This window comes from Sparus aurata, chromosome 17 (assembly GCF_900880675.1).
Source record: "Sparus aurata chromosome 17, fSpaAur1.1, whole genome shotgun sequence".
NCBI classification, from domain to species: domain Eukaryota; kingdom Metazoa; phylum Chordata; class Actinopteri; order Spariformes; family Sparidae; genus Sparus; species Sparus aurata.
Window position 1 is genome coordinate 29296496 of NC_044203.1, and position 59913 is coordinate 29356408.

A 59913-nucleotide genomic window follows, 5' to 3' on the forward strand; every position below is an offset into this window, starting at 1 on the left:
ACTGTGTTCAGACATGTAAGCAGATACCAGCAGTGACCAGGTGGTGGAGTCGTGGCTTCATGGTACAAAGACTGAAACAACTCAGACTGACACACAGAAAGTTTCCCTAAATCTTTGTTAGACGATTCTTTGTCCTCTTTTTTTTTCTTAATTCTGTTTTCACAATTCACAGATACGTTTTGAATTTTTTGTTCAATAATTTATACACTTATTACTTTATCAAGAAAAATATATATACATATTTTCTAAACATCCATCCATTTTCGTCCGCTTATCCGGGGCCGGGTCACGGGGGCAGCTGCCTGAGCAGGGACACCCAGACTTCCCTCTCCCCGGACACTTCCTCCAGCTCTTCCGGGGAGGATCACAAGGCGTTCCCAGGCCAGCTGCATGACATAGTCACACCAGCGTGTCCTGGGTCTTCCTCGGGGTCTCCTCCCGGCGGGACATGCCAGGAACACCTCCCGAGGGAGGCGTCCTGGGGACATCCGAAACAGATGCCCGAGCCACCTCAGCTGGCTCCTCTCGATGTGGAGGAGCAGTGGCTCTACTCCGAGCTCCTCCCGGGTGACAGAGCTCTTCACCCTATCTCTAAGGGAGCACCCTGCCACCCTGCAAAGGAAATTCATTATTACTGCGGCTGCTGTACCGATCCGCCTGTCAATCTCACGCTCCATCCTTCCCTCACTCGTGAACAAGAGCCCAAGATACTTAAACTCCTCCACTTGAGGCAGGAACTCTCCCCCAACCCGGAGGGAGCAGGCCACTGTTTTCCGATCGAGAACCATGGCCTTGGATTTGGAGGTGCTGATTCTCATCCCATTTTCTAAACATTTAAATGGTTTTTCATTATGCCGCTTAAAACTGACAACTAGAGGTGACAATGAAGTAAAGAAGCATCTTTTTGATTTGATGATCAGCATCGGCCAATACTGCTTCCATCAGTTAATGATTGTTGATCAGCCACAAAAGTCATGATGGGGTCACCCTTATTGACAAATGTAATGACGAATGACTGTTTAATTAACTGTTTATAACCTGATTCGAACTAAGTGAAAATAAATAAATAAAAACTGAAAAAAGATCAATTATGAAGTGTGAAATTATGATGAATTTCAGCAGAGGACAAATTAACTCACATGAAATGTCAGCTGTCAAACTTTTGCTAGCTGACTGAGTGCTGCCATCTTGTTTGTTGTAGACTGCAGTACAGGAGATTTCCTTTCCATGATGAATGCGAGAAGCAGTGAAGTTCAGAACAGAGGTCTGGACTTTAGTTCTGTCCAGATTCTCCTGCAGTGACTCCTGAATGTGACCCAGGCTGGAGCTCAATGTCAGAACTGGAGGATGAGACAGACAGGGAGCTGGAGCAGAGCACTTCAAACTCACTGAGGTTCCCTCCTCCACCTTCAGTGTGGACGGAGTCAGAGTCGGTGTGGGTGGAACATCTGATGGGAAAGTACATTTGGATCAATCAATAGATAAATAGTAATCATTACTCTACATCTTGATTTTATTTACAAAAAAATAAATAAAACCAAACTGAAGTCAAAGTATTTCTAGAAGGAGTTGTTGACTGAAGTATAAGAAGATGGACTTTAAAACTTACCTTTGACTAAAATTTCCACCTGCCTTGTTTTAAAATCCTGTTTAAGGTTATTGTTGCATTCAAGTCTGAAAAAATACTTCTTGCTGTTCTCAGGTCTCATGTTGTTCAGGGTTGTGGTGCAGTCTTTGTTTTTTAAGTTTCCTGCCAAATGTCCTGTAGTTTGTGGAGTCCTGCTGTCAAACACAACAGTCTGATCAGATTTCCACAGTGCTCTACATGTTTCATCAAGGTGTGACTTAAATCTGGTCTCTACATCAAAGGAGCAGGGGATGGTCACACAGGATCCACTCAGAACCTCTATAGTCTGTGGCATGAAGGTTATAAACTGTGCAGGCCCTGAAACACAAGACACAAATCTTGAATAAGTGAATACTGCTTTACAGTAATGAAGAAATTTTACTGTTGGGTTGATTTGCTAAAATCTCAGCATGATCACTTTATTCATAAAAGAATCCCAAATGACTGTAAAACTCCTGTTTTGTTCTCACACTCCTTTTTTCTGTGGATTTGTTTCGACTTGAACTGATCATCATGAAGTAAATGTTAATTGCAGTTATTCTTTGAGAAAATGACTTTTGATTAATCACTTATTAAAATTGTTGACAATTACTTTCTTCTATATTATGTCTTTTTCTGTTGATGGATTACAAAAGATGCTCAGGTTTGATCGGCCACTGATTGTTGCCATCTAGTATTTGTTTCAAGTACTGTAGCGTGATCAGTCACAAAGGACTTGCTGGTAGGACCTAATAAAACTATTAAAAACATATTGAGCCAAGAAGGGACTTGAAGTCAGCAGGGGGAGAGCTGGTTAAAGTTTAGCTGTTAGCAGCCAGTGAGCAGTAGAGTCCTGCTGTGTTTGGTTCAGAGCCAAAAGCTACCGAAGCCCACAGCTCACAAAGTTAACAGCTAACAGAGCTAACAGCTAACAGAGCTAACAGCTTCCAGCAGATTGAAACACTCAGTCGAGCTGAAAGTTTCTATTTAAAGAACATGAAGTGTTAAACAGTGAAGTGCAGTTTAGTGACAACACAACATGTTTACAGTAACAGTATTTCAGCTGAGTACAGTTGGAGGTAGAAGTACTTTGAGTTTAGAGTTACAGATACTTAACATCATTTTACCAAACTGTGCTCAGACATGTAAGCAGATACCAGCAGTGACCAGGTGGTGGAGTCGTGGCTTCATGGTACAAAGACTGAAACAACTCAGACTGACACACAGAATGTTTCCCTACATCTTTGTTAGACGATTCTTTGTCCTCTTTCTTTTTTCTTAATTCTGTTTTCACAGTTCACAGATAAGTTTCTAGTTTTTGTTCAATAATTTATACACTTATTTCTTTATCAAGAAAAATAAATATACATATTTTGTAAACATTTTAATGGTTTTTCATTATGCCACTTAAAACTGACAACTATTTGTGACAATAAAGTAAAGAAGCATCTTTTTGATTTGATGATCAGCATCTGCCAATACTGCTGCCATCAATTAATGATTGATGATCAGCCACAAAAGTCATGATGGGGGCACCCTTATCGACAAATGTAATAATGGACTATTTAAAAAACTGTTTATAACCTGATTCGAACTAAGTGAAAATAAATAAATAAAAACTGACAAAAGATCATCATAAAGTGTGAAATTATGATGAATTTCAGCAGAGGACAAATTAACTTACGTAAAATATCAGCTGTCAAACTTGTGCTAACTGACTGAGAGCTGCCATCTTGTTTGTTGTAGACTGCAGTACAGGAGATTTCCTTTCCATGATGAATGCGAGAAGCAGTGAAGGTCAGAACAGAGGTCTGGACTTTAGTTCTGTCCTGATTCACCTGCAGTGACTCCTGAATGTGACCCAGGCTGGAGCTCCATGTCAGAGCTGGAGGATGAGACAGACAGGGAGCTGGAGCAGAGCACTTCAAACTCACTGAGGTTCCCTCCTCCACCTTCAGTGTGGACGGAGTCAGAGTCAGTGTGGGTGGAACATCTGGTGGGAAAGTACAATTGAACAATCAATAAATAAACAGTAATCATTACTCTTCATATTTATTTTTTTTGTAAAATGCAGCAAATGCAACACAAGGTCACAGCAGTTCTAGAAAGGATCTTATGACTGAAGTGTTGGTAAATGGACTGTAAAACCTACCTGTGACTGAAATGTGCCACTTATGGTCAAGAAAATTACGTCTCAAATGATCACATTCCACTCTTAAGTAATATTCTTTGCTGTGCTCAGGTCTCATGTTGTTCAGGGTTGTGGTACAGTCTTTTCTTGTTAAGTCTCCTTTCAGTTCTCCTTGTATTGCACTTGATTGTGGATTACTGCTGTCAAACACAACAGTCTGATCAGATTTCCACAGTGCTCTACATGTTTCATCAAGGCATGAGTTATATTTGTCCTCTACATCAAAGGAGCAGGGGATGGTCACACAGGATCCACTCAGAACCTCTATAGTCTTCGGTATAATGGTCTTGAACTGTCCACACAGGGCAGCTGAAACACAAGACACAAATCTTTGAATATGTTCAAGTGAATACTGCTTTACAGTAAGAGAAGGACATTTTACCATTTGGTTGCTTTTGTTTAAATCTCAGCACTGTACCTTTAATCATGAAATAATCCAAAATCAATATTCTTTATTTTCACATTGTTTTTCTAAAAGTTTGGATAAAACAATCAAAATTCTCAGAGAAATGCAGCAGAAGACTGTTTTAGTTCACTCCATCCTTTATTTGCTGCAGCATGTATTACAGATCATGTACTCTGGGCTGAATGTCTGATTAACGTGACATATTTCTAGTTTTTATAATAAAATGTGAATGAACTTCAACTCACTTTGCAGCAGACAGCCAATGAGAAGGACAGTCAGAGCTGCAGCCATCTCTGTGTGTCAGGAGAGGCAGAAACTCTGGAGAACACACATGGAACAATTCACATCTTTGGTACATTTCATCTTTCATCAACTCAGATTTTTAGAGTTGGATTTATAGGCCACTGTTGAACACAATATGTGCAGATGTTGCAGATTGAGAAATGTTTTGTTACCTTTTTTGTCAGTGTATAAATATATATATAAAAAGGCTCCAAAGAAGACTGTAGAGCCTTTTAGAGGGATATCCAACTAAAATTCAAATAGGTCCAGTTACATTTCCTGATGCAAAGGTCCAGAACATCATCATGTCTAACTTGTGTTATGATTTAATTTTGACAATATGTATTGTCACTTAAAATTCAATTATACAGATATATAAGACCGTAGATATGTATCATTTTATTCTCTCTTTAAGGAGAATAAGGGCTGCATTTGAAAATAAAAATTGTGCGTACCGAACCCCTAAAATAAAGTCCTTTTTGAAAACTAAAATAAAGTGTAGCAGCAGCTTGAGTTTCCCTTTTTCTTTCTTAATGTTTCAAATCTTAACAGTCTCAACCAGTTTTACAACAGATAGATCTCAACACATCTTCACAAGTGAACGTTTTTACAGTTTCTTCTTCTTTCCCTCTAATATCCCACTCGTCTTTCATCTGTCTGTATACAGAGTCGCAATGTTGATCCTCCTGGAATGCACAGATTTGATTGGCTGAGTATACCCAGTAGGCGTCTGGGTCCAGACTTTGATCGTGGTCCACCTGTTAGTGAGCTATGCTGTAGAGGTTTCTGAGACACTGAAAGTTAACTGAATCCTAAAATAATTAGATTATTCTAGGTACTGGGTACACTTATTGATCATTCTTAGGGGAAAATAGGGACGCATTACTGCTTTTAAATCATGTCCTTTAAAAATTTTGACTGAACAATTCAATTCATTGTTACTAATTAAAAAACTTGACAGACTTTTATGAAGTTTTGCGATGGAAACACTTAACAAAAGGTTACTGACTGTGTTTCTACTCACTGTGAGGAATTTGCAAAACCAAATTATTGTCAGATTCTTTGACATTGAACTGGAACACAAGAAGCTAAACTGTACAGTATGATGCAGGCAAAAGTGATCAACATATTTCATTTTATTTCTGTATTTTCTTTGTTTTTACAGAGCTTAAAGTTGTGTTAGGCAAAAAATACACTCAAAAGTGACTAAAACTTACAAAAGTCACTAAAACTTACAAAAGTGAGTGTTTAATAGAAATTTTTCCACATTTCGCAACATGTCTTTTTCCTTTCTACTTTTGAAATGTTCATCAATCTGAAGTCACATGATTCAATATTTAAGTTTCTAGTATTTAGTTGTATTATAAGCATGAATGTTCATGAGTTGATGTGTCATATAGAAGTTAAGGTGACTTACCTTTTCTTCAGATCTTACAGTACACCATGAAAGATGAACAGAGAAGTGAAGTTCCTTCAGAGTTGTGCTGCTTTTTCAAACATCCTGCAAAAGTTGACTTGAAAATGAGGAAGTCACAGAAGTGAACATGGGTGTGACGGCGACAAAAATGTAATGTTTTTTTAGTTCCACATGTGTCTTTTATATATATATTCACCTAAAAGTGTTTGTAGCACCGCCCTGATGAGGCGGAATTTCTGCAAATGAATTATACATGACAAAACTCTGTAATTAGCCTTTATTGACAACGTGATTCACACAGTTACTATAAAAACAATAACATTGTTATATTTAACACTGATTAACCAAATTAACCTGCAGTGTTGCAGTGTGGTTCCACTCAAGGCCGGATTACCCAATGGGCTTCATGGGCATAGGTCCAGGGGCCTACGTGCACATGGGGCCCAACGAGCGCCAGCGCCTCCGCAAAAAACCAAAACAAAAAAAGACATTAATTTTGTATGTTTAATATCACGGGGGGGCGTATGGCAAATTTAAGTTGCACACAGTGAAAGCACTACACCCTAAGTTATTTTAAAACCGATTATTATTGTCATTACTGCTATTTGTGTAATTTCTACAAGTCATAGTTTAAGTTGAGTGACAGCGACACCCCGCCCGGACCTCGCCGCTTCCCAGGCCGTGGACCAAGTGCTCGCTGTGCCCTCTCTCCACCTCACGGGGGAGGGACGGGGTCCCCTCGCTCCCGGCGCGACTGTCGACCGGGGCGGACTGTCCTCATTGCGCCCCAACCACATCGCGTCACGTAAAATGCGCCAGGGGTCTGCGGCAATGTCGGCAACCCACCCGTCATCCCATTCAAGGGCCGCAACAGGCGACTCATCGAACCGGGGTGAAGTTGGTTTTAGGTTCGGTATTTGGCAGATATTCACTCGGGTCCAGCCGCGACTTTACTGAGGTTCACCCAGTCTGAGCAGTAGGAGGACGGTCAGTTCACCTCCCAGAGCCTCGCTGAATCCCTGACAACTGATTTAGGGACCATCATTACGTTATTTAGCAGAAATATATTAATACAAAATATATCAATAGCTTTCATGTCATGTGACCCAGTGATGGCAAACCAGCAGCAGATTCTATTAGTTAACTGGAGAAATGAGACACAGCTCTTTTTATTGTACTGTGCTTCCTCTCGTTTATATGAATATTAATATTTTTCTCAATAGCTTCCATTTCATGTGGCCCACTAACTTCTCAAACAGATCCTGTTTCCAAAGAAAATAATGGTAAAAATGTTCTCTAATGCTTAAGAGATTAACATATTTTCAAGCAGCAATGTCAACTTCTACACTATTTTGTCTCATGTCTTAGATTCTGATCCTGAAATTCTGAAAATGATTTTTGTTTTGTCCTATCAGTAGTCACCATTTAAAGGGTTATTTTTCAAAATTTTCTTTCAGGGGGACATGCCCCTGGACCCCCCTAGTGTTGCTAGGTTACCGACTCAGAGCACCACTGCTACAAAAAAATCTAGGGGAAACACTGTCTCCAGTTTACTAATACAATTTGCTTACTCTACAGTCCAGCAGTGGGACACTGCCGCAGAATGGATATAGGGGAAACACTGGTGTGTGTGCATGTTTGTATGCGGGGGGCCATCCCAGAATTGTGCCCAGGGGCTCCTGCCCTCTTGATCCCGGCCTGGTTCCACTGGCTGCGTATTGAAGTGCCCTTGAGCAAGACACTCCACCCTGAAATGCTCTTGATGGCTGTTCCATCAGCGAGAGAGCAAATGTGTGAATTGCTGCTTCAGCCTCCACCATCAGTGTGTAAATGTGTAAAGGCGTGGGTGAATGTGGCAGGTGTTGCATTTACCAACAGGACATTATTTGTGCAAAGTGAATGACTAAAACATAACTGTTAAAGGGTAACTCCAACAATTAATACATCAAAGTGTGTTTACAGGTCTTGGGGAGTACTACTGTACTGTACTGTACTGTACTGTATGTACTGTACTGCTGGTATGTGAAAAAGAAAGTACTTTGTTGTGCCAGAGGAATCTGCATGTAATCTCATAAATTGCCTTCAGTGATGTCACTCAGTGGTGAAATGACATTGTGGTAATGTAGGCAGCACAATTTGAAGAGGAAGGAGAATTTATGTAATATAAAAAGAGATATTGTCGGTTCTGCTGTATCGGTTTTGATAATTTGATTTCAAACTGTCCATAATGAGTTAAACAGGGTAATAGGAGTGTAATTCTACAACAGTGGACGGATTATCCAAATACCCACAGTGTAACTGAGCCCCTGGGTGACATGAAAATGGCTTGGTTGGGTTCAAGAAAAGATCATGTTTTGGGTTGAAATGATGATGTGAAGATTCAAGGACCTTTATTTTAATGATAACACAACAAACACTCGGTTAAGCATGTTAAACGGTTTGTCGACACGAAATTTGTGCGTCGATGCGTCGTAATTATTATTGTTATTATTATTTATCATCATTTTAAAAAAAAAAGATTTGAGCCGGAGCAAAACGCTTTAGCACCGCTACTAGAATGCGCATCACAGTGTGGCATAGAAGAAGAAGACGGTTCCGCAGAAGAAGAAGAAGAATATGAATGATGGCGGAACATGTTGAGGAGAGCAGGGAAGCGAAACCAAACACGTCCACAGTTTGGGAATATTTTCGGGCGGTAACCTCCCATCTTCAATATATGACATTACATATACGTGTGACTCTGTAGTAGAGCTCAGATCAAGCCCAAAAACATCAAACCCGACCCGACCGCTCGCACGTTGAGTCCTGGCCCGGCCCGGCCTCAGTAACAAGTAATCTACTGCGTTAATATTTCCAAACCAGTAATCAGATTAAAGTTACTTATTCAAGTCAGTGTGTTACTGTTATTTTTGTCATTTTCCTCAGTAAATATATGTATTTTTGCTTTCTTCTTGCGTCCTTGTCCACTCCTATGTTGCTTAAGTCGCTTTTGTCACCCTGTCCGTCCTTGCTTCTAAATTTAAAGGGCCTGCACGCCACTCGCGTTAAACACCACCACGCAACTACTGCTGTAGCAGCCCATCCATTTACCAACATCGTTGATCAGGGAAAGTTACTTGATAAAGTCATTAATTAGCATGCTACGTTGCAACGCTAGTATGCAATAATTTCTCTCCTTTCTTACAGACATATTACACAATTAAAAGCGACCTTCCTCCACGCATCGGCCATCTTTAATTGATCCCTATTAGAGTTTAGATTCTCTGCCCGAGCCCGACCCGACTATCCTTGGGCCAGGCCCTTGATCAAGCATTTGTGTTTTGTATTTTTTTAATAACTCAAAATAATGACTGTATTTCCAGCTACAAAACGCGCATATCTCTCCTCCCTCCATGTTGTTTGTGTAGCTGCATGGTCTAACACGTGAGTGAGTTGTCCTCATGCTGAAAACGTGACATCACTCCCTGAGACGCAAGAAGAAAGCAAAAATATATATTTTTACTAGGGAAAATGACAAAAATAATAGTAACACACAGTGACTTGAATAAGTACCTTAATCTGATTACTGGTTTGGAAATATTATCGCGTTAGATTAGTCGTTACTGAAAAAAGTGGTCAGCTCATAATTACAGTTAATATGTCGGGCCAGGCTTGGGTCAGGTCGGGTCGGGCTTAATTTTGTGGGCCCGATCTAAACTCTAATCCCTATAGGCGAACAGGGTCAAATCGTAGAGGACCGGGTGTTCTGCTACGGCAGCAATCAACATTTCCAGTGCCATCTCACAACGAATGTTTGGTAGGAGCCAAAACTACGCGGGTTGTTCTCTGGGACCGACCTGACCGAGGGACGACAGCAGAACGAGACATCCCCATTGGTTATGGCATGGATTTTCCACCTTTTCCACCAAGACGCGTCATAGCTCATTACATAAAGTTGGAGGATTTTTACCTTTGTTTTTCCTCCTAATCCACCTATTCCACCCGCCTCCGCCTTTTCCACCTTTCCCTCCTTGTCCGCCTGGCTCCCAATACACAATGAATGACTTCCGGGATCATTTTCCTCTTTATGCACCTTTGGTCTGAACGTACAGTTAGTGAGTAGATAACTAGAAATGACCAGTTAGTGAGGGGAAACTAATGATGTTGAAGTGAAATGTTTTGTTGACCCATACATCCACACTGTCCTCCTCCTGGATAACAAAGTCACCTCACTTCCTCCTGTCATGTCTAGTGCAGATGAGAGTTGGTCAAGAGAGAGTTCGACACAATATTTCTCTTCTAGCAGTTCTTTATTGCTTGCAAGCAAGAGTCACTCATCAGCAGTACATAGATGATGACTGAAGAGAGGCGGTCTCCCCTCATCCTTTTATAGTAGCAGAAGCCAATACACGAAATTGCAGCTGTCACAAGGTTACATGTTAACTCACTAATACAAATTCCCACCATCTCCACATCCACCTCAAGTTACACACCGACTTTCCATAGCTTCTGTGTTATACACCAACCATTGTCAGAGCACATATCCCCAGAAGAGGTCACAGTAGAGGTTAAAAAAAAACCTTCAGGATGAACTCCTTAACTGAGCTCTTACTTATGTTTTATCTTTTACAGCACTCTATATTATTTACAATATTTGTTAGATTTTATATACAAGAACAACATATTAAAATAATAAAGGGGCATTAGAGAATTTCCCTCACACTCCTTTGCTCCCATTATAATTACTATGGACTCCAGAGACGTATTTGCCAAAAAACGTGCCGTTACTCTTTTTTGGAGGACAGTCTCTAGTATTGCTAGATGAAGCTTATCGTAGGAAAGAGACACAGTACCAAGAAATATTTTGGTGTAATAGTCAAATAATCAACAAGCACTACCATTGTTTTTCAAATGATTTTTTTTTTCTTCTGCCAAAATAGTCGCATTTTTCAATGCCTGAACATACCCCAAAACTCACCAAACTTGGAATATAGGTCACACCTGGCAAAACATTTTATAATCTATTGTCGTCCTGAATTTCCACCACTAGGTGGCGCTACAATTAAGGAAAGTGTGTTTTGGCTCATAAGTCCCATATACTTTGTCGTACATTCAAAAACCTTATATATATTACACCACTTATATTGCATCTTTGTTGTTGTATTATGCATAAGTAGTGGTTTGCATATAAGTTAGGGATATTACTGGTGAACCTTAAAATCTTATGCTCATATAGCAGCTTATTTAGAGATGTTTATTTGATTTAACTGCTGAATAACATGTTGAGCATTGTTGTAACACAGTTCATTTCCTTTTTTCTTTTTTTAGACCACACACACACACACACACACACACAAACATACTTTGTACAGTTATGTTAAAGTCCAACAACCTCATTAAAGGAGGTCAAATCAGATCTCTCTCTCCAAGAGCCTTGATTCTCTGCCCGGAATCATAGTCCATAATCTGCCGCCTCAACCAGCAGTCCTTTTACTTAGGCTCGCTCTCAAACAGAAACTGTTCACCTTTTTAAGCTCTTTCAGCCCTCTTACTTTTCAGCCATTCTGCCTTTTCAGCTTTTGAAATATTCTGCTTTTTCTGCAAATTCTTGACAATTCAGCCTTGCTAATGGCTACACACCTCTGTTTAACAGTCTGTAGGGTCACACAATGTAGTCCTCTCATTATTTGTTCTTTATGTAGATTGCAGGGAGTTCTTCTGATTTCAGTATACATTGTTTAATACTTAAGGAGGAGCAGCCCACCATATTTCAAACTTCATTTGAAGGAACAGCTTGACTGTCTTCTCTTTTGAGTAGACAGGCTTCCTCCACCAGAGGGCAGAGCTGCCTTGCTAATGGATACAAACCTCTGTTTAAGAGTCTGTAAGTTGACAGAGTGTACTCCTCTCTTTATTTGTTCTTCATGTAGATTGCAGGGAGTTCTTTTGACTCCAGCATACATTGTTCAATACCGGCAGGAGGAGCAGCCCACCAAATTATAAAGGAACAACTAGTGGGGCGGCTTAGCTGAAAAATCGTACAGTCGGTACAGTTAAGGCCAAAGGCTGTCTGAAAAAAATTGGATACATGGTGGATGTGGTGGCTATTTTAAAAATGGCTGCCATTGACAACAGTATTCAGATCAATTTTCTTATTTGCATGGTATAAAATATGATGCTGATGATCTTGTTAGTTTAATTTTATACAATAAATATTCAAGATGATTGTCACGATCAGCATGAACATTGTAATTGTAATAAAGTTTTGTATATTGCCTATCACAGGGTCGATCTTTATAAATAATTATACATTTTATCATGCAGAAATAAAATCTGCAATGTGTAATAAGCCCAGAATCTTCCTTTGTTTTCACAATTCAAGATGGCCACCATCACAATTCAAGTCCTTCAATTCATTGGAAAGATCAGATGTGACTTGACCATTGCAATATGCCTCGAGTTCATATTTGTCATATGCTCGGCTTTAGGTAGGCCTATAACTAGATAAATTAAACATATTTTAAATCTTATTTTGTTTACAATTAGCTCACAAAATAAAAAACTTTTTCAAGAAAAACCCTTCTTTTTCCCCCACTGACGCCCTGTTCCACATAGAACTTTTCAAATGGTGGATTGCTGTTGATATAAGACTACTTGGTGGGAAGATACCACAGAACCATGTCTGCTTTATTTAGGCTTGAAAATAGATAAATTAAACTTATTTTAGAAAAACCCATATTATTTTGCCATTAACAACCTGTTCCACATAAATAGTAAACGTGCTAACATGCTAATACCACATTTCAAATGGTGGACCGCTGTCCTCATCAAACGACCCCTTGCTGATCTGTCCTCAATTACTCCATGCACACATGAGGAAGCTGACACTCACATGTTATGACATGTGGCCCATGCAGTATGAAATGATCACAAGAACATTATGATCCAAACTGTTCATACTGATATTGTGGTTCAAGCTGTGGCAGCAGCTCAAGGTCTAAAGGCAGGAGATGAGCTTTGGTTGGCATTTGGTACTGGAAATGATACCTAGCAGCCCATGAAATCTCAGCTGCACTTGGGCCTGAAAAGGCACGTGCTCTTCCAGTGTTTCATGCTTTGACTGGCTGTGACACAGCATCAAGTTTTGCTCGGCATGGGAAAAAGACTGCATGGGTTGTGTGGGCTATCTTTCCAGAGCTGACAAATGCCCTTTTGGAATTGTCTTCTGCTCCACATAACATTCTACAGGAGGTAATGGCAACTATTGAAAGGTTTATAATCCTGCTCTATGATCGAACCAGCACATCCACAAACATATTTGCAAAGAGGCACAATGTGCAGTCAATCCCTCCAACAAAGGCAATGGCCACATACTAAAAGTTGCCACCTGAATTCCTAATCAAAAAAATGTGTGATTTGACCCCAATATCACTGTATTACAGGAATCCATGCAACTTTGAAGCAGTAACAATTTTCAAACTAGTCATGGCAGCCATCTTGAAAAATAACAGCCATCTTTAAATGTATTTGTATCATTGATGTACAAACCCCAATGAGGTAAATAAATGTAGCTAACTATCTCATTAATATCATATTATAATCAACACACAAAAGAATATTCACATGGAAATAGTAGTCAAAGGCGGCAATTTTAAAAATTGGCTTCCAAATTGAAAATTTGGGATGGCCCCATATCTAATTTTTTTTGGACTATCTGGCTATATGTGCACCAAATTTCATGCTTTTATCACAAAGTGCACGATTCTTTGGAATTATGCTTTAAAAGGGATAGTTCGGGTTTTTTGAAGTGGGGTCATATAAAGTACATATCTATGGTCGATCTGTTTCCTACCGTAATCACCGATCAGCGCAGCCTCAGTTTGGAGAAGTAGAGAGCTGCTCCAGCCCAGACGCTCAGCTTTGTACTGCAGTGAACGGGGTTCAGCAAAAAAGCGAAATTAAGCACCAAAAACAAGGCCCATCTAAAACATTTTACATCAGTTCAAGTGTACGTTGTATAGGTAAAATTCACAGCGCTTTACATTGCAGTCAGACCGTGCTTTCTTTTGGCACTACATTTTCTCATCCGCAGAACCCCCGTTTCCCTACGCACTAGCGTAACTGGGCAACAGCTGATCTGCGAGCGGCAGAATACAGCGCGAGGCCCAGCTGCTGGACGATAGGTTTACTTTCGATAAAAACGTAACTTAACTCTCCGAATCCTTCCGCATAAGCGCTCATGCGTAGGGATACGGGGGGTTCTGCGGTTGAGAAAATGTAGTGCCAAAAGAAAGCGCGGCCTGACAGCGATGTAAAGCGCTGTGAATTTTACATATACAACGTTCACTTGACCTGATGTAAAAAATTTTAGGTGAGCCTTGTTTTAGGTGGTTAATTTGGCTTTTTTGCTGGACCCCGTTCACTGCAGTACAAAGCTGAGCCTCTGGGCTGGAGCAGCTCTCTACTTCTCCAAACTGAGGCTGCGCTGATCGGTGATTACGGTAGGAAACATATCGACTATAGATATGTACTTTATATGACCCCACTTCAAAAAAACCGAACTATCCCTTTAAGCCACCCCACTATACTTCCTCAATGGAAGGTGTTGCGTGGACAACGCAATGGCAGCATGCATCGACAGCAGCATACCCCGAAGCGTGTGGACTGCGAAGGGACCGTTCATCGCTGCTTGCAGCTTTAATTTTGTAATTACACTTTGTTTCAAAGACTTGTTTCTTTAATCAAGTGCCACGTGAATCCTGTTCTGTCCATTTTTCTTCACAATATTTCATTTCCTATCAAGAAAATCATGAGAAAGATGTCTTGTCTCCCAATGTATTTTCTGTTCTAAATCAAACTTACTTCTCCAGACCAGCAGAGCTTCAAGTCCAACAAAAGTGAAAACCTCACCACCTCGAAAATTAAAATGTAGTGCAATCAAGCACACTACGATGAAGTTTAAAACAGACTTGACAAAATTTCACATGAAAGTTTTCATAGAGAAAGTATTCATTTGAATTACATTTTATACTTGTGATGTTTTGTGAATGTTTCTCCACAGAAACTAAATATTCATAAACACTCATAACTAAGTGTGAATTTGAAGCATTTCATAAAAGAGCAGAGTAACAAAGTATGAAGTATGAAAAAAGCAATAAAACCTTTCATTATGTTATCTGATAATTATCAGGCTCATCGTCGGAGGAAGCTGACATGGTCATTTTGGAGTTTGGCCGATGACATCATACTCTGGAGACAGGTCTCTACGCTCCAGTGACATGTAGGTTCTGTCCTCTTCTTTTGGCTTCACACTCTTTCTTGCTTTGCTTTTAGGAAAAAAGAGAAACATACATGTACTTGTTAATTTCTGTCTTCTATGGATCGTTCTTCTCCTAATCAGCATTAGGCTTTCAACAAAATCTATATAATCTATTGTAACATCATACCAAAGGAACACCACGTAGATTGTCAACAAGACGTTCACACAGAGAGATACGACAGCACCAGCCAAGAGAAGAAGTCCACTGTACGGTCCAAGATACTGTTCAGGACCTGTCAGAAGAGATAACATAACACTCATCAGATCACTGTTGAGGGTTACTTTTATTCAACAGTGGCTCAGTTATCCTGTATGCATAGCCTGTGATACATTTTACAATTATTAGCAAGGCAGAAGAAATGAGTATTCAGGGTACGTGTCATGATGGCATCATGGCAGCCCTCCTCTTCCCTCTTGTGTCATTGTCTGTTTTCCCCTGTGTGTGATCCTGGATGTTTTTTCCCCTGCTCTGTGTCTGTCTCTCTGTGTGAGTTGGTAGGCGTGGCTATCTCCCTGCAGGTTGCAGCCAGGTGGAAATCGTCAGCACTAATCACCCCCCTCCCCCCAGTATAAGAAGACCGGCTTTAGATTCACTGGTCGTCATATCATTCAGTCAGCAAGAGTGGTACTGTTGAAGAGATCCTGGCTCCTTTAAGTCTGTTGTTTTTTCCAGTGACCTTAGCTTGTGCAGCTAACCCTCCCTTGTGTTCTTTTTTGTCATAGTTCACTTCATTTGCTTGCTTAAACCATTCCACCTGCCTGCTTGCTCGTCGCCTGCCAGCCCTGTTCAGGATTATTTGTTTGTTCACTCAGAGGACGGCATTGCCACGTGGCGGGACGCCACTCTGATTCACTGGGCACGCTCTGGAGAGCTCACCACCAACCACCACCCATCACTGGGATCCCAGAACACGCCACCTCTCCCCAACCCCCGCAAACTTTGTTCTGGTTACTGGTTGCACATTAAATCACATTAAATTTGACTCTGTGTATCGTGTCTTGCATTTGGGTCCAGTTCTACCGTGCATCGTTCACAACAGTACATCTTGGATTCTAGATTTTAAGTAATAATGGAGGAAATACTACAGTGTTTATATGTGAAGTCATAAGCTGAGTAAATAAATGAGTATAATAAAAATACAACAAAAAATATAATTTCTAATTAATCAACAGAACTTGTATTGAGCACAAAGACAAACCGTGAGGCTCAAGGCTGTAGACAAAAAATCTCTGAGTAGTTGATCCCAGGGAGTTGGAGCTGTTGCAGAGCAAAGTGGAAAGATCCCTCTGTTGTGGTTGACTCACAGTGATGCTGCTGCTCAGACCTGAGACGTTTAGAGGCTCACTGCTGATGGCAAACCTGTCAGAGTGATTGACAGGTAACCCATCCAAATACCACTGTAGAGCAGGAGGAGGATTCCCCACAGTCTCACAGGAACAGTTGAGCTGGTCTGCAGTTTGAATGCAGTCATATGAGGACAGGATCTGTGGAGCAACTGTGATGAACACAGAGAAGACAGACATGAGTCAGCTAAAGTCATGTTTGATCAAGTTTTACCAGAAGTAATGATATAACGAGGTGATGATGTTGAAATGCTGCAAGTGAAGAAAAGTAATTGAAACACATTGGGGGCTTTATTGTGCTCATTCAATGATCTGTGTAAATATATTTGTAAATGAATTGATTGAAGCCATTTCAGCCAAGGGTTATGTTAGTTTCACCAGACACGGAATTGGTTAAAGTTTGTGAGCAAGAGTCGGTGGACAAAGGGAGAAAGATCCAGGTGGCAGTTCATATCAGACACCAAAGACCACTTGTGATACTTACAGTGAACATCTATTTGACTGATGTTGGACCGTCCAGATCCAATAGCATTTTCTGCCTCGCAGAAAAAAGGACCACTGTCTCTGGAAGCTTTAATCTTTGAAACATGTCCAGTCCCCATGACAGTCTCCCGACCTCCGTCAGCTCTGTACCAGGTGTAGCTACTTACTGCAGGGTTGGCAGTACTGCTGCATGTCAGAGTAACTCTGCTGTTCTCTGGTACTGGACCAGAGGGACTGACTGACACTGTTGTGTTTTTTGGTGGATCTGAAAAATGTCAAATTATTTGTATTATTTATAGTTGTAATGTTATCACATATTTGCAATTAAATAAATACAAATCATGTCCCATTTCCCCTAAAAAAATTGACCCCAAATATGCTTTGCAGGTTAAAATCGTTTCATTTTTTCTCCTATGATGTGGATCCTGCCCACTCCAATTTGATTACTCGACAAAAGAAAGGATCAATTAAATGGACAGAACACAATCTTTCACAGACAGACTCAGTTTATCATGGGCTACAGAAACCCATTACATTTACTTCACTTGTGCTGCTAAAACCTGAATTTCAAGCTTCTGGAACATAAACTTCATAGTAAACTACAACAGCAACAAGCCTTCTTGCTGTTTCTGAACTTCAACTCACCTTTTGGACTGTTAGGAATCCTATGCAAATTTATTTTGAATGCATTAACATAATTGCTCATATATTATGTTGGCATTAGAAATTTTGGAAAAACAGTTTGAATACTTCCAATCTACCAGATGTGGTAAGTAAATAATTTTAAGGTAAATTTTCTCTTCTACATTTACTGGGAAATATTGTCCTATGATGTAAGCGATGGAGGACTGCAGGACCACAGTGGTTTCAAATAGCCTCTTGTCTGACCAACAGTCCAAAACCCAGACGTTTAATTTACAATGTTATAAAAGAGAAAAAAAGCTGAAAAACCTAATATTTTGAGTTGATCAACTTAAGCATTATTAGAATAATTGTTTCATCCCTGATTCAGACAAAGTCATGAAAACTAAGAGACAAGAGATCAGTTTATAATTATGATGAATTTCAGCAGTGGACGAATTAACTCACATGAAATATCAGCTGTCAAACTTGTGCTAACTGACTGAGTGCTGCCTTCTTGTTTGTTGTAGACTGCAGTACAGGAGATTTCCTTTCCATGATGAAGGTGAGAAGCAGTGAAGGTCAGAACAGAGGTCTGGACTTTAGTTCTGTCCAGATTCTCCTGCAGTGACTCCTGAATGTGACCCTGGCTGGAGCTCCATGTCAGAGCTGGAGGATGAGACAGACAGGGAGCTGGAGCAGAGCACTTCAAACTCACTGAGGTTCCCTCCTCCACCTTCAGTGTGGACGGAGTCAGAGTCGGTGTGGGTGGAACATCTGGTGGGAAAGTACATTTGGACCAATCAATAAATAAACAGTAATCATTACTCTTCATCTTTATTTTAAGATAAAAAACACAATTCAATAAAAGCAAAATAAAGTCAAAGCAGTTCTACAAGGAGCTGTTGACTGAAGTATAAGAAGATGGACTTTAAAACTTACCTTTGACTGAAATGTGCAGCTGTGTTTGAAAAAAATTATATAGCAAACCTTCACATGCAAGTCTGAAAAAATAATTCTTGCTGTTCTCAGGTCTCATGTTGTTCAGGGTTGTGGTGCAGTCTCTGTTTCTTAAGTTTCCTGTCAAATGTCCTCTAGTTTGTGGATTCCTGCTGTCAAACACAACAGTCTCTACATCATATTTCCACAGTGCTTTACATGTTTCATCCACTTTTGATTTATATTTGTCCTCTATGCCAAAGGAGCAGGGGATGGTCACACAGGATCCACTCAGAACCTCTATAGTCTGTGGCATGAAGGTCATAAACTGTGCAGACCCTGAAACACAAGACACAAATCTTTGAATAACAAGTGAATAATGCTTTATACAACATTTTACTGTTGGGCTGCTTTGCTAAAATCTCAGCATGAGGACTTTATTCATAAAATGACCCAAAATGACTGCAAAGCTCCTGTTTTGTCCTCACACTCCTTTGTTTTGTAGATTTGTTTAGACTTGGACTCATCATTATGAAGGAAATATTGATTGCAGTTTTTTGAAGTTACTCTTTCAGAAAAAATACTTTCGATGAGTTACTCATTACAATTGTTGACAATTCTATTTTCTGTCTTATGTCTGTTTCTGTTGATGGGTACAAAAGATGCGTTTGATTGGCCACTGATTGTTGCCATCAAGTATTTGTTTTTAAGTAGCCTACTGTACTGTGATCAGTCACAAAGGACTTGGTGGTAGGACCTAGTAAACCTATTAAAAACCTGTTGAACCAAGAGGGGACTGTCAATCGAAGTCAGCAGGAAAAGAGCTGTTAGCTGTTAGCAGCCAGTGAGAAGTAAGAGTCCTACTGCTGTGTTTGGCTAACAGAGCTAACAGCTAACAGCTAACAGAGCTAACAGCTTCCAGCAGAGTGAAACACTCAGTAGAGCTGAAAGTTTCTATTTAAAGAGCATTAAGTGTTAAACAGTGAAGTGCAGTTTAGTGACAACACAACATGTTTACAGTAACAGTATTTCAGTTGAGTACGGTTGGAGGTAGAAGTACTTTGAGTTTAGAGTTACAGATACTTCACATCATTGTACCAAACTGTGTTCAGACATGTAACCAGATACCAGCAGTGACCAGGTGGTGGAGTCGTGGCTTCATGGTACAAAGACTGAAAGAACTCAGACTGACACACAGAATGTTTCCCTAAATCTTTGTTACACAATTATTAATTAATTCTGTTTTTGCAGATTTAATTATGTGTAAAAAATGTGCATTATTATCTTATTTATTTATTTTTATTTCTATTTATTTATTTATTCACACATAACCAAGAGATAAACATATACAATTTAGACCAATTTGACATCTGTAATGGTCCTTTGGCATGTATGAAATGGGTCCCCCAAAGTAAGCTAGCTATTAGCTATTAAAATTAATCAAATGATCAGCATCGGCCAATACTGCTTCCATCAATTAGTGATTGGTGATCAGCCCCAAAAGTCATGATCAGGGCACCCTGATTGACTAATATATTAATGGACTGTTTATTGACTGTTTCATCCCTGATTCAAACTAAATTAAAGAAGATGAGAAAAAATAGATCAATAATAATGTTTAAAATTATTATGAAATTCAATGGAAGACAAATTAACTCACATGAAACATCAGCTGTCACACTTGTGCTAACTGACTGAGAGCTGCCATCTTGTTTGTTGTAGACTGCAGTACAGGAGATGTCCTTTCCATGATGAAGGTGAGAAGCAGTGAAGGTCAGAACAGAGGTCTGGACTTTAGTTCTGCCCAGATTCTCCGGCAGTGACTCCTGAATGTGACCCAGGCTGGAGCTCCATGTCAGAGCTGGTGGATGAGACAGACAAGGAGCTGGAGCAGAGCACTTCAAACTCACTGAGGTTCCCTCCTCTACCTTCAGTGTGGACGGAGTCAGAGTCGGTGTGGGTGGAACATCTGGTGGGAAAGTACATTTAGACCAATCAATAAATAAACAGCAATCATTACTTTTCTTCTTTATTTTATTTGCAAAATGCAGTAAATGCAACACAAGTTCACAGCAGTTCTAGAAAGTATCTGATGACTTAAGTGTTGGTAAATGGACTGTAAAACCTACCTGTGACTGAAATGTGCAACTTCTGCTTATGAAAATTATGTCTGAAGTTATTACATTCCACTCTTAAGAAATATTCTTTGCTGTGCTCAGGTCTCATGTTGTTCAGGGTTGTGCTGCAGTCTTTTCTTGTTAAGTCTCCTTTCAGTTCTCCTTTTATTGCACTTGATTGTGGATCACTGCTGTCAAACACAACAGTCTGACCAGATTTCCACAGTGCTCTACATGTTCCATCAATGTTTGAGTTAAATCTGGTCTCTACATCAAAGGAGCAGAGGATGGTCACACAGGATCCACTCAGAACCTCTATAGTCTTCGGTATAATGATCTTGAACTGTCCACACAGGGCAGCTGAAACACAAGACACAAATCTTTGAATATGTTCAAGTGAAAACTGCTTTATTAATAGGAGGACATTTGAATAAATAGATATTATTTGTTTTCACATTGCTTTTTCTCTCAGTGTTTGAAGAAAGGAAAATTGTACGCCTGTTAGAGTAAAGTTCTACAAAAAGCAGCTGAAGACTTTTGTAGCTCACTGTGTGTTAACTTTGCTGCAGCCTGTGTTGCTGAACGAACTTCAACTCACTTTGCAGCAGACAGCCAATGAGAAGGACAGTCAGAGCTGCAGCCATCTCTGTGTGTCAGGAGAGGCAGAAACTCTGGAGAACACACATGGAACAATTCACATCTTTAGTACATTTCATCTTTCATTATTTGATTATATTTGGTCGATGTCAGTGTAGGAAAGGCTCCCAAGAAGCCTGTTAGGGATTCTTAGACACTGAAACTCAAATAAATGACAACAAAATTAGATTCTACAAGGTGTTATCAAAATGTCATGAGGGAATGTCTACGCAGCATACACATACATGCTTCTAAATCACTATTTTAAAAGCTGTAACTAAAAAAGTGGATGAATCTTTACTAATCTAAAATACAATTCTCATAAATTTGCCAGTCTTTTATAAAAGATTGATAATAGAGATATTCAACAAAATCGTTAACAGCAGCCCCTTTCACACAGAGACGCCGCATTAACGGCGGTGGTTGTTCACACAGAGCGAAGCATCTCCACCTTAAAGACCAACCATTGTGTCTGACTCTGTCATTCGCGGGAACGGAGGCTGTTTTCTGGGGGGAAGTTCACTGAAGTCTCGGTCTGGAGGGTTGACGGTCGCGGGGATTTTTTTTCAACAATTGATGAGTCAAAGTTTTTTGCTGGTGACAGAAACTGTTATTCAGCCAGAAATGTGACAAAGAGTCAGTAGATAAGCCGGCGTCGCGTATTGAGGGTTTGTCGGTCTGACAGTCTGATAGCTACGCATGTCCTTCACTCAACAAAATAAAGAAAACGTCCGACAAAACAACGTTACGTGACCAAACAAAAGTAATGTAGTAACTGTAACTGTCTTTGGCACCTTATATGAGGAAAAAAATACCGTAGTTATACCTGGAGAGGTTTCTGACCTCTAGCCTGTCCTACCAACTGCAACAAAATAATGATCGAAGGGAAAAAAAGGAAGCTATCATGTATGTGGAAGGCAAAAGTGACAAACACATTGTGTCTATATTTATCTACTTAATATGCAGTATCAAGACAACTAATATATTCAACAGTAACAAAATGTCCAAAACCCCAATAAACCGTCAACTTTAAATTGTTCCAAGGTGCTGAATCGAAATTAACCTTTCACAAAAGTTTTTGCAAAGTTTCAGTGTTTTGCTTTCTTTCTGTCTTTTAGATATCATGATGTCAAGTTACTTCAAGGTTCTGGAATTTAGTTTTGTATTCAAAAATAAATAATGATTCGATATGCATCATATTGAAGTTATCATGACTTACATTTTCTCCAGTTCTTTCGAGCTGACAGATGAAAGATGTAGAGAGGAGCGAAGTTCCTCAAATGTTTTTGCACCTTTATTTTATTTCAACAGCCTGCAAGAGTTGACTTGAAAATCAGGAAGTCACACCTAGTAGAACATGGTTGTGACGTTGAAATGTGAGAGAGGTTTAAACAGTACAAGTAGTCAGTGTTTGGACACATACAATAAAATAACATTGTCTGTTATACCAACCATTTCAAATCTATGGTCTTGCCAACACTTTTGAATTGAATTTTCAATTAACAACAGAATCAAAAAGTAATTTAAAAAAATAAGTAAATAATTACTATGAATAATCAGATAAAACTCAGCACTCAAATCTGAAGCGACCCTGATGTGCCACACACATTTAACACACTGTTCTCACCTCACTATGCAGAACACTGACAGCTTCAATTTATTTTAAATCACTTCTTAACTACTCACTGACTCTCAACCAACAAGAACAACACAATACATACAATGATTTCATTTTTTGGAATTTATATTTTCATAAACGTTACTGAAACACCACAATGCATTATGGAACATTAAGTCTGTTGATCGTTCAAGATCATTCTCTTCTTCGGAGAAAAAATGGACTCTTCTTTTCTGAAGCTTTGACATTTGAAACATGTCTGAGCTTCATGTTAGGCTCACTACTGCAAGTCAGCATCATATTAAAGCCCCCCTGGTGCCGGACCAGAGGGACTGACTGACTGACTGACTGACTATGTGGTGTGTTTAGGTTGACCTGAAAAAGAGTAACGTAACAACTTTTGTTTTGAAATAAGACAGATCCCTCCATGTTTTGTCCTCTAAAGTAAGGATGTTGGCATCACAATGCACAAAGCTTAACATAGAAAATCATCATTTCCTTTCTTCGAGGTGCTGTATCTTAGGCAACTGGACCTGTTTCAGTTTGTTGAAGATGTTTCACCTCTCATCCAAGAGGCTTCTTCAGTTCTAACTAACTGGAGAGGAGTTACATAAACTCTATGTGGGAGTGTCTTTACAGAGTCGTGAAGGAACGTGTGAGCTCTGAGTTTCCACTTGTATGTTGTTGACCCGACCGGCCTTCATGCGGGTTGCAAGGGCTTATGTGAAATTTCCTTTCTTATCCACACTATTAACGTGCCTAGCTTATAATTCTCTGAAACAGGGAGCACTGTGCTTTATTTTTATTGGTACTAAACTTTCATCTTGTGGTTTGCTGTTGTATGGTGAAACTCCTACCCAACAAAAACATCGAGCCGTCTGGATGGGACAGGTCTCTACAGTGACGAGGTTGCTGTTTCCTAAGTCTTTTTACTCTGTGAGGTCATTTCTATTTTCTTTTTTCTGATAAAGGAAAAAAACAACTACGAGCCTACACTAGATGGCAGTATGATTATATTCAGTAACTCTGAGCAGGAGATGGTTTACTTTCCTCAAATGTCAGTATCTTCTGAGAGGTTGTTATTTCCTGATGCAGCTGACAGTGTTTTCTGTCCCTCGGTCTGTGGTGTCAATAACCCCTGAATAGAGTGTTAAGGGAGGTTAATAGGCTAATTTTTCCAAGTGCCAAATGCACTGTTGTCCCATATGCAAGACTTCATTAGGTGAAATTCTCATAAGAGCTATTATTTATCACTAAGGTCATTTAGAAAATCCAAAAAGGGATGATGGACTCAATCAGCTGAACACTGGCAGCTGTACCCATCATCAGTCCACAAGAGTAAAATCAGACCTGATGTACATGACTCCAGGCAGGCCATGGGATTATTATATTTCAATGGTATGTGGGCACTTAAGATTAAATGCATTGTTTAAACCACCTTGGATATTTTCAACCCTAATTACAAAAAGTGGCAAGACAGTTAGTTGTTATTCCCACTAAGATTCACAATGTTTGAAATTAAATATGATTTTAAATGTTACCAGGTCATTTGACAGAATACTAAGAAAGCTGGACCAAGAATACATAATCGTCTTTTAAAATAATTGCCTAAATAACAGACTAAACAAAAATAGCCAATAAAGCAAACAGCTCTAGAAAATAGCACATTCATCAAAACACTTTACATTTTTTAGTCTCCTGTAGGGCCGGGCAATATGGACTTCAGTCATATATTGTTCTTAAGAGGCTGAGTAAGTTTTTTATAGATCCGGCTTAAAGGGACAGTGTGTAATATATCAAGTATTTAGCGCCATCTAACTGTGAGGTTCTACATTGCAACACTCCTTTGCTCACCCCTCCCGTTCTGAAGACGTTGGAGACGTTACGGAAGCTACGGTGGCCCTGAGGGACAAGAAACTCATTTTCAAAATATGGACTCTTTCCCAGCAGCGTCGAGTATTTCTACTGATTCAAGTAATGAGGTAAAGATGTAGTTGGTTATTGTTATTATTAGTGACGAGCGCTTTCGCTGAGCTCCCTCTCAGTTGGGCAGTCAAGCTAGCTCTGAGCGAAAACGCGTTTAGCCTTACTACGTAGTACCACGTAGTGCTTTGTGTCCCTCTCGGCAGTCCATAGTTTTTTTAAAACCGGAAAGACATGGCGGCCTCCATAGAGCTTGCCTGTGCTATGTATATTCAGATAGGTAATTCTTCGCTCAGGAGGATAAGTCAGATTGTTGGCAGAGCTAATTGTACACCAATGACGACTTACTTATGAACGAAGACGTTGATTTGAGTTAATAAATTAGTTTAATTGTTACACACTCTCCCTTTAATCTTGCACGCCAAAGCCACATTTGAGACGTCACAAGCACTTTGATTCAAACCGACTGTGATCAAAATAAGATGCAAAGACAGAGAGTACTATCCTGGTGAAAATATGCAGCTGATAAACATGGAATGATTTATAAATAGCTGGGCTGTGCATTCACTTTTTAAACAAAGCACTGGGGCTACGGAGGCTGAACATTTCGTAGCACAGACAACAGAACTGTAGCACGTGTATAGTGTCAACTCAATTGTAGTTTGAGAGTATTCAAATTGCTGTAGTTTAAAAAGTTGTCTGTAATGATCTGTCAAATGAATACAGTATATAAAAAAACTGCAGATATAGTTTTTTAACATAATAAATTATTTATTAATATTATTATGTAGATAACATGGACAGAGAGAGAGAAAGAGAGACTTTGTTTGCGTTACAGATGTCTCGTGTATGAAACGATGTATCATCACTGCGCTGCATTTTTACAATCACATCATACGATAGACAAAAACTACCAAGTAGAGTAACGATGCTCAACGATTCAGCTCGCAAAAACAAACAGGCAAAGAAATTAAAACCTTGCACAAAAAGAATGCTCTGCAAATATAGTACAGGCCCGGTTTGCATGTAGCAGAGTGATGCAAACTGGTATACAATATAAACAGTATTGAATATAGAAGAATACATCTCCAGACTTTACCAGTATACCTTATAAAAATTATATACGGCCCAGACACTGTGCTAGTGCCTGAACCTCTGTGAAAAAACATTTTATGGAGACATTTATACAAACTAAAAGACATGTTTGGACTGTCATCAGTCACCATTGTCATATAAACAGGAAAACATAAAAACTAATAATTTATTGTACACCTCAATTTCATAAATAGACCCGAGACCTTTACATTTGTTTTTTCTGTGAGACAGTGAGAGGTACTAATTCTTTGTAAGGGATTAAACACTGACAATATAACATCATCTTATGTGTAACTTTTACCTAAAACACAGACAGTGCTTTAGAAATCATCACATTATCAGATGAAACAAATTCCAACCAACGTAAAAACAGAGTTTCTCCACAAGACTCAAATAATGCCCTTTAAATTACTATTATATAAATACTGCACCTTATCCTCTGTGTTTTATTTTATTCTATTTCACTATACTGCCTCTCTTTTTATTCTATTGCTACTTAAGTAGTTGTATATAGTATTTTATTGTTTCTATCTATCTATCTATCTATCTATCTATCTATCTATCTATCTATCTATCTATCTATCTAAATGTAACTTGGGCGTATTCACTGGAGACTGCCTTCTGTGCATTTTTTCCAGTGCACCTCTCCTCTTCCAGATAGAAGTTATTTTCCCCAGAGTGATCTTCCTTCTTCCTCCTTTTCTTCTTGCTTTTCCAAATCACGCTGGCGTACAACACGTCGCTGCCTTCCTCATCCTGCTTCTCTGAGCTTTGATTGGCAACATGTTGATGACCTAGTTGAGCTTCTAGTTTATCTGACTGTCTCATCACGTTGGTGTTGACATAAATATCCTCTTCAGACAAGAAAGACACCTGAAATAAAAATAAAACATCAGACGCACAGCTGGATTATGCCTACTTTAATACCCAATGTAGAAAATGGTCTTTACCTTATTTTCCATTTCACCTGTCATGCCTCGACTCATCACAGCTCTGCTGGCGTCACCTGTGCACTCACTCTCTGTAGGTTTTTGCAAAACAGCCCTGAAAATAAGAAAGTGTTACACTCCGTCCAGCTTACATCGACATATTCATTTTAACTTTGGGTTGAGGGTGAGCTAGTCTTAATTTTGGACCCAAGTTCGTCAACGCGCAGAGCTGTTGAACCCAGAAAACTTAAACTGGTACTAACAAAAACTGATCTGAAGTCAGTATTTATGCTGGATTTAAAGCAGACATATAATGCTCATGCTTAGGCTTATTGTTTTATTTTGGGTTACTACTACAAAAGGTTTACATGCTTAAGTCCTTAAAAAACACATCTGTTCTGTCATAGTGTTCCTCCGCTGTCTGAAACACTAGTCGTTTTTAGACAGAGCACCAAGCCCCCAATTTGCCTGTCCTTTTGGCGGCTCGGTCCACGGTTTTAGATCAAGTCAGAATTTTAGGGTTGGATTTGTTGAATACAATATGATTGATTGTGCAGATTGAGAAATTATTTGTAAACCTATATTCCTTTTTTTTTTATCAATGTCAATGTAGAAAAGGCTCCAAAGAAGACTGTAGAGGATTCTGAGACTCTGAAAGTCAACTGAATCCCAAGATAATTAAATTATTATGAATATTTAACACACTTGGGGGACATTTTACAGCTTTTACATCACTCCCTTTAAAAACTTTGACTGAACAATTAAATTAATAACTGCTCTTTTTTTAAATCTTACAAATTGGCCAGACTTTTTTGTCTTAACAAACATTGACTGCTTCAACGTTTCTACTCTGTAAAAAATGTGAAAAAATAACAATTATTTTCTGACACTTTGAATACAGGAGAGCTAAACTGTATGTTTCAGGCAAAAGCAATAATCATGTTGCCTATTTTCTTTATGTATTTTCATTTTTTTTTTTTTTTACATAGCTATAATTTGTGTAAGGTAACAAATACACCCAAAAGTGACAATGTCCGAAAATACAACTGAAACATTTTGGTGTTTAATAGAAATTTTCCACCTTTAACAAAGTTTCAGTGTTTTTTTTTCCTTTCAACTTTCACCCCTGTTAGGGGGAGCTTGTGCAGGACACAGCAGGTTTGGAGCAGTAAATGTGTTTATTGTCAGGTGAGGACTGTAGGCAGGCAAATGAGGCTGGCTAGAGTGGGGTGGGTGAGGCAGCGTGGCAGGCAGGTAATGGCGGGTTGGTGGGCAGGCTGAAGAGTGGGTGATGATCCCGAGCACAAAGAAACACAGCAATTTAGCACAGAAAAACGCACAAGGAGGTTAAAGCACTATACGAGCCGTAAGGTATCTACCACAGTAGTGAAACAACAATCTGGCGGTGAGTGGTTGGAAAGCCAGGGTAGAAGTGCTGCAGGTTGATGAGCTGATGAGAGGCAGGTGTGCAGACTGGGCGGAGTGAAGAACCAGGAAGCTCAGCTGAGCCAGGAGGGAGAGCCACACCCATGCCAGGACACACACAAATACAACTGCAGAGAGACAGACAGGGGGCAATGGAAACACGAGGGAGGGAAAAACAAAACACAGGAACACACTAGGAATCTTCGGAGGCCCAGCCACAGCCGTAACAACCCCCCTTCCTCCAAAAACTCCACTGGCTCCCTGTCCCACAACAGATCCAATTCAAAATACTCCTCCTCACTCATCAAGCACCCCCACACACACACACCTCACCAACCTGCTCCACCACCACAACCCATCCCGTACCCTCCGCTCCTCTGACACAAACTTCCTCCCTCCACCACGCAGGACCAACCACCGGACCTGGGGTGACAGAGCCTTCTCAGTAGCTGCTCCTCCCTCTGGAACTCCCTCCCCAAACACATCAGAGACTGTACAGAGCTCACAACCTTCACAACACTCACCAAAACTCACCTTTTTAAAACTGCTTTTAATGCATAACTTGTCTCTTTTTGTGTTTTTAGTGTGTTGTTTTTATTATTCTGCTTTTAAACCTGTAAAGTGTCTTTGTTTACCCTGAAAAGCGCTTTATAAATAAATGTATTATTATTATTATAATTATTATTATTATTATTATTACTTTTGAAATTGTTCATTGACCTGAAGTCAGGTGATTTAATATTTAAGCTTCTAGAATTAAGTTGTATTATCAGCATGAATGTTCATGAGTTGATGTGTCGTATAGGAGTTAGGATGACTCACCTTTTCTTCAGATCTTACAGTACACCATGAAAGATGAACAGAGAAGTGAAGTTCCTTCAGAGTTGTGCTGCTTTTTCAAACATCCTGCAAACGTTGACTTGAAAATGAGGAAGTCACAGAAGTGGACATGGGTGTAACAACGGACATTTTAAATGTTTTTTTTAGTTCAACATGTGTCTTGATCCTAGTTTTCACTTTACTGATCACAAAAAGCCTTTTCATCCAAATATTCACCTAAAAGTGTTTGTAGCACCGACCTGATAAGGGGAATTCCTGCAAATCAATTATACATGACAAAACTGTGTAATTAGCCTTTATTGTCAAAGTGATTTACACTGTTGATATAAAAACAATAACACTGTAATATTATTACTGAGAGAAACCAATTTACCTGCAGTGTTGCAATGTGGTTCTACTGGATGCTTATTGAAGTGTCCTTGAGCAAAACACTTAACCCCAAAATGCTCTTAATGTCTGTTCCATCGGCGTTTTGACAGTAAATGTGTGGATGTGTGGGTGAATGTGTCAGATGTTGCATTCACCATGACGACATTATATATGCAAAGTGAATGACTAAAACATAACTGTTAAAGTGTAACTCCAACAACTTTATACATCAAAGTGTGCTCACAGGTGTTGGGGAACACTACTGTATTGTACTGTACTGTATTATACTGCTGTATGTGTAAAAAGTAGAATAAAGTCTTTTGTGGCTCCAGAGGAAGCTGTATGTAATCTGCTAAACTGCTTTGAGTGATGTCACTCAGTGGCTAAATTGCACTGTGGGTAATTTAAGCAGCAAGATTTGAAGAGGAAGGAGAATGTGTGAATATAGAGGGAGATATAGTCAGTTCTGCTGTTCACAATATTTCATTTCCAATTAAGAAGATCAATAGAAAGACGTCTGTCTCCTCATTCAAAATCTATCTTACTCCCTCAAACATTAACATGTAGTATAAACAAGAACACTACAACAAAGTTTAACGTGACAACATTTTACATGACAGTTTTCATAGAGATTTATTTGATTTATTTAAAATTAATTTGAATTACATTTTATTCTTCTGATGTATTGTTCTCAAACCTCCCAGAAAACTAACTAATAGTCATACACACTCACAACTAACTGTGAATTTGAAGCATTTCAAGAGCGAGCAGAGTAACAAAGTATTAAATATGGAAAAAAAGCAATAAAACCTTTAGTTAAGTTATATGATAATTATCAGGCTCATCATCGGAGGAAGCTGACGTGGTCATTTTGGAGTTTGGGCGATGACATCATACTCTGGAGACAGGTCTCTACGCTCCAGTGACATGTAGGTTCTGTCCTCTTCTTTTGGCTTCACACTCTTCCTCGATTTGCTTTAAGGTAACAAGAGAAAGAAACATGCATATACTCGTTAATTTCTGTCTTCTATAGACCATCCATCTCCTAATCGGCAGAGCTTTCAACAAAATATATATAATCTATTGTAACATCATACCGAAGGAACACCGTGTAGATTGTCAACAAGACGTTCACACAGAGAGATACAACAACAACAGCCAAGAGAAGAAGTCCACTGTACGGTCCAAGATACTGTACAGGACCTGTCAGAAGAAATAACATAACACTCATCAGATCACTGTTGAGGGTTACTTTTATTCAACAGTGGTCCAGTCATCCTGTATGCATAGCCTGAGATACATTTTACGATTATTAGCAAGGCAGAAGAAAATAGTATTTAGGGTATGTCTTATTCTAGATTTTAAATAAACATTAAGAGAATACTACAGTGTTTATATGTGAAGTGATAAGCTGAGTAAATAGATGAGTACAATGGAAATACAAGAAATCATGATAGTTTCCAATTAATCAACAGAACTTGTATTGAGCACAAAGACAAACCGTGAGGCTCGAGGCTGTGGACAAAAAATCTCTGAGTAGTTGATCCCAGGGAGTTGGAGCTGTGGCAGAGCAAGGTGGAAAGATTCCTCTGTTGTGGTTGACTCAGAGTGATGATGCTGCTCAGACCTGAGACATTTAGAGGCTCACTGCTGATTGCAAACCTGTCAGAGTGATTGACAGGTAACCCATCCAAATACCAGTGTAGAGCAGGAGGAGGATTCCCCACAGTCTCACAGGAACAGTTGAGCTGGTCTGCAGTTTGAATGCAGTCATATGAGGACAGGATCTGTGGAGCAACTGTGATGAGACAGAGAAGACAGACATGAGTCAGCTAAAGTCATGTTTGATTAAGTTTGACCAGATGTAATGATATAACAAGGTGGTTGTTGAAACGTTGCAAGTGAAAAAAACTATTTGAAACATATTAAGGGCTTTACTGTGCTCATTCAATAATCTGTGTAAATATATTTGTAAATAAATTGATTGCAGCCATTTTAGCCAATGGTTGTGTTAGTTTAACCAGTGGGTCGAATAGTAACATCGACAAGGGATTGGTTAAAGTTTGTGACCAGGAGTTGGTGGACAAAGGGAGAAAGATCCTGGTGGCACTTCACATCAGACACCAAAGACCACTTGTGATACTTACAGTGAACATCTATTTTACTGATGTTGGACTGTCCAGACCCAATAGCATTTTCTGCCTCACAGAAAAAAGGACCACTGTCTCTGGAAGCTTTAATGTTTAAAACATGTCCAGTTCCCATGACAGTCTCCTGGCCTCTGTCAGCTCTGTACCAGGTGTAGTTCTTCACTGCTGGGTTGGCAGCACTACTGCATGTCAGAGTCACATCAGTGTCTTCTGGTACTGGACCAGAGGGGCTGACTGACACTGTGGTGTGTTTGGGTGAATCTGAAGAAAAAGTAATGAAACAAAAATAGGAATTATTTGTTACATTGTCTTTTGTAAGTTCTAATATCTGTGTACGCTATATATTAAATACATTTTTGCCAGGTGTACATTTCAAGGACCGGTTCTAAATTGCTAGACAATCATTGGTCAGAATCAAAATAAGCTCCAACACAAACAGTGCTGCTTTCAGTATTTATATGAGGTTAATTATTGATAACATGCTGTGTCTGACATGTTCAAATGTCTGTTTCTTAACAATGATGACGCTACAGTTGTCATGATGTTGCATAACTACGTGTTTTAGTTGTGTGGAAAAGTCTCTATTGTGAGTCAGCATTTTAGCTACGCATGCAAAAATATGGTCCCACTAACAAAGATCTATGACAAGCACTCAACCCTTTCTTACAGTGAACATCTATTTGACTGATGTTGGACCGTCCAGCTCCAATAGCATTTTCTGCCTCACAGAAAAAAGGACCACTGTCTCTGGAAGCTTTAATGTTTAAAACATGTCCAGTCCCCATGACAGTCTCCTGGCCTCCGTCAGCTCTGTACCAGGTGTAGCTCTTTACTGCTGGGTTGGCAGCACTACTGCATGTCAGAGTAACTCTGCTGTCTTCTGGTGCTGGACCAGAGGGGCTGACTGACACTGTGGTGTGTTTGGGTGAATCTGAAGAATAGATAATGAAACAATAATATTAATGACATGTGTTACATTGTCTTTTGTACGTTGTAATGTCTGTGTTCCCTGTATATTGAAAGGCTCCCTCATGACGATGGTTTTTGCTTGCTGATATTGTCTTGTGTACTTCTATTACGAGCACATGCCTTTTTTATGTGCAACAGTTAAATTAAACACAATAATTCAGAGGTGTGGAATGCAAAAAATCTCTCTTTTCCTGACAACATGGGTTGACACTGTTTGACATTTCCAAAATATCAGAATCTTAGCATCTAAATGAACCAATCGAGGACAATTATGATCAGTTTTCTGCATACAGTAAGATCTATCAGGGTATATAGAAAATAAACAGGTAAGAAATTTGATACATACATTGAACATCTATTTCACTGACGTTGGATCGTCCAGCTCCTAGAACATTTTCTGCCTTGCAGAAAAAAGGACCACTGACTTTAGAAGCTGTAATGGTTAAAACATGTCCAGTCCCAATTAAAGTTTCTCGACATCTGTCAGCTCTGTACCAGGTGTAGCTCTTTACTGCTGGGTTGGCAGCACTGCTGCATGTCAGAGTAACTCTGCTGTTCTCTGGTACTGGACCAGAGGGGCTGACTGACACTGTGGTGTGTTTGGGTGAATCTGAAGAAAAAGTAATGAAACAAACATTTGAATTATCTGTTACATTGTCTTTTGTATGTTCTAATATCTGTGTTCCCTATATATTAAATACATTTTTGCCAGGGATGATATCAAGGACCGGTTCTAAACTGGTAGATACTCATTGGTCAGAACCAAAGTAAGCTCCTAGACAAACGGTGCTGCTATCAGTATTTATGAAATTATTATTAATAATAACATGCTGGGTCTGGCATATTCAAATGCCTGTTTCATCATAATGACGATGCTGCAGGTGTCATTTTGATGTTGCATAACTACGTGTTTTAGAAGTATGTAAAGGTCTCTGTTGTGAGTCAGCATTTCTGCCAAGCATGCAAAAATATGGTCCCACTAACACGGGGCTATAACAAGCACTCAACCCTCCCTGTGTCTCAAAAGTCGACTTGATGACAGCATGAGTGTTGAGAAGTTTCAAGCATGGGCCAAGCTTGTGATCCTCACAGTCCTGTGCTCACAGGACCACATTTGTGTTTGCAGAGTGGAAAGGCTCCCTCATGAGGAGGATTTTCCACTTGCTGATATTGTCCTTTGTGCTTCTATCACGTGCACATGCCTGGTTTTTATGTGCACCAGTTTTGAGTCTGATATTATCAAGGACAAGATAGTATCATTTGTGAGGCAGAACTTTGCATAAAGTTAGACCTATCAGGGTGTACAGAAAATATATAGGTGAGAAATTTGATACATACATTGAACATCTATTTCACTGATGTTGGATCGTCCAGCTCCTAGAACATTTTCAGCCTTGCAGAAAAAAGGACCACTGACTTTAGAAGCTGTGATGTTTAAAACATGTCCAGTCCCAATCAAAGTCTCTTGGCCTCCGTCAGCTCTGTACCAGGTGTAGTTCTTTACTGCTGGGTTGGCAGCACTACTGCATGTCAGAGTCACATCAGTGTCTTCTGGTACTGGACCAGAGGGACTGACTGACACTGTGGTGTGTTTGGGTGAATCTGAAGAATAAAATTAATAAATCAGGAAAAACACAAATTATTGTAGGTGAGTGTTGGTCAATATGAAAGTTTCATGTCAAATTTATCCTGTCCAAAATAATTTTACTTAACTAGATTATGTGATAATATACCTGCATGTTTAAAGCTCTTAAAATGGCACGAATACATACTGGAATCACGTTACCTTACATTTGTTTAAACCTTTTTACTGAATCTCATTTGGGACACAGATCTTTAGTTTTGAATTCATAAAGTTTTCACACATGCTTGTCATGGTGACATGCATATGATGTTGTCATGACTGCTGTGACTGTACATAATTGTCACAGTTTTTACAATAAAATGTACAATAAAAAATATATATATCAACCTTCCCTATTTATGGGTTTAACTTTATATTGTAATGAAAATTAAGGCAGATTATGTCAGTTTTTCTTTTGAAGTTGTAATGTCACCATGACACCGTTGTGTTATTGTTGTCTGCAGATTGCTAACACCTGTGTAAGTACAAGATGGTAACTAATATTTGCTTTTGGTCACTACTTTTTGATAGGTTAAGAAAGCCACCATTATATGATAGTATGCTTATTTCTAAATTTGCTGCACTGCAGACATTGAGACCCATCATGGTATATAGAACATATAAGTTTGAAATATGATACATACATATGTAGGAACACCAGCCCTTATGTCTCCATCACAAGGCTCTGCTCCCTTTCCCCATCCTCTGACCTCTGACCTCTCAACCACAAGACAAGACTAATTTAACAAACAAAGCATTTCTGTTTGACTGAATATTTGCCTCTTCTCCCCCCTCACAAAGAAGATGAAGTCCTTCTTCCTCAGGCCAAACTATGGCCTCTTCTCCCTATAGATTAGGACGGTGTGTTGCTCTTGCTATAAACAGATCATTGGAGACGTTTTCTTATCAATTTTAACGACTTACTACAATAGAGTCCTCTCTCTCCACATCAGATGACAAGAAGTGGGGGTTGATGTTGGTTGGGGTAAAGATGACCCAGTCCTCCCCCCTCACAGGCCAAAGCGTTTTACGACCCTGTCTGTGACATTCCAATCTTTGCTGCATCCCAATCCTATACTCATCCACATTTCAATATGTTCTGAATAACTATTAACTACAATTTCATCTTCTTAATTTTATCAGATTTCCAAATAGCCAAGAAAGTCATACAGTAGATATTTTCCATGTTATTGTCAAGCCCAAATGAAGTTTATTACTTGATGAATTTGGGGTTTGAAAGAAACCAGCCCCCACCTTTGCGATGGGCACAGACTTGCATATCATGATCCTCTTTGTGTGTAATGCTTGTGTTATTTACCAGTTAAATGTCTGATGTTTTCTTAAGATAGAACTACAAGGAATATGTATAAGTCCTTGGTCCTACTGTGTATTGTATGCTTTATGGTTTATGTTGTATACCATTGTTTTATGCCTTAATCATGTTTTTAATTCTTTCATTCTTGGATCATATTCATGTTACATCTTTTAACGAAGACAAAAATTCGACTTTTAAGATGGTGAAGTTTTTGGGAAGTTAAAACACGATTTCGAAACATTAAGGCAATATAGTTTATTTGAATTAAAGTGTTGTGGGTCACAACTCCCAACACAGAAGGAGCATTGTCAGCCAGCCCCACCCCTGCTCGGTGTGCCTGCTGTAAGGTCATAAAAACAGAGAAGATGCTCTTCTCTCTTCGCTTACTCTTCTCTGGTCTTCTCTCATGCTGAGGCTTTGCTCTCACTTTCGGGTCCTGACTTCGGTCAGGACTTTGGCTCACTCTCTTTCTCCTTTTGGGTCCTGACTTCGGTCATGACTTGGAGTCTTCTCCTCCGGGCTCTCTTGCCCCCTGTTTCTCCTCCTGACTTCTCTTCTCTTCTCTTCTCTTCACTTCTTTGCTTTTTATTCTTATTTTTATTTTTAAAGTAATCTTTACTTTTATTTTTGCAACAAGCTCTAAGAAAGCGAATTGAACTACTTTAAGTACTCTACTTTTATCCAAGTCTTTAATAGAACAAATTCTTTTCTTTTTTTGATTTTTGATTTGATTTAATATAACGTTAAAGTACCACTGCCTGATCCAGAAGAAGTTGAATTAGTGAAAGGATCAGAACTTAAAGAACCACCTTGAAACATCAAAGAAAAGTCTTTTTCAAGACTGTGATCATCTGATGAAGAACGTTGCAGTCCATCGTCTACCTCAGAAGCCGTGCAAGGAGTCTTCCACAAAGGACACTGTGTGTGTTCATAGCCGAGATCAACTCTGCCCCCAGCGCTCCCAAGGCGGAAACCCCGCTGGGCCTTCGGACCAAGAGTCCCTCAACAGAGTACCGGCCTTCCCTCTGGCTACTGGACCGACGTGCCGTGCCGTGGTCCAACCCAGAACTCTCAAAGAGACCAAGCTTCAGTGCCTCCTGATGCCCAGACAAAACAGACTGAACGTCTTCATACAGCTGGATCCACACACGTGAGAATGAGTGGTGTCTAAAGTTCTGACTTCTGTCTAAAGTTCTGACTTCTGTCTCAGGTTCTGACTTCTGTCTAAAGCTCTAACTTCTATCCTATGGACTTAAGAAAGTTGAGGTTAGGGTCTCGCTAGTATTAAAAGATTACTCCCGTAATATTTAATATATAAAAACCCGACCCTTTAACTTTACCATCTACCGACGGTCACATAACTTTATTACTTTGCTTATTACATTCTTTACCTTTTCGTTATCTGTTGTTCGTCTAAAATTGTCATGTCATTTATGTTACCCCAAAATTATTTAGTCAATAAACATATATAATCATTTGTTTGTCTGGAACTTAATTTTGATGTGGAGAATCGATGGATACGTGCAAAGAATTCACTGCTTCAGAATATTGAGATTGAATAAATTGATTTGAAATTGATACTCTAGCTGTCCAAGTCAAACTTGTACAGTTAGATGTTTGGAATAGTTCCCTCCAGCCTATTCTAGTAAATCAAACAATGGAGGTGGTGCCCCTTCTACGAGTGTAAAATTAATCACCAGTGATTAATGACCTTGATTATCAAGCAGTGATAGTCCCCTACATTTAGACCTATGGTGCCGTCCATGGGAGGCCCGCATAGCCTACCTACCTGTCCTACAAATTTGTGGTGCCCCGTGTGAGGCATAGTTGATTACCAGTAATTAGTTAATTGCCAGTAATTAATTATCCCTTATTTTCAAAGTAGTGTCTCCTACACATAGAACTTCTATTTGTCTGGTGTTGGATCGTTCATCTCCAAGATCGTTTTCAGCCTTGCAGAAAAAAGGACTGCTGACTTCAGAAGCTGTGATGTCTAAAACATTTCTGGTCCCCATGACAACCTCCCGACCTCCGTCAGCTCTGTACCAGGTGTAGCTCCTTACTGCAGGGTTGGCAGTACTGCTGCATGTCAGAGTAACTCTGCTGTTCTCTGGTACTGGACCAGAGGGACGGACTGACACTGTGGTGTTTTTTGGTGGATCTGAAAAATGACAAATTATTTGTATTATTTATAGTTGTTATTTGCAATTAAATAAATATATGCCCCATTTTTTATTCCTGAAGGCAGATTGTTGACCCCCAAAATGCTTTGCAGGTTAAAATCATGTCATTTTTTTCTCTTGTGATGTGGATCCTACCCACTCCACTTTGATTACTCAACAAAAGAAAGTGTCAATTAAAGGGACAGAACACAATTATGTCTTTCACAGACAGACTCAGTTTATGCTAGGCTACAGAAAACCGTTAAACCTTAATTTCAAGCTTCTGGAACATTAGTTATAAACTACAACAACAACAAGCTTTCTTTCTGTTTCTAAACATCTCCCCGCCTTTTGGACTGTTAGGAATCCTATTCTAATTTATCTGCTCATTGAAATGCATTAAAATGATTGTTTATATATTATGTTGTATGTTAAACATGTTGGTGAAAATAGTTTAAATACTTACAATCTACCAGATGAAGTTAGTAAATCAGTTTCTCTGCTACATTTTCTGGGGAATATTGTCCTATAATGTAAGTGACCTGCAAGGACCAGAGTGCTTTAAAATAGCCTCTTATCTGACCAACAGCCCAAAATCCAGATGTTTAATTTACACTGTTATAAAAGAGAAAAGAAAGCAGCAAATCCTCATATTTTGAGTTGATCAACTTAAGCATTATTGGAATAATTGTTTCATCCCTGATTCAGACAAAGTCATGAAAACTAAGAGACAAGAGATCAGTTTATAATTATGATGAATTTCAGCAGAGGACAAATTAACTCACATGAAATATCAGCTGTCAAACTCGTGCTAACTGACTGAGAGCTGCCATCTTGTTTGTTGTAGATTGCAGTACAGGACATTTCCAGTCTGTGATAAAGGCGAGAAGCAGTGAAGGTCAGAACAGAGGTCTGGACTTTAGTTCTGTCCTGATTCTCCTGCAGTGACTCCTGAATGTGACCCAGGCTGGAGGTCCATGTCAGAGCTGGAGGATGAGACAGACAGGGAGCTGGAGCAGAGCACTTCAAACTCACTGAGGTTCCCTCCTCCACCTTCAGTGTGGACGGAGTCAGAGTCGGTGTGGGTGGATCATCTGGTGGGAAAGTAAATTTGGACCAATCAATAAATAAACAGTAATCATTACTCTTCATCTTTATTTTATTTGCAGAATGCAGTAAATGCAACACAAAGTCGCAGCAGTTCTAGAAAGGATCTTATGACTGAAGTTTTGGTAAATGGACTGTAAAACCTACCTGTGACTGAAATGTGCAACTTCTGGTCATGAAAATTATGTCTGAAGTTATTACATTCCACTCTGAAGAAATATTCTTTGCTGTGCTCAGGTCTCATGTTGTTCAGGGTTGTGGTGCAGTCTTTTCTTGTTAGGTTTCCTTTCAGTTCTCCTTGTATTGTACTTGATTGTGGATTACTGCTGTCAAACACAACAGTCTGTACATCAGATTTCCACAGTGCTCTACATGTTTCATCAATGTTTGAGTTAAATCTGGTCTCTACATCAAAGGAGCAGGGGATGGTCACACAGGATCCACTCAGAACCTCTATAGTCTGTGGTATTATGGTCTTGAACTGTCCACACAGGGCAGCTGAAACACAAGACACAAATCTTTGAATATGTTCAAGTGAAAACTGCTTTACAGTAAGAGAAGGACATTTTACCATTTGGTTGCTTTCATTTAAACCTCAGCACTGTACCTTTAATCATGAAATGATCCAAAATCAATATTCTTTATTTTCACATTGTTTTTCTAAAAGTTGGATAAAAAAATGAAAATTCTCAGAGAAATGCAATAGAAGACTTTTTTAGTTCACTTCGTCCTTTATTTGCTGCAGCATGTATTACAGATCATGTACTCTGGGCTGAATGTCTGATTAACGTGACATATTAATAGTTTTTATGATAAAATGTGAATGAACTTCAACTCACTTTGCAGCAGAAAGCCAATAAGAAGGACAGTCAGAGCTGCAGCCATCTCTGTGAGTCAGGAGAGGCAGAAACTCTGGAGAACACACATGGAACAATTCACATCTTTAGTACATTTCATCTTTCATCAACTCAGATTTTTAGAGTTGGATTTGCTGGCCACTGTTGAACACAATATGTGCATATATATATATATATATATATATATATATATATATATATATATATATATATATATATATATATATATATATATATATATATATATATATATATATAAAGGTTCCAAAGAAGACTGTAGAGCCTTTTAGACGGATATTCAAATAAAATTCAAATAGTTCCAGTCAGAGAAAATTTCCTCATACAAAGGTCCGGAACATCATAATGTCCAACTTGTGTTATGACTTAATTTTGACAATATTCATTGTCACTTAACATAGTACAGATGTATAACACTGTAGATATGTATTATTTTCTTCTCTTTAAGGAGAATAATGGCTGCATTTAAAAATAAAAATAAAATAGTGACAATAAATAAATTAGCTTTTTAAAAATTGTGCATCCCTAACCCCAAACCTATCCCATAAAATAAAGTACTTAATTTTTCTACAAACTAAAATAAAGTGTAGCAGCAGCTTGAGTTTCCCTTTTTCTTTCTTAATGTTTCAAATCTCAACAGTCTCAACCAGTTTTACAACAGATAGATCTCAACACATCTTCACAAGTGAACGTTTTTACAGTTTCTTCTTCTTTCCCTCTAATATCCCACTCGTCTTTCATCTGTCTGTATACAGAGTCGCAATGTTGATCCTCCTGGAATGCACAGATTTGATTGGCTGAGTAGTACCCAGTAGGCGTCTGGGTCCGGACTTGGATCCCGGTCCACCTGTTAGTGAGCTATGCTGTGGAGGATTCTGAGACACTGAAAGTCACCTGAATCCCAAGATAATTAGATTATTCTAGGTACTGGGTACACTTATTGATCATTCTTAGGGGAAAATGGGGACGTATTACTGCTTTTATTAAATCATGTCCTTTAAAAACTTTGACTGAACAATTTAATTCATTGTGACTAATTAAAAAACTTGACAGACTTTTATGAAGTTTTGCGATGGAAACACTTAACAAAAGGTTACTGACTGTTTCAGTGTTTCTACTCACTGTGAGGAATTGGCAAAACCAAATTATTGTCAGATCCTTTGACATTGAACTGGAACACAAGAAGCTAAACTGTATAGTATGATGCAGGCAAAAGTGATCAACATATTTCATTTTATTTCCGTATTTTCTTTGTTTTTACAGAGCTTAAAGTTGTGTAAAGCAAAAAATACACTCAAAAGTGACTAAATCTTACAAAAGTGAGTGTTTAATAGACATTTTTCCACATTTCGCAAAATTTCTTTTTCCTTTCTACTTTTGAAATGTTCATTAATCTGAAGTCACATGATTCAATATTTAAGCTTCTATTAATTTAGTTTTATTATAAGCATGAATGTTCATGAGTTGATGTGCCATGTAGAAGTTAAGGTGACTTACCTTTTCTTCAGATCTTACAGTACACCATGAAAGATGAACAGAGAAGTGAAGTTCCTTCAGAGTTGTGCTGCTTTTTCAAACATCCTGCAAAAGTTGATTTGAAATTGAGGAAGTCACAGAAGTGAACATGGGTGTGACGGCAACAAAAATGTAATGTTTTTTTAGTTCCACATGTGTCTTTTATATATATGTATTCACCTAAAAGTGTTTGTAGCACCGCCCTGATGAGGCGGAATTTCTGCAAATGAATTATACATGACTAAACTCTGTAATTAGCCTTTATTGACAACGTGATTCACACAGTTACTATAAAAACAATAACATTGTAATATTTAACACTGATTAACCAGTGTGGTTCCACTCAAGGCCGGATTACCCAATGGGCTTCATGGGCATAGGTCCAGGGGCCCACATGCACATGGGGCCCAACGAGCGGGGGGGGGGGAGCGTATGGCAAATTGAAGTTGCACACAGTGAAAGCTATACATCCTAAGTTATTTTAAAACCGATTATTATTGTCATTACTGCTATTTGTATAAATTCTACAAGTCATCGTTTAAGTTGAGTGACAGCGACCCCTCGCCCGGACCTCACCGCTTCCCGGGCCGTGGACCTCACGGGGGAGGGATGGGGTGCCCTCGCTCCCGGCGCCACTGTCGACCGGGGTGGACTGTCCTCATTGCGCCCCAACCACATCACGTCACGTAAAAAGCGCCAGGGGTCTGCGGCAATGTCGGCAACCCACCCATCATCCCATTCAAAGGCCGCAACAGGCGACTCATCGAACCGGGGTGAAGTTAGTTTTAGGTTCGCTATTTGGCAGATATTCACTCGGGTCCAGCCGCAACTTTTCTGAGGTTAACCCAGTCTGAGCAGTAGGAGGACGGTCAGTTCACCTCCCAGAGCCTCGCTGAATCCCTGACAACTGATTTAGGGACCATCATTAAGTTACTTAGCAGAAATATATTTCTCCGGACCCCCCTAGTGTTGCTAGGTTACCGACTCAGAGCAACACTGCTACAAAAAAATCTAGGGGAAACACTGTCTCCAGTTCAGTGGCGGTTCTAGACCAGTTTTAATAGGGGGGCCAGGTTGGGGCAGGCTTTTTTGTTAGGGGGCACATACAACCCGGAAAAAAGGATAAATCTCTCATTCAGACAAAGCAGTGTTTACAATTTCAGCAATATTGATTGGGTAGTAAATTGCTGAGACACTTTATTTCTGCCTTTCCCTTCAGAACAAATTCATTGCAAGTAATCGGTCATTGTATTATTAATGCAGACTCCCTGTCAGGGGGGCCACAGGGGGGTCCAGACTCAGAGTTACGGGGGCACTGGCCCCTGTTGGCCCCCCCCTAGAACCGCCCCTGCTCCAGTTTACTAATACAATTTGCTTACTCTACAAACCAGCAGCGGGACACCGCCGCAGAATGCATATAGGGGAAACACTGGTGTGTGTGCGTGTATGTATGCGGGGGGCCATCCCAGAATTGTGCCCAGGGGCTCCTGCCCTCTTGATCCCGGCCTGGTTCCACTGGCTGCATATTGAAGTGCCCTTGAGCAAGACACTCCACCCTGAAATGCTCTTGATGGCTGATCCATCAGCGAGAGAGCAAATGTGTGAATTGCTGCTTCAGCCTCCACCATCAGTGTGTAAATGTGTAAAGGCGTGGGTGAATGTGGCAGGTGTTGCATTTACCAACCGGACATTATTTGTGCAAAGTGAATGATTAAAACATAACTGTTAAAGGGTAACTCCAACAATTAATACATCAAAGTGTGTTTACAGGTCTTGGGGAGTACTACTGTACTGTACTGCTGGTATGTGAAAAAGAAAGTACTTTGTTGTGCCAGAGGAATCTGCATGTAATCTCATAAATTGCCTTCAGTGATGTCACTCAGTGCTGAAATGACATTGTGGTACTGTAGGCAGCACAATTTGAAGAGGAAGGAGAATTTATGGAATATAAAAGGAGATATTGTCGGTTCTGCTGTTTCGGTTTTGATAATTTGATTTCAAACTGTCCATAATGAGTTAAACAGTGTAATAGGAGTGTAATTCTACAACAGTGGACGGATTATCCAAATACCCACAGTGTAACTGAGCCCCTGGGTGACATGAAAATGGCTTGGTTGGGTTCAAGAAAAGATCATGTTTTGGGTTGAAATGATGATGTGAAGATTCAAGGACCTTTATTTTAATGATAACACAACAAACACTCGGTTAAGCATGTTAAAGGGTTGTGGTCATGCTGATAAAAATGACTCACAAGTTACTAGGGCTGCAACGATTAGTCGACGTAATCGATTACGTCGACAATAAAAATTTGTCGACACGAAATGTGTGCATCGATGCGTCGTATTTATTATTGTTATTATTATTTATCATCATTTAAAAACAAAAAATTTGAGCCGGAGCAAATCGCTTAAGCACCGCTACTAGAATGCGCACCACAGTGTGGCATAGAAGAAGAAGACGGTTCCGCAGAAGAAGAAGAAGAATATGAATGATGGCGGAACATGTTGAGGAGAGCAGGGAAGCGAAACCAAACACGTCCAAAGTTTGGGAATATTTTCGGGCGGTAACCTCCCATCTTCAATATATGACATTACATTTACACGTGACTCTGTTAGTAGAGCTCAGATCGAGCCCAAAAACATCAAACCCGACCCAACCTCTCGCACGTTGAGTCCTGGCCCGGAAATCGATAGATTAGTCGACAACCAAAATAATCGTTAGTTGCAGGAGATAACTAGAAATGACCAGTTAGTGAGGGGAAACTAATGATGTTGAAGTGAAATGTTTTGTTGACCCATACATCCACACAGTCCTCCTGGATAACAAAGTCACCTCACTTACTCCTGTCATGTCTAGTGCAGATGACAGTTGGTCAAGAGAGAGTTCGACACAATATTTCTGTTCTAGCAGTTCTTTATTGCTTGCAAGCAAGAGTCACTCATCAGCAGTACATAGATGATGACTGAAGAGAGGCGGTCTCTCCTCATCCTTTTATAGTAGCAGAAGCCAATACACGAAATTGCAGCTGTCACAAGGTTACATGTTAACTCACTAATAAAAATTCCCACCATCTCCACATCCACCTCAGGTTACACACCGACCTTCCATAGCTTCTGTGTTATACACCAGCCATTGTCAGAGCACATATCCCCAGGAGAGGTCACAGTAGAGGTTAAAAAAAAAAAACTTCAGGATGAACTCCTTAACTGAGTTCTTACTTATGTTTTGTCTTTTACAGCACTCTATATCATTTACAATATTTGTTAGATTATATATACAAAGAATAACATATTAAAATAATAAAGGGGCATTAGAGAATTTCCCTCACACTCCTTTGCTCACATTATAATTACTATGGACTCCAGAGACGTATTTGCCAAAAAACGTGCCGTTACTCTTTTTTGGAGGACAGTCTCTAGTATTGCTAGATGAAGCTTATCGTAGGAAAGAGACACAATTTTGGTGTAGTAGTCAAATAATCAACAAGCACTACCATTGTTTTTCCAAATGATTTTTTTTTCTTTTGCCAAAATAGTCGCATTTTTCAATGCCTGAACATACCCCAAAACTCACCAAACTTGGAATATAGGTCACACCTGGCAAAACATTTTATAATCTATTGTCGTCCTGAATTTCCACCACTAGGTGGCGCTACAATCAAGGAAAGCGTGTTTTGGCTCATAAGTCCCATATACTTTGTCGTACATTCAAAAACCTTATATATATTACACCACTTATATTGCATCTTTGTTGTTGTATTATGCATAAGTAGTGGTTTGCATATAAGTTAGGGATATTACTGGTGAACCTTAAAATCTTATGCTCATATAGCAGCTTATTTAGAGATGTGTATTTGATTTAACTGCTGAATAACATGTTGAGCATTGTTGTAACACAGTTCATTTCCTTTTTTTCTTTTTTTAGACCACACACACTCACACACACACACACACAAACATACTTTGTACAGTTATGTTAAAGTCCAACAACCTCATTAAAGGAAGTCAAATCAGATCTCTCTCTCCAAGTGCCTTGATTCTCTGCCCGGAATCATAGTCCATAATCTGCCGCCTCAACCAGCAGTCCTTTTACTGAGGCTCGCTCTCAAACAGAAACTGTTCACCTTTTTAAGCTCTTTCAGCCCTCTTACTTTTCAGCCCTTCTGCCTTTTCAGCTTTTGAAATATTCTGCTTTTTCTGCAAATTCTTGACAATTCAGCCTTACTAATGGCTACACACCTCTGTTTAACAGTCTGTAGGGTCACACAATGTAGTCCTCTCATTATTTGTTCTTTATGTAGATTGCAGGGAGTTCCTCTGATTTCAGTATACATTGTTTAATACTGGCAGGAGGAGCAGCCCACCAAATTTCAAACTTCATTTGAAGGAACAGCTTGACTGTCTTCTCTTTTGATTAGACAGGCTTCCTCCACCAGAGGGCAGAGCTGCCTTGCTAATGGATACAAACCTCTGTTTAAGAGTCTGTAAGTTGACAGAGTGTACTCCTCTCATTATTTGTTCTTCATGTAGATTGCAGGGAGTTCTTTTGACTCCAGCATACATTGTTCAATACCGGCAGGAGGAGCAGCCCATCAAATTATGAAGGAACAACTAGTGGGGCGGCTTAGCTGAAAAATCGTGCAGTCGGTACAGTTAAGGCCAAAGGCTGTCTGAAAAAAATGGGATACATGGCGGATGTGGTGGCCATTTTAAAAATGGCTGCCAATGAAAACAGTATTCAGATCAATTTTCTTATTTGCATGGTATAAAATATGATGCTGATGATCTTGTTAGTTTAATTTTATACAATAAAAATTCAAGATGATGTATATTGCCTATCACAGGGTCGATCTTTATGTATAATTATGCATTTTATCATGCAGAAATAAAATCTGCAATGTGTAATAAGCCCAGAATCTTCCTTTGTTTTCACAATTCAAGATGGCCACCATTTCCTTGCATAGTGACATGTTGATATCACCTTCAAGTCCTTCAATTCATTAGAAAGATCAGATGTGACTTGACCATTGCAATATGCCTCGAGTTCATATTTGTCATATGCTCGGCTTTAGGTAGGCCTATAACTAGATAAATAAAACGTATTTTAAATCTTATTTTGTTATTACAATTAGCTCACAAAATAAAAAACTTATTTAAGAAAAACCCTTCTTTTTCCCCCACTGACGCCCTGTTCCACATAGAAGGTTTCAAATGGTGGATTGCTGTTAATATAAGACTACTTGGTAGGAAGATACCGCAGAACCATGTCTGCTTTATTTAGGCTTGAAAATAGATAATTAATAAATAATACATTTAACTTCTTTTAGAAAAAACCTTATTATTTTGCCATTAACAACCTGTTCCACATCAATAGTAAACGTGCTAACATGCTAATACCACATTTCAAATGGTGGACCGCTGTCCTCATCAAACCACCCCTTGCTGATCTGTCCTCAATTACTCCATGCACACATGAGGAAGCTGACACTCACATGTTATGACATGTGGCCCATGCAGTATGAAATGATCACAAGAAAATTATCATCCAAACTGTTAATACCGATATTGTGGCTCAAGCTGTGGCAGCAGCTCAAGGTCTAAAGGCAGGAGATGAGCTTTGGTTGGCATTTGGTACTGGAAATGATACCTAGCAGCCCATGAAATCTCAGCTGCACTGAGGCCTGAAAAGGCATGTGTTCTTCCAGTGTTTCATGCTTTGACTGGCTGGGACACATATCAAGCTTTGCTCGGCATGGGAAAAAGACTGCATGGGTTGTGTTGGCTATCTTTCCAGAGCTGACAAATGCTGTATCAGAATTGTCTTCTGCCCCACATAACATTCTACAGGAGGTAATGGCAACTATTGAAAGGTTTATAATCCTGCTCTATGATCGAACCAGCACATCCACAAACATAGACCAAGCTAGGAGGAAGTTATTTGCAAAGAGGCACAATGTGCAGTCAATCCATCTAACAAAGGCAATGGCTACATACTAAAAGTTGCCACCTGAATTCCTTATCATAAAAATGTGTGATTTGACCCCAATATCATTCATATCACAGGAATCCATGCAACTTTGAAGCAGTAACAATTTTCAAACCAGTCATGGCAGCCATCTTGAAAAATAACAGCCATCTTTAAATGTATTTGTATCATTGATGTACAAACTCCAATGAGGTAAATAAATGTAGCTAACTATATCATTAATATCATATTATAATCAACACACAAAAGAAAATTCACATGGAAATGGTAGTCAAAGGCGGCAATTTTGAAAAATGGCTTCCAAATTGAAAATTTGGGACTGTCTTTGGCTATATGTGCACCAAATTTCATGCTTTTATCACAAAGTGCACGATTCTTTGGAATTATGCTTTTAAAGGGATAGTTCGGTTTTTTTGAAGTGGGATCATATAAAGTACATATCTATAGTCGATCTGTTTCCTACCGTAATCACCAATCAGCGCAGCCTCAGTTTGGAGAAGTAGAGAGCTGCTCCAGCCCAGAGGCTCAGCTGTGTACTGCAGTGAACGGGGTCCAGCAAAAAAGCGAAATTAACCACCAAAAACAAGGCTCACTAAACTTACTTCTCCAGACCAGCAGAGCTTCAAGTCCAACAAAAGTGAAAACCTCACCACCTCGAACATTAAAATGTAGTGCAATCAAGCACACTACGATGAAGTTTAAAACAGACTTGACAAAATTTCACATGAAAGTTTTCATAGAGAAAGTATTCATTTGAATTACATTTTATACTTGTAATGTTTCGTGAATGTTTCTCCACAGAAACTAAATATTCATAAACACTCATAACTAAGTGTGAATTTGAAGCATTTCATAAAAGAGCAGAGTAACAAAGTATGAAGTATGACAAAAGCAATAAAACCTTTCATTATGTTATCTGATAAGTATCAGGTTCATCGTCGGAGGAAGCTGATGTGGTCATTTTGGAGTTTGGCCGATGACATCATACACTGGAGACAGGTCTCTACACTCCTGTGACATGTAGGTTCTGTCCTCTTCTTTTGGCTTCACACTCTTTCTTACTTTGCTTTTAAGAAAAAAGAGAAACATACATATACTTGTTAATTTCTGTCTTCTATGGACCATCCTTCTCCTAATCAGCAGAGCTTTCAACAAAATCTATATAGTCTATTGTAACATCATACCAAAGGAACACCACGTAGATTGTGAACAAGACGTTCACACAGAGAGATACACCAGCAACAGCCAAGAGAAGAAGTCCGCTGTACGGTCCAAGATACTGTTCAGGACCTGTCAGAGGAGATAACATAACACTCATCAGATCACTGTTGAGGGTTACTTTTATTCAACAGTGGCTCAGTTATCCTGTATGCATAGCCTGTGATACATTTTACAATTATTAGCAAGGCAGAAGAAATGAGTATTCAGGGTAAGTGTCATGATGGCATCATGGCAGCCCTCCTCTTCCCTCTTGTGTCATTGTCTGTTTTCCCCTGTGTGTGATCCTGGATGTTTTTTTCCCCTGCTCTGTGTCTGTCTCTCTATGTGAGTTGGTAGGCGTGGCTATCTCCCTGCAGGTTGCAGCCAGGTGGAAATCGTCAGCACTAATCACCCCCCTCCCCCAAGTATAAGAAGACCGGCTTTAGATTCACTGGTCGTCAGATCATTCAGTCAGCAAGAGCGGTACTATTGTAGAGATCCTGGCTCCTTTAAGTCTGTTGTTTTTCCAGTGACCTTAGCTTGTGCAGCTAACCCTCCCTTCTGTTCTTTTTTGTCATAGTTCACTTCATTTGCTTGCTTAAACCATTCCACCTGCCTGCTTGCTAGTCACCTGCCAGCCCTGTTCAGGATTATTTGTTTGTTCACTCAGAGGACGGCATTGCCACGTGGAGGGACACCACTCTGATTCACTGGGCACGCACTGGAGAGCTCACCACCAACCACCACCCATCACTGGGATCCCAGAACACGCCACCTCTCCCCAACCCCCGCAAACTTTGTTCTGGTTATTGGTTGCACATCAAATCACATTCAATTTGACTTTGTGTATCGTGTCTTGCATTTGGGTCCAGTTCTACCGTGCATCGTTCACAACAGTACATCTTAGATTCTAGATTTTAAGTAATAATGGAGGAAATACTACAGTGTTTATATGTGAAGTCATAAGCTGAGTAAATATATGAGTATAATAGAAATACAACAAAAATTATAATTTCTAATTAATCAACAGAACTTGTATTGAGCACAAAGACAAACCGTGAGGCTCGAGGCTGTAGACAAAAAATCTCTGAGTAGTTGATCCCAGGGAGTTGGAGCTGTTGCAGAGCAAAGTGGAAAGATCCCTCTGTTGTGGTTGACTCACAGTGATGCTGCTGCTCAGACCTGAGACGTTTAGAGGCTCACTGCTGATGGCAAACCTGTCAGAGTGATTGACAGGTATCCCATCCAAATACCACTGTAGAGCAGGAGGAGGATTCCCCACAGTCTCACAGGAACAGTTGAGCTGGTCTGCAGTTTGAATGCAGTCATATGAGGACAGGATCTGTGGAGCAACTGTGATGATCACAGAGAAGACAGACATGAGTCAGCTAAAGTCATGTTTGATCAAGTTTGACCAGATGTAATGATATAACAAGGTGATAGTTAAAACTTTGCGAGTGAAGAAAATTAGTTGAAACACATTGAGTGCTTTATTGTGCTCATTCAGTGATCTGTGTAAATATATTTGTAAATAAATTGATTGCAGCTATTTTAGCCAAGGGTTATGTTGTTATGTTGTTGTTGGGTTATGGTCACCACTGGGTCGACTAGTAACATCGACACGGAATTGATTAAAGTTTGTGACCAGGAGTCGGTGGACAAAGGGAAAAAGATCCAGGTGGCAGTTCACATCAGACACCAAAGTCCACTTGTGATACTTACACTGAACATCTATTTGACTGATGTTGGAACGTCCAGCTCCAATAGCATTTTCTGCCTCGCAGAAAAAAGGACCACTGTCTCTGGAAGCTTTAATGTTGAAAACACGTCCAGTCCCCATGACAGTCTCCTGGCCTCCGTCAGCTCTGTACCAGGTGTAGCTCCTTACTGCAGGGTTGGCAGTACTGCTGCATGTCAGAGTAACTCTGCTGTTCTCTGCTACTGGACCAGAGGGACGGACTGACACTGTTGTGTTTTTTGGTGGATCTGAAAAAAGTTGAATTATTTGTATTATTTATATTTGTAATGTTATCACATATTTACAATTAAATAAATACAGATAATGCCCCATTTTCCCCCCAAAAAAATTGACCCCCAATATGCTTTGCAGTTTAAAATCGTTTCATTTTTTCTCTTGTGATGTGGATCCTGCCCACTCCAATTTGATAACTCGACCAAAGAAAGGATCAATTAAAGGGACAGAACACAATCTTTCACAGACAGACCCTTTACATTTACTTCACTTGTGCTGTTGAAACCTGAATTTCAAGCTTCTGGAACATAAACTTCATAGTAAACTACAACCGCAACAAGACTTCTTGCTGTTTCTGAACTTCAACTCACCTTTTGGACTGTTAGGAATCCTATGCAAATGTGTTTTAAAAGCATTAACATAATTGCTTATATATTATGTCGGCATTAGACATTTTGGAAAAATAGTTTGAATACTTCCAATCTACCAGATGTGGTAAGTAAATAATTTCTAAAATTCTAAATTTTCTCTTCTACATTTACTGGGAAATATTGTCCTATAATGTAAGCGATGGAGGACAGCCAGGACCACAGTGGTTTCAGATAGCCTCTTGTCTGACCAACAGTCCAAAACCCAGACGTTTAATTTACAATGTTATAAAAGAGAAAAAAAGCTGAAAAACCTAATATTTTGAGTTGGTCAACTTGAGCATTATTAGAATAATTGTTTCATCCCTGATTCAGACAAAGTCATGAAAACTAAGAGACAAGAGATCAGTTTATAATTATGATGAATTTCAGCAGAGGACAAATTAACTCACCTGAAATATCAACTTTCAAACTTGTGCTAACTGACTGAGTGCTGCCATCTTGTTTGTTGTAGACTGCAGTACAGGAGATTTCCTTTCCATGATGAAGGTGAGAAGCAGTGAAGGTCAGAACAGAGGTCTGGACTTGAGTTCTGTCCAGATTCTCCTGCAGTGACTCCTGAATGTGACCCAGGCTGGAGCTCCATGTCAGAGCTGGAGGATGAGACAGACAGGGAGCTGGAGCAGAGCACTTCAAACTCACTGAGGTTCCCTCCTCCACCTTCAGTGTGGACGGAGTCAGAGTCGGTGTGGGTGGAACATCTGGTGGGAAAGTACATTTGGACCAATCAATAAATAAACAGTAATCATTACTCTTCATCTTTATTTTATTTACAAAATACAATAAAAGCAAAATAAAGTCAAAGCAGTTCTACAAGGAGCTGTTGACTGAAGTATAAGAAGATGGACTTTAAAACTTACCTTTGACTGAAATGTGCAGCTGTGTTTGAAAGAAATTATATAGCAAACCTTCACATGCAAGTCTGAAAAAATAATTCTTGCTGTTCTCAGGTCTCATGTTGTTCAGGGTTGTGGTGCAGTCTCTGTTTCTTAAGTTTCCTGTCAAATGTCCTCTAGTTTGTGGATTCCTGCTGTCAAACACAACAGTCTGATCAGATTTCCACAGTGCTTTACATGTTTCATCCACTTTTGATTTATATTTGTCCTCTATGCCAAAGGAGCAGGGGATGGTCACACAGGATCCACTCAGAACCTCTATAGTCTGTGGCATGAAGGTCATAAACTGTGCAGACCCTGAAACACAAGACACAAATCTTTGAATAACAAGTGAATAATGCTTTACACAACATTTTACTGTTGGGCTGCTTTGGTAAAATCTCAGCATGAGGACTTTATTCATAAAATGACCCAAAATGACTGCAAAGCTCCTGTTTTGTCCTCACACTCCTTTGTTTTGTAGATTTGTTTAGACTTGGACTCATCATTATGAAGGAAATATTGATTGCAGTTTTTTGAAGTTACTCTTTCAGAAAAAATACTTTCGATGAGTTACTCATTACAATTGTTGACGATTCTATTTTCTGTCTTATGTCTGTTTCTGTTGATGGATACAAAAGATGCGTTTGATCGGCCACTGATTGTTGCCATCAAGTATTTGTTTTTAAGTAGCCTACTGTACTGTGATCAGTCACAAAGGACTTGGTGGTAGGACCTAGTAAACCTATTAAAAACCTGTTGAACCAAGAGGGGACTGTCAATCGAAGTCAGCAGGAAAAGAGCTGTTAGCTGTTAGCAGCCGGTGAGAAGTAGAGTCCTACTGCTGTGTTTGGCTAACAGAGCTAACAGCTAACAGCGTCAACAGCTAACAGAGCTAAAAGCTAACAGAGCTAACAGCAGAGTGAAACACTCAGTAGAGCTGAAAGTTTCTATTTAAAGAACATGAAGTGTTAAACAGTGAAGTGTTGTTTAGTGACAACACAACATGTTTACAGTAACAGTATTTCAGCTGAGTACAGTTGGAGGTAGAAGTACTTTGAGTTTAGAGTTACAGATACTTAACATCATTTTTACCAAACTGTGTTCAGACATGTAAGCAGATACCAGCAGTGACCAGGTGGTGGAGTCGTGGCTTCATGGTACAAAGACTGAAAGAACTCAGACTGACACACAGAATGTTTCCCTAAATCTTTTTAACACAAGTATTAATTAATTCTGTTTTTACAGATTTAATTATGTGTAAAATATTTGTATTATTATGTTATCAAGAAAAAAAAATCCAAATTATTTCTTCAACATTTTAATGGTGCTGTTATTATGCCACTAATAACTGACACCTAGAGGTGATAATAAGGTAAAGAAGCATTCTTTTGACTGATGATCAGCATCTGCCAATATGCCTCCATCAATTAGTGATTGGTGATCAGCCCCAAAAGTCATGATAAGAGCACCCTGATTGACTAATGTATTATTGGACTGTTTAATTAACTGTTTCAGCCCTGATTCCAACTAAGTCAAAGAAGATAAGAAAAAATAGATCAATAATAATGTTTAAAATTATTATGAAATGCAACAGAGGACAAATTAACTCACATGAAATATCAGCTGTCAAACTTGTGCTAACTGACTGAGTGCTGCCATCTTGTTTGTTGTAGACTGCAGTACAGGAGATTTCCTTTCCATGATGAAGGTGAGAAGCAGTGAAGGTCAGAACAGAGGTCTGGACTTTAGTTCCGTCCAGATTCTCCTGCAGTGACTCCTGAATGTGACCCAGGCTGGAGGTCCATGTCAGAGCTGGAGGATGAGACAGACAGGGAGCTGGAGCAGAGCACTTCAAACTCACTGAGGTTCCCTCCTCCACCTTCAGTGTGGACGGAGTCAGAGTCGGTGTGGGTGGATCATCTGGTGGGAAAGTATTTGGATCAATCAATAAATAAACAGTAATCATTACTTTACATCTTTATTTTACTTAGAAAATACACTAAAAGCAAAATAAGGTCAAAGCAGTTCTACAAGGAGCTGTTGACTAAAGTATAATAAAATTGACTTTAAAACCTACCTTTGACTAAAATGTCCACTTGTCTTGTTTTAAAATCGTATTTAAGGCCATTGTCACATTCAAGTCCGAAAAAATACTTCTTGCTGTTCTCAGGTCTCATGTTGTTCAGGGTTGTGGTGCAGTCTCTGTTTCTTAAGTTTCCTGTCAAATGTCCTCTAGTTTGTGGAGTCCTGCTGTCAAACACAACAGTCCCTTCATCATTACTCCACAGTGCTCTACATGTTTCATCCACATTTGATTTATATTTGTCCTCTACATCAAAGGAGCAGGGGATGGTCACACAGGATCCACTCAGAACCTCTATAGTCTGTGGCATGAAGGTTATAAACTGTGCAGACCCTGAAACACAAGACAAAAATCTTTGAACCAAATCTCAGTAACTAATTAATGTGTAAAATGATGATGAATTTCAATACAGTACAAACTCACATGAAATATCAGCTGTCAAACTTGTCCTAACAGATGACTGAGAGCTGCCATCTTGTTTGTTGTAGACTGCAGTACAGGAGATTTCCTTTCCATGATGAAGGCGAGAAGCAGTGAAGGTCAGAACAGAGGTCTGGACTTTAGTTCTGTCCTGATTCTCCTGCAGTGACTCCTGAATGTGACCCAGGCTGGAGGTCCATGTCAGAGCTGGAGGATGAGACAGACAGGGAGCTGGAGCAGAGCACTTCAAACTCACTGAGGTTCCCTCCTCCACCTTCAGTGTGGACGGAGTCAGAGTCGGTGTGGGTGGAACATCTGGTGGGAAAGTACATTTGAACCAGTCAATAAATAAACAGTAATCATTACTCTTCATCTTTATTTTATTTGCAAAATGCAGTAAATGCAACACAAGGTCACAGCAGCTCTAGAAAGTATCTGATGACTTAAGTGTTGGTAAATGGACTGTAAAACCTACCTGTGACTGAAATGCGCAACTTCTGGTCATGAAAACTATGTCTGAAGTTATTACATTCCACTCTTAAGCAATATTCTTTGCTGTGCTCAGGTCTCATGTTGTTCAGGGTTGTGCTGCAGTCTTTTCTTGTTAAGTCTCCTTTCAGTTCTCCTTGTATTTCACTTGATTGTGGATTACTGCTGTCAAACACAAAAGTCTGATCAGATTTCCACATTGCTCTACATGTTCCATCAATGTTTGAGTCAAATCCGGTCTCTACATCAAAGGAGCAGGGGATGGTCACACAGGATCCACTCAGAACCTCTATAGTCTGTGGCATGAAGGTCTCGAAGTGTCCACACAGGGCAGCTGAAACACAAGACACAAATCTTTGAATATGTTCAAGTGAAAACTGCTTTACAGTAACAGGAGGACATTTGAATAAATAGAAATTTGTTTTCACATTGCTTTTTCTCTCAGTGTTTGAAGAAAGGAAAATTGTACACCCATTAGAATAAAGAGCAAGAAGCAGCTGAAGACTTTTGTAGCTCACTGTGTGTTAATGAGGTATCTGCACACTTACACATTCAGAGCTAAGCTTTGATAGTGATAGTTGTTTTGCCTTACTGTGAGGGAAGAGAGGTGGCCGATATGATGTTTACATATCTAGGGGCCCCGGAGCAATTAAACAGCTCTGTGTGTGTGCGTTAAAGTTTAGCTGGAGGACAGGACCATATGGAGCATTAAAGCTGAATTTATCTCTCATACTAGTTGTTGAGAGCTGACTTAAGGTATACATTTCCATATAAGCAAGGTATAGATTTCCATATAAGCATGAAGAGACAATTTGGTCCATTTTAGGCCGTAAGTTCCAAGAAGTGACCTCAGTGAAGTTAGATAATGTACAGAAAGAGGCAGGTTAACTTGTCACTCTACTATTGGATAGATGGACCCTCAATCCACCAATGTGACCAATTGGAAGAAGTGGGACGATGCGAGTGATAAAAAGACCCGCACAAGTGGAGAAGGGGGGTGGCACTTTGTAGATTTTCCTAGATCGAAGGCGATAGGATTTCTGATAGAGCAGAGGGCAAAGCATTGGGCAGAACTTTGTCATAAATTTGGGAAACCCAGGTAGCAGCTGTGCCTGGATGGACGCTGGCAAAGAGATTTGTTTTCAATAAAGATTGCTCTAACATTCCACCAGCCTTGCCTCCGCAGAATCAGTTATCAACATACTACACACCGACACCTTTGATGAAGACAGCCCAGAAACTACATTAACTTTGCTGAAGCCTGTGTTGGTGAATGAACTTCAACTCACTTTGCAGCAGACAGCCAATGAGGAGGACAGTCAGAGCTGCAGCCATCTCTGTGTGTCAGGAGAGGCAGAAACTCTGGAGAACACACATGGAACAATTCACATCTTTAGTACATTTCATCTTTCATTATTTGATTATATTTTGTCGATGTCAATGTGGGAAAGGCTCCCAAGAAGCCTGTTAGGGATTCTTAGACTCTGAAACTCAAATGAATGACAACAAAATTAGATTCTACAAGGTGTTATCAAAATGTCATGAGGGAATGTCTATGCAGCATACATATAGACATAAGGGAAATCAATCAAAATTATTAATAATGATATAAAACAATGCAGACAATACAAACGCAACAGTAACAGTACATGCGTCAGGGGAGCACATATTAATTACATTTCAAAAAGATATTAATTTATTTCTCGATGAGTATTAAATCAGAATTTCATTCTTCTCAAGGAAGGAAAAAAGGAAAATACGGAGCCTAATGCTTTTTTATTGTCTTTCCTCTACATATTCCCGAACAGAAGTCCATAAATTGTTTATTCCTTTATCCCTGTAGGATTCCAGCAGGGGAATGGCTGCTTGCTCCATCATTATTAGATCTATAAAATCCTTTAGCCAGTGATCTAGACAAAAACAATTTGGTTTTCTTATTTTCCAGCTCATCAGAATGATCCTTTTTACAGAAAGAAAAGCCAATGATAACAGGTGTTGCAATTACTTTGGATTCCACTCCGTCCAGTTTCAGGCCCAACAGACACTTCTGGGCAAATAGATACATCGACACTTAGGATTGAGCATAGAATATTTTGCACTCCGGCCCAGAGTTGTTTTATTTGTGGACATAGCCATGACAAATGTATCAGAGATCCACTCTCTCTACAGTGCCAACATAAGTCAGATGTATCTGGGTTCATTTTATGCAGCCTCTGTGGTGTTATATATGCTCGGTGCAAAATGTTCATCTGTATAAGTTTGTACCTAATACATTTTGATAAATAATTTGTGCGTTGCATTATAGTTCCTCATTGCTCTGTTGTTAGGTTTTTCCCCAAAGCCTGTTCCCACTGTGCTTTAGTTTTATCCAAGATGTTACAGGAAGAGGTATGAATAAACCTATATAATTTAGATTCTGTGCCTTGATTTTTTATGATTTCTTTCAGTTTATTATCTGTGTCCACATCTGAAGCAAGTGATATTCCTTTTGTTACGTATTCCTTCCGAATTGATTTGATCTGTAGATACCGTAAGAAAACAGTATCATTAAGTGCAAATATGTTTTTGAATATAGGAAAACATATTATTTTATTCTGGTTTACAATACCATTAGTTTTTACATGGGCAAGAGGTTTGTAATAAAGTGCACGAATCCACTGCATACACACAGGACCAAGGACGTATTTCTCTAATGTGTAGAACAGGTACGGCCATTCGATCCGATGAAATGCTTTTTCAGCATGTTCATGACATGAAAGAATCTTTTTATGTCGTTTGCGGCAGATCGGCCCTTAACAAAACCTACTTGTTCAAAATGGACAAGCGAGGGAACCACACTCTCAAGTTGCATTGCAAGTATTTTTGCAAAGAGCTTGTAGTCATTGTTAAGTAAGCTAAGTGGTCTATATTTGCTCATTTGCGTATGATCTTTTCCAGGATTTGGTATTGATGTGATGACAGCTGTGTGCATAGTTATTGGCATGGATTCAGCTTTGATTATATCATTGAATAGTATAATAAGGAATGGAATCAGTCTATCCTGAAAACATTCATAGAATTCGATGCTGAATCCATCTGCTTCGGGACTCGATGATGATGGAGATAATCAACAAAATTGATAACAGCAGTCCACACACACGCTGCAGCGGCAGTTCGCCAATTCTCCGCCGTTGGTTGTTCACACAAAGCGAAGCATCTCCGCCTTAAAGACCAACCATTGTGTCTGACTCTGTCACTTGCGGGAACGGAGGCTGTTTTCTGGGGGGAAGTTCACTGAAGTCTCGGTCTGGAGGGCTGACGGTCGTGGGGATTTTTTTCAACAACACTTGATGAGTCAAAGTTTTTTGCTGGTGACAGACACTGTTATTCAGCCAGAAATGTGACAAAGAGTCAGTAGATAAGCCGGCGTTGCGTATTGAGGGCTTGTCGGTCTGACAGTCTGATAGCTACGAATGTCCTTCACTCAACAAAATAAAGAAAATGTCCCACAAAACAACGTTACATGACCAAACAAAGTAACATAGTAACTGTAACTGTCTTTGGCACCTTATATGAGGAAAAAAATACCGTAGTTATACCTGGAGAGGTTTCTGACCTCTAGCCTGTCCTACCAACTGCAACGAAATAATGATCGAAGGGAAAAAAAGGAAGCTATCACGTATGTGGAAGGCAAAAGTGACAAACACATTGTGTCTATATTTATCTACTTAATATGCAGTATCAAGGCAACTAATATATTCAACAGTAACCAAATTTCCAAAACCCTAATAAACCGTCAATGTTAAAATGTTCCAAGGTGCTGAATCGAAATGAACCTTTCACAACAGTTTTCACAAAGTTTCAGTGTTTTGCTTTCTTTCTGTCTTTTAGATATCATGATGTCAAGTGACTTCATGGTTCTGGAATTTAGTTTTGTATTCAAAAATAAATAATGATTCGATATGCATCATATTGAAGTTATCATGACTTACATTTTCTCCAGTCCTTTCAAGCTGACAGATGAAAGATGTAGAGAGGAGCGAAGTTCCTCAAATGTTTTTGCACCTTTATTTTATTTCAACAGCCTGCAAGAGTTGACTTGAAAATCAGGAAGTCACACCCAGTAGAACATGGTTGTGACGTTGAAATGTGAGAGAGGTTTAAACAGTCCAAGTAGTCAGTGTTTGGACACATACAATAAAATAACATTGTCTGTTATACCAACCATTACAAATCTATGGTCTTGCCAACACTTTTGAATTGAATTTTCAATTAACAACAGAATCAAAAAGTAATTTAAAGAAATAAATAAATAATTACTATGAATAATCAGATAAAACTCAGCACTCAACTCTGAAGCGACCCTGATGTGCCACACACATTTAACACACTGTTCTCACCTCACTATGCAGAACACTGACAGCTTCAATTTATTTTAAATCACTTCTTAACTACTCACTGACTCTCAACCAACAAGAACAACACAATACATACAATGATTTCATTTTTTGGAATTTATATTTTCATAAACGTTACTGAAACACCACAATGCATCATGGAACATTAAGTCTGTTGATCGTTCAAGATCATTCTCTTCTTTGGAGAAAAAATGGACTCTTCTTTTCTGAAGCTTTGACAGTTTGAAACATGTCTGAGCTTCATGTTAGGCTCACTACTGCAAGTCAGCATCATATTCAAAGCCCCCCTGATGCCAGACCAGAGGGACTTACTAACTGACTGACTATGTGGTGTGTTTAGGTTGACCTGAAAAAAGAGTAACGTAACAACTTTTGTTTTGAAATAAGACAGATCCCTCCATGTTTTGTCATCTAAAGTAAGGATGTTGGCGTCACAATGCACAAAGCTTAACACAGAAGATCATCATTTCCTTTCTTCGAGGTGCTGTATCTTAGGCAACTGGACCTGTTTCAGTTTGTTGAAGATGTTTCACCTCTCATCCAAGAGGCTTCTTCAGTTCTAACTAACTGGAGAGGAGTTACATAAACTCTATGTGGGAGTGTCTTTACAGAGTCGTGAAGGAACATGTGAGCTCTGAGTTTCCACTTGTATGTTGTTGACCTGACCGGCCTTCATGCGGGTTGCAAGGGCTTATGTGAAATTTCCTTTCTTATCCTCACTATTATACGTGCCTAACTTATAATTCTCTGAAACAGGGAGCGCTGTGCTTTATTTTTATTGGTACTAAACTTTCATCTTGTGGTT

General features: G+C 39.4%; 3 protein-coding genes and 1 long non-coding RNA gene across 4 annotated transcripts in view; all 4 read right to left on the minus strand.

Moving 5' to 3' along the window:
• The window catches only part of LOC115566909 (B-cell receptor CD22-like), a 12320-nt gene extending 8542 nt beyond the window's left edge, over nt 1-3778 (minus strand). Inside the window, exons 1-2 of the mRNA XM_030392974.1 lie at nt 3759-3778; nt 3291-3599 (exon numbers count right to left, since the gene is read on the minus strand). The gene's annotated coding sequence lies outside the window, so the exon portion shown is untranslated. The remainder of the gene's footprint in view (nt 1-3290; nt 3600-3758) is intronic.
• Nucleotides 1-5953, minus strand: part of LOC115566914 (myelin-associated glycoprotein-like) — a 7036-nt gene extending 1083 nt beyond the window's left edge. The window contains exons 1-5 of the mRNA XM_030392983.1: nt 5903-5953; nt 4449-4521; nt 4060-4106; nt 1610-1904; nt 1140-1448 (exon numbers count right to left, since the gene is read on the minus strand). Coding sequence (XP_030248843.1) covers nt 1140-1448; nt 1610-1904; nt 4060-4106; nt 4449-4494 — 697 coding nt within the window. The 5' untranslated portion in view covers nt 4495-4521; nt 5903-5953. The remainder of the gene's footprint in view (nt 1-1139; nt 1449-1609; nt 1905-4059; nt 4107-4448; nt 4522-5902) is intronic.
• Nucleotides 5954-14868: 8915 nt separating this feature from the next.
• LOC115566895 (vascular cell adhesion protein 1-like) lies at nt 14869-58700 on the minus strand. Its single transcript, XM_030392951.1, has 12 exons — nt 58683-58700; nt 56001-56073; nt 54698-55045; nt 54226-54537; nt 53797-54135; nt 53331-53639; nt 51702-52034; nt 51234-51542; nt 50164-50427; nt 49498-49794; nt 48426-48531; nt 14869-15207 (listed from the first exon to the last, which is right to left on the minus strand). Exons 2-12 carry the CDS (start codon nt 56044-56046, stop codon nt 15099-15101), a joined length of 2772 nt encoding a protein of 923 aa, XP_030248811.1. The 5' UTR covers nt 56047-56073; nt 58683-58700; the 3' UTR covers nt 14869-15098.
• Nucleotides 20762-28685, minus strand: LOC115566921 (uncharacterized). Its single transcript, XR_003981096.1, has 3 exons — nt 28668-28685; nt 21303-21375; nt 20762-21064 (listed from the first exon to the last, which is right to left on the minus strand). It is a non-coding gene; the product is annotated as an uncharacterized LOC115566921 (long non-coding RNA).
• Nucleotides 58701-59913: the final 1213 nt, after the last annotated feature.

Excerpts from the sequence above, each read along its gene's own strand:
- LOC115566895 (XM_030392951.1), bottom strand. The coding sequence starts at position 56,046 with ATGGCTGCAGCTCTGACTGTCCTCCTCATTGGCTGTCTGCTGCAAA. Across the intron at positions 55,046-56,000 it reads CATTGGCTGTCTGCTGCAAA|CTGCCCTGTGTGGACACTTC; the intron begins GTGAGTTGAAGT and ends CTTGTGTTTCAG. Across the intron at positions 52,035-53,330 it reads TTTGACAGCTGATATTTCAT|GGTCTGCACAGTTTATGACC; the intron begins GTGAGTTAATTT and ends CTTGTGTTTCAG.